This window comes from Carcharhinus amblyrhynchos, chromosome 2 (assembly GCF_965287045.1).
Source record: "Carcharhinus amblyrhynchos chromosome 2, sCarAmb.v2.hapA, whole genome shotgun sequence".
Taxonomy (NCBI): domain Eukaryota; kingdom Metazoa; phylum Chordata; class Chondrichthyes; order Carcharhiniformes; family Carcharhinidae; genus Carcharhinus; species Carcharhinus amblyrhynchos.
In genome coordinates, this window is record NC_137325.1 from 67,619,837 (window position 1) to 67,691,925 (window position 72,089).

General features: G+C 42.4%; 1 protein-coding gene across 3 annotated transcripts; it reads left to right on the plus strand.

Moving 5' to 3' along the window:
• Positions 1–3,125: 3,125 nt before the first annotated feature.
• Positions 3,126–52,241, plus strand: tmem196 (transmembrane protein 196). 3 transcript variants are annotated; one of them, XM_080216409.1, is made up of 4 exons: positions 3,126–3,548; positions 6,722–6,778; positions 8,214–8,468; positions 51,594–52,241. In XM_080216409.1, the coding sequence occupies exons 1-4, from the start codon at positions 3,387–3,389 to the stop codon at positions 51,660–51,662; spliced, it is 543 nt and encodes a 180-aa protein (XP_080072535.1). In that variant the 5' UTR covers positions 3,126–3,386; the 3' UTR covers positions 51,663–52,241. The 3 variants fall into 3 exon arrangements, with proteins under 3 accessions (XP_080072535.1, XP_080072551.1, XP_080072543.1); XM_080216425.1 differs by having other exon boundaries at positions 8,274–8,468; XM_080216417.1 differs by lacking the exon at positions 51,594–52,241 and adding an exon at positions 15,761–15,838.
• The last annotated feature ends 19,848 nt before the right edge of the window (positions 52,242–72,089 follow it).

Sequence of the window (72,089 nt, forward strand, 5' to 3'; positions counted from 1 at the left end):
TCAGGCTGGAGTTGGGGCCATGAGCTCCTACAGTAAGGTGGAGGCAATTGGCTGCCAAGGCAGCCAGATTAGATTTCACTTTTGTTCACGGGGACATTAGCCCAGCTCGTCAATGCATGTGAAGCTCCCTTAACCATCACCTGCACATCCCAACTTCAATAATCCAACCACCATTCTGTACACCCCCATCATGGGACCTTCCATGGCCCCATGTACCCACACGCCATACCATTTCATGTCCCATCTGCCCACTCATGACTATCCATTATGTATAGAATTCTCGAGTCCTATAATAACATTGGGAAATTTTTGAGATGCTCATGAAACTATCAAGAAAAACAAACACTCATTCAAAAACCATTTTAAAAATAAGCCCATTAAATGGTCATAAAACTGTCAATGTAAATAAACTGACAATCCCGTTGATAACTGTGTCAACAATCCCTGCTGAATTCAATACATTAACAGATTTCAATTTCAGTCAAGCATTCATAAATGGGTTTAATTCCATAATTGTATAAACAAAGCCTCCAGAGTTGAATACATTCAAATTTTTGAAGTCACTGAAGGACATCAGCCGTCGGATCAAGCTTAAAAATAGGGTAACAGATATATGTTATTCAGTTAAAAGAGTATATCACAGGAGACAACTGACAGTCATAGCCGAATGTCAAAACTGTTCAACACAGAAGAGCACTTTACCCTTTGGATAATGTACTCCAATGTATCTGAGCAATTTTCTGATTTCTCAACGCTATCAATGTAATCATCACTTAACTTTCAAGAATAAAGCTCTTTCATTAACATTTGTTCCTTGTGCACACTTCACCTATGTTGTTGCAAAAAATACACTTGACAATGAACTGGTAATAATGCTTATCTAAATGAGCATCACCATATTGAGTGATAGATTTTAAGGAAAAATTATGTTGCCCTCAGCATGCGTGGGAAAAGATTATTGGGTCAAAATAGTGTTAGACTGCAAATTACAATCTAATTCCATTTTCTGGTCATGACAATATGATCTATTTCTCTGAAAGTTTTACAATGTTATTTTAGGTACATTTTAAAAACTAGGCAACTTCTAAGTAGGATACTTCTGTGTTATTCTTAACATTTAATTGCAGTTCATAGATCTCCAACAATGGCAGAGCAGAAATAGCCAGATTTAGTCTAAGCAAGTGAAAATAAATTAAGAGATACATACATGCGCAAATTACAGATTGCTCATGATTTCACTCTGTTCATGGATCAAGGACTAAATTCTTGTGGTGGTCAGAAGATTGGCAAGTTAATAGTGTTCATTAAAGAAACTGTAACAATAACTTAAATGCATATTATCATTCAAAAGCAAATTATTGCAGGTGGTGAAAATCCAAAATAAAAACAAAATGGTGGAAAAAAGCTCAGCAGGTCAGGCAGCATCTTTGGTGAGAGGAACAGAATTAAAAGTCTCAGGTTGGTGATTGATCCACTAAAAACTTCCAGCACTTATTATTTTTATTGAAGTTAAAGTGTAAGTAAAACTTTTTAAGATGGATGTCAGACAAAAGCACAGTCAGACAAAAATTGATGCTAAATTACAGAAAGCGGTATTATGGAATATTTTGGCAAACAGGTGAGTGCTAAGAGTGTTAATACCAAGAGACAAGGTTTGTCACTTGGATTTTTAGACTGTGGTGATTGGATTACTTGGCTTAAGACATGATCACCAGTGATTCATTTGTGGGACCTGGGCGTCGCTGGCTGGCCAGCATTTATTGCCCATCCCTCGTTGCCTCTGAGAAGGCGTGGTGAGCTGCCTCCTTGAATCGCTGCATTCCGTGTTCTGTGGGTTGACCTATAATGTCATTAGGGAGGAATTTCAGGATTTTGACTCAGCGACTGCGAAGGAAGCAATATATTTCCATGTCAGGATAGTGAGTGGCTTGGAGAGGAACTCACAGGTGGTGGTGCTCTCAATTATCTGCTGCCCTTGTCCTTCTAGATGGAAGCGTGCGTGGGTTTGGTAGGTGCTGTCTAAGGATCTTTGAATTGCTGCAGTGCATCTTGTAGATAGTACACATTGCTGCTACTGAGCCTCAGTGGTGGAGGGATTGAATGTTTGTAAATGTGGTGCCAATCAAGCAGGCTATTTTGTCCTGGATGGTGTCAAGGTTTTTGAGTGTTGTTGGAGCTGCATCCATCCAGGCAAGTGGAAAGTATTCCATCACACTCCTGACTTGTGCCTTGTAGATGGTGGATAGGCTCTGGGGAATCAGAAGGTGAGATACTTCCCGCAGTATTCCTAGCCTCTGACCTGCTCTTGTAGTCACTGTGTTTATGCGGTAAGTCCAGTTGAGTTTCTGGTCAATGGTGACCCAAGTGATGAGGGAAAACAAGAGTTCTTGCATGAGAGGCCAAAGTTGGAGAGACAGAGGTTTGGATGGAATGATTCCAGGGCTGGAGGAGAGAAGGCCAAAAGCACAAAGGAGTTTAAACACCAGAATGGGAATTGTAAATTTGAGAGTCTAAGGGAAAGAGGAGGCAATGTAGGTCAGCAAGGACAGAGGGGATTTGGACTGCCCTTTGCCAAGGGGTTGAACCCCAGTAAGCAAGGAACTGGTGAGAGTTAAAATGTGGATTTTACAAGGGTGCAGGAGAGGAGACCAACCCGGAAAGAGTTGAAATCGTGCCGTCTGGAGGTAACGAAAAGTTAGATGGGAATTTGAATACCGAAGTGGGCAGAGGAGTGTTATCATTGAGGGAGTTGCTGTTAAAGGGCTGGGAAATGAACAGACTTTATGCTAGTGAGAGCAGGGGACCAGAAGTTCAGCGTTGGGGAAAGCAAGAAGTTACGAACATGCACAGTTCTACTCAGAAAGATATGGGAGTATGTTCTTTCCTTTGAATAACGTGCATGTCACTCTTTGAGCAAGAGTTCTGCTATTGCTCGGCTTCAACCGATCACATTGTCAGGTCGCATTAAAAGCTCAGCTTGTGAGCTGGCTTCAGTGAAAGTTGTTGAGGGAAGGGGACAGTGCTGCGGTTGTTCTTTTCCGGGCTGTCCGGGTGGAAAGGCTGCCTGTGTCTAAGTGGCTGCGAGGTCACGCAGTTGCAATGCGAAAGACGAGAAACGTGGGACAAAGGTGACATTTGACTTGCCGATGCACAGTGGAGAACATATCAGACAGGCTCCACGGTAGGGTGACTCCTTACGCTTCACAGTGAGAGGATGATATTACTTATTGCAGCTGGACATGCTTTCTCTCCGGCAGGCGAGGGAGGTTGCCTGAGTGCAGTGAAGAAAGCAGATATATTGTAAAAAGAAGTGACTTATTTTTCACATTCAGCTGTGTGTCAGGCGTGCTGTTGGTATTTCTCGGGAGAATGCTGGTGGGAGCACCATGTGCACCAGGAGTCAGATCATTGCCAGTCTCTTTGTACTCTCTGCAATGGAAATAGGCTTCGGCATCACCAGCGTAACCCTGGGCGCAGTCAGCATCGGGAGGAGCCGAGCTCTCCAACTCCAGCTCGGGGACTCTTCACCGGTATGGAGTGGGGTTTGTGTACGTTGCAAACTGTTTCTCTTGGCTTTCTTGCATTTGCGTTTAAGTCTCGGTGTATAATGTTCGATCTTGCACGGTCCACGGGTTTGCATCAAGGATGGTCAGAGTGGCCGCGGCGGGAAACACTGGAAGCTGTTTTTGGTTGTGAAGTTTTAAGTCAAATTAAAGCGAATCTGAATTTGCAGAGGAAAGGGGCAAACCGAGAAGTCAAACACGTGCATTTCACTTCTTAAAGTGTGAACGATTCGTGGCGTTTATTTTATTATGTAAAAATAGATGGCATTATATGATTTGAAAAGTGGCTGCTCCAAATCCCATGCACCGTATGTAATGTCAATGTGAAACGGAATGAAACTCTCCGGCAGCCTCCTCTCAGTGTAAGCATGAGTTGAAAGTGGTGCAGATGAATATAAGGTTTGTATTTGCAGTGTTTGACTAATGCTACAGAGAAATGACAAATGTCCGTCCAGCCTGGGACAACCGCCTGAAACTAACCTGAACAGTCTGAGCTCAGCCTCTCCCACCAGATCACAATCTACCCTCACAGGGGCTGGGGGGACATCTCGGATTACTACATCTGGTTTGAACACTGCTGTCTGCTGATATCATTGATATCTTGTAAACTTTTACCCCGTGTCAAGTTAGGTTCACATGAATAATCTTTCGTTTTTAAATTGAACGTCTGGGAAAAGTCGGAAGCCGCCTAGGTGCCCACACTTCAGTTTTACTTTTAAATTTCGGATCAAATTGAGACCAATCTTTCGGGCAAAACAGAAACGACATCTCAACTGTTTGAAACCGGGTTGGAGGGGGACTGGAGAATTTATTTCTCTCTCTCTCTCTCTGCTGAACACAGTCCTCATTAAACGGTAAAGGAAATGGTATTCCAATTACCTTTCCACAGATACCGAGCCACTGAGTATTTCCAGCATTTTCTGTTTTTATTTCGGGTTTCCAGCCTCTGCAAGTTTCTTTTGCTTCTGTGGAGCTGCATCCTTCTCCCATGGGCAGAATCTCATGTTATCCAGCCTCTACTCATTAAAATATATTGACCAGAATGCCAATTGTTTCATGGATCCGATGATTTATTTTTGGACCAATTTTGTTTGGATTACTATCTGTTTGGGGAAAGGTTGATAGATCGTATTCAGGATCTTTAATGTATTTTGGAGGGGCAGTTGTGTCTTATTTAATTATCTTTGGGGATGAGGGGAGGACAGTTTCAAGATAGAATGGCTGATGTGTTAAACGGTACTTTAGTACATTTAAAATGTTTATCCTCAGCACCTGGCTAACACAAACTGCAGTCATTGGCTTCTATCAAGGGTTATAGTTACACTGTGCCACCAAACTAGAATTGGTACCTATTTGCAATGTGTACCTGATTGTAGCAAAGTCCTGCCGCACTTTTAAGCCTGGTATCTTTCATATGTTTAAATTCAAGGTGGCATAGTTTTCCAAAGGGCTTCTCAGCCCTCATGCTTCAGAGAGTGAATTTTAGAGCTATGGGGCTTGAATTTCCCATGGGATTCAGGGTCCATACATCGGGACCGAATGGAACTCCTGAACCTGCACTTTCCAGATCAAGATTAGTGGAGCAATCTTCCCGGAGATGATGTTCTATCTTGCTGCCTCTATATTCACTGTTCCACTAAGGATGATTGCTGGGCTGTTGCTGGTGCAATCCATTCAGAGGGCTGACGACTCTGAAGCCTTAACATCCCCTTCAGGAGAGTGGGCACTGCTGCAGCAGATTGGGGACTGCAAGGACACCTTCGGGCAACACAGCGGTGAGCACTGCTGCCTCACAGTGCCAGGGAACCGGGTTCAATTTCTGGCTTGGGTTACTGTGTGGAGTTTGCACATTCTCCCCGTGTCTGTGTGTGTTTCCTCTGGGTGCTCCAGTTTCTTCCCACACTCCAAAGATGTATGGGTTGGGTGGATTGGATTGACCATGCTAAATTGCCCCTTAGTGTTGGGAGTTAATAGGGTAACATGGGTGGGATCATGGTATGTGCAGACTCGGTGGACCAAATGGCTTTCTTCTGCACTGTAGGGATACTATGAATTCTATAAATAACATGGAAATATCCAGAAGGAAAAAACAGTAAAACTGGGAAATAAAAATGCTGGTCTAAATTGGTCTTGTATGCTTTAAAATAGGACACCAGTAAAACACGGAGAATGCTATTCTGAACTGTGTTTTCTTTCTGGATGCCCTCAAGGTGTAAATTTATATGAGAAATTTAGAGGGGTCATCTTAGTAGGCCCCCATGGATCATGAGAGAAGACTCTCCAGCGGGAATGTTTAGGCCATAGATAAGGCTTTTTCTGCCGGTGGGCTCTCTTTGCACTATGGAGCTTGCAGCTCAGATGATCTCCCAGCCTGCTGTTGGGAATCAGGCTCCATGGAACTGGTGATCTCTGAATATGATGGGGCAGGCAGCAGAATATCAGAAATTTCACAAAATCACCCCAATCGGGCCTCAAGTATGTAAATTATCAGCCCATTTCTGCTCAGTGGACAGATGATCCTGAAAAACTTTCTCAGCAGTGGAATAACAATGTGGAGCATTCCCAACATGACTCCCACACTTTTCCCGGCCATTCAACCTCAAAAATCGCTACCACAGGTCTGGGAAAATTCAACCCATATTGCCCTCCTGCACCCTTAGAAACTGTGTGGTAAAACAGTCAGGTAATAGATGAAAAGTGGCAGAAGTGAATAGTTATGTTTTTTATCAAGCACAGACTTGGTATACAAACAGTTAAAACGGACACATGTGTTGAAAACACATTACCTCCACTACACTTGTTAAGGTATTTTAATCAAATATATATGCCTTGTTGTGCTTTGTGAGAATGCATCATAGTAATTTATACTTACCCAATATATAACCCTATAATAAAGCATGGCAATTGTTGATTATTGAAATTACAATGGATAACATATTATGCAAAAGACCTCTTTCACTTGCAGGGCAATAATCCTTACAATAAAACAAAATTTACATTAAAAACAGTGAATTTTGCTGTGATAATTTTAAGCTATTCAAGGAATAATTGCTGCAATGTATTCTCACAGTTACAACAATGAGAAATTATATCCAGAATGGCAGCAGATCACAAACTTGAAGATTTGTAAAATCTAATATATCTTTTCCTCTTTCCAGTTTTTAATCTGTGGAATATGTGGAATTGTCTGCGCCAGAAAGAAATCAGGTCGCATAGTGAGTGATTTTATCTTTCAAACATCCCACACCAGTTCTGCAAACACTACAAATGTCAACAGCCATCACATCATTATTTCACCATCGCCTTTGTTCCATTTTCTCCACAGTAAATGCAAAGTGACTAATAAACATACATTCTTTCGTCTTCTTCACTCCCTTGCCACATAGTGAATTATTCTTGGAGGAAGTACTTCTGCATTGTGTAATTGTAGCAATTGACTAGTTTCACGGAATTTAGATTTTTATAAAGAAACAAAAGTGCTGCTTTGGCAGTGTAATTTGTTTCACTAAAAAGTGAAGAGAAGGCAAAACAGATATTACAGTTTTTTCTGCCGCACTCTGTCCTCTGATTATGCTTGCTTGATGCTATGACAATGTACTGTTTGCAGCCCATATAAACCATCTAGCAAGTGGAGTCATAATATTTGGGGATTTTAAGTAAATACTAATTATATCAGCACAGCCCTTTGATACTGAATTAAAATCATTTTAATAATGGTGTATTTCTTGGATATCTATATAGGAGCCGATTAGTATTATTTTGCTCAAGCGACAGCAGCAATGGTGTCACATTCGTGACTAGCTGTGCTCTTTTGAAAATTATTATTGTGCAAACACTTAGCATTTGATGCGCTAATTTTCCAAACTCATTCCTTGTGAAAGCATTTCTTTGAATAATGTAACAGAGTGTTAAATTTTCAGTTGTTGGGACAATTAATGATTACGCTACAATAAAATCATAACTTGCTTCCCTGACATCATTGATATTCTCTCTCTGTCAATGCATTTAAAGTCAAATGGAGTTTTAATAAAATAAAAACTGCACTGAAATACACTGAATTTCACATAGAAATAACACATATTATGATGACAGCTAACTAAACCGTATTCACAGAGCTAAGTTCCCTCTGTCCAGGGCAAAAATGGAAGATATGTATTAACTAATATAACTTCATTTTGCCTGAATTGGGTAGATGTTATGATCAAAAATCAATTCAAGTGCACTTGCACTGAACTTTCATTTTGGGAAAGGTACTACACAATCTCATTATTATGAACGGTGGTTAATTTAGTGTATCTTCACATTAGCATTGCTGAAGTCAGGATACTATCTTATAGACAGAGAAAATTACCCACTGAGAAGAAGGATGCTTCAGATGGGGCTGGCATCAATTCCACTGGGAAGTTTCTGATCAAGTTTATTGGGAGGGATTCCTCTCTAACCACAAATGTCATTAAAAACAGAAGGGAACTGTGGGTAAGAGAACAAATAGTTGTAACCATTTAAAATAGGATAATTCTGCTTAATTTTAAAAAGTGTTTTAGAAAATTATTGATCATATCAAATGATAGAATTTCTATTTTGCCTTCTAATTTTATTCCTAGTTTGCTGACGTGGAGACTCATTTTAATTCTTCCTGTCTCCTGCCAGATGATATTATTTTCTGCCTGTTGTATCTGTGGACTGATCGGAGGAATATTAAATTTTCAGTTTCTGCGGGCAGTAGCAAAAAGGAGAGCAGTCACTTTCCCCATACACATCGCTTCTATGTCAATGGCATGCTTGGGCATCGTGGGCTGCACTCTCTCTGCCTGGCTCACCTGTCGCCTTGCCAGCAACGAACAGCAGAGGATGTTCCTGGAACGAGACCACTCATTGCATCATTCCCACGAAATGACAGACAAAGTATGTAAGATTTGCAATTGAAAATATTTGATATACATAGATTTTATGAACTTTATTTTGTTTTCTTCTCACTGTAGAAAGGCGATAGTTCATAAACTAGAAAACTATATTTGACTTTGGAATGCTTATCCCTCGACATTTCAACTCAACTATGCTTACAGGAATTTCAGGTTATTTTGTACAGTCCATTTTATATCATTATAGTAACTATATTAAGTAGCTGATCTTTGAAAACAGCAAGTGTGTGTCTAAGGTCTTGCAAATTAAATCCAGCATATTGTGATTATAACAAATAAGTAACATTATAGTAAACCAGTTGCAGAGTCATAGTATTGTATAGCATGAAAGAAGGCCATTGGGTTTATTGTGCCAATGCCAGTCTCTTAATCCCACTTGCTGTCTTGGTTGCAAATCAAAAAGCATTAATCAACATGACCCATTTTTATTCCTGCTGTTCCCAACTTTTAGGTTCCCTTCTGCTTTTGGGTTATCTTTCAGCATTTGTAATTCTACTGAAAGCCAACAGGCCAATTTATAAGCTTGTGCCATTTCCTTCACCACTATGACTCATTTCTACCTCCTACTCATGTTATTAGAATTCCAAAAGTGTGGTACTCCTGGTCTTTCTTTCCTCATAAAATTTATAGGCCATAAAATTTGATTGTGTAGTATTTTCAGTGCAATGGGTGCCACTTCACATTCAAAATGGCATCTCCTTGCACGCATGCTCCTCTGGTGCTAGCTGCATGGATGCCATTTTGGGCAGATGATTGGCAGACATGAGGAGCATGTGTCGATTTCAATGTCAGTCAGCGTTTAATGTTGATTTGTTATCAGCAATGCCATTTTCAAATGCAGGCTGGAATTTTGCAGTCCTGCCTGCCATGGGAATTGGAGCTGGTAAGAGGTGGACTGTGGAAAAGTCCATTGATCGCGGGTGGGATTTTACGGTCTTGGGTTGAGCAAGACCATAAAATCCTGCCTGTTCTGTCCAGCTAGGTCTCTGTCTGAACTTTGCACAGCTGAACATGTATCGAGTAGTAGGAAGGGACCACCTCGCCCGCCCCCATCACTATCAGTGCCATTTAAAGAAATCATCAACCACGTTCAGATTAGTTGCTGGTTGATTTTGGCTGGCAGTTGCTGAGTGTTATAACTGTTATTTAAAGTTAGTTAAGTCTTCATGAAATGCTGCGGGACATAATGAAGGCCTTGGTTCTCACTTCTGCTCCCACACAGCACTCAATGAAGGGTGCTGTGATTTCTGTACGCCTTGGCCAGCCTTGACAGGGAGAATGGATGGGTCGACAGAAAGGAGAACAAGCTGCTCATAGAAGAAAGATGGCCTCGCAGGATGTCCTCGGGTAGCTCTGGTCCAAGAATGCACAATTTCAGATAGCACCACCTTGGCATGGACAGAGGCAATCTGGGCTGGCTGGCTGAGAGTCAACAGCAAGGGCATCGGCAGAGTGGCAGTGACACAATGAATGCTGTAATTCTGAGAAAGAACAACAGGTTCAGGCCAGACAGAGCTACTGCACTCACCCAGGGCAACATCGCAACCATCTTAATAATCTGTTAGAGGACAGGTTCCTGGATTGCTGTGAACTGCTGCAAATCCCTTTGAAAACTGCTGTCTTCAGCTGTGATGGCAGCAGTCTGAGGCTACACGGCAATAGACTTACCCTGCACGATGCACACTGAGGTTGCAGCACTTTGATGTTGGGAGGCTTCTGTCTTTGCTGTGAAGGAAACTAAGGCATTGGCCATTGGAGCCTGCATCATGGTTGGGTCTACAATGTGTTGATGGAGGTGGGAAAGATGGGTTCCAATCTTTGCGCAAAGCTATGTGCAAGGATGGTGCTGAACTCCTCTAAGCTTCTTGACAATGACTATAGACCCTCCAGTTGACCTGTTGATAACCAAAGCAATTCATTGTGCATACCCATCACTTTTTTTCATATGTCAGCTCATCAAAGTGCTTATTTGAGTCCTCTGCAGCAGAACATGTGCGTTCATCCTCCAGCTGGTTGGCATCAGTGCTTACCTTTACCCCTGCTTGGATTGCTTCCCATTCATCCCCAATGTCTCACCATGCACAGGTTCTACTTCTAAACAAGCTCATAAAGTGTGTGACAGTGCCAATATCTGAGCTGGTACTGTGAGTATAGGAACATGTAACAGCATATTATCATCATTAGCCTCTTCTTCTCAGCTGAGTTTACTTTGTGCAGGAATGATGGTACACCTACAATGCAGAACAAGGTGATTCAGCCCACTGAGTCTGCACTGGCTCTCCAATAGAGCATCCCACTCAGGCCCTATCCCTGTGGTTCCACGCGTATACATCCCACTAATCCACACATCTTGGGAAACTGAGGGGCAATTTAACATGGCCAATCTACCTAACCTGCACATCTGTAGACTGTATAAGAAACGGGAGCACCCAGGGGAACCATACACAGACACGAGGAGAATGTACAAAATTCTAAACTGACTGTCTTTCAAAGCTGGAATTGAACTTGGGCCCTTGGCGCAGTGAGGCAGCAGTGCCACCATGTCTTCCTCTTTGATGTTATGTTGCTGTGCTCTTGTCTGGACAGGTTGCAGTCCTTGCCTATCTGAAAGGAGCAAGGCACAAAGATAGGTTGCAGTGAGGGAAAGGGATGCTTGCTTACACCATCTACAACTTGTGCATGAAAAGAGATTCTGGGATGAGAGAGAAGTGGGATGTTCTTAGGAGAAATAGTCATGAGCATAAAGTCATCTTCAGTGCTCTGACACAGTCTGAGTCGGAACCGTTCCTGTGCTGGTGAGTGCTGTCTCCTCCACTGGGGTGAGAATATGCAGCTATGATTTTCCCTGATGGTTATCTGCGGCTGCCTACAGTTGTGTGCCACAGTATCCTGTGAGAGAGAGAAGACTTGAGTCAGTGAGTGTGACACAGTGGCTGGGATTTCCCAGCCCTTTCTCCGGCAGGATCTTCCAGTGCTGCCGAAAGTGCCTTCCCCCCGCCACTATAGATTCAGTTGACAAGCAATACTAATGGTCATTGATTTCAGCAGACTGGAAGATCCAGCAACTAATTGCGAGCCACCTCTGCTGCTGCAAAACCCTCCATGGTGGAAGGGCTGGAAAATCCCATCTAATGTGTTTACATGATGTGCCTGTCATAATTAAATAGCTGGAAATACATGCAAGATAGGAAATGTGGCTATGATGCTTGCAGCAGTTTGCGAGGATGAGGATGAGGTGAAAGTGACGCATGACTTGCGGATGAGGGACATTGTCAGTAGGTATGTGAAGGGGTTGGACATATTGAACAGTGTGAGGCTGGTTATTCGATTGTAAGGATATAGCATTTGAACATGCATTCACTGACTTCTTATCATTTGTCCGAGATCAATAAATTTCTCGCAACATTGCTTCCAGGTCCTCAGGGTTAAACTGCTGACATTGACTGTACAGCTCTCTCACTGCCTTTGCAATATTTGCCTGGAAGGCCTCCTAGTCCCGTGTGAATAGAGCATTGCTCCCCTCCTGACCATTGGCGGCACCAAAGCCTGCATCACTATGTTGGATAAGCTTAGAGGCCATGCTTTCACATGATGCACCATATCTACCTTTCTCAGGACAAATTTGGTCAGAATGACTCCTCGAAAGCTTTGCAGTCAAAATACACCTCCCATTCTGAAGCTAATTTTAAATTGTGCAGGCTATCCTAAGAAAAGTGATCAGCAGAGAAACCAAGGGCAAAGTTCAAACAGGGCTATACAGAAAATATTGGAAGCAAGGCAAACCATGTTAAAAAGACAAGCTTAAAAGTTCTGTGCCTTAATGCGTGGAGCATTTGCAATAAAGTGGATGAACGAATCGCACAGATAGATGTAAACAGGTACAATATGATTGGGATTACGAGACATGGTTGCAGGGTGGCCAGGAATAGGAATTGAATGTCCCATGGCAGTCAATATTTAGAAAGGACAGGCATAAAGGAAAAGGTGTGGAGTGGCACTGATGGTTAAAGAAGAAATTAACACAATAGTGAGAAAGGTTATTAGCTCTGACAATGTGTAGTCTGTATGGGTTGAGTTGAGAAATACCAAGGGGCAAAAAACCTTTGTCATATATAGTTTGCCAAACTGCAGTGCTGATGTTGGGAATGGCATTAAACATGAAATTAAAAATGTATATAAGGGAATATCAGTGATCATGGGTGATTTTAATCTTCATGTAGATTGGACAAATCAAATTAGACACAATGCTATAGAGCAGGAATTGTTGTAGTGAGTTTGGGATGGTTTTCTTGACCAATATGTGGAAAAACCAACTAGAGAGCAGGCCATCTGTGTAATGAGAAGGGAATCATTGTCAGTCTAGCTGTGTGAGATCCCTTGGAAAGTGAAGTAGTTGATTCAGAGACTAGGGTGCTAAATATTAACAAAGGAAACTGAGGATACAAGGCATGGGTTGGCCTTGATCGACTGGGAAGGGTTACTTAAAGGGATGACAGTGGATGGACAATGGCAAACATTCAAGGAACACATGGGGACCTGCAGCAACAGTTTATTCCTGCCTGGCAGAAAAGCAAAATGGGTAAGAGGGCCAATCCATGGCTTACAAATGAAGTCAGAGAAAGTATCTGATCTAAGGAAGAAGCACACAGATTGACCAAGAGAAATAATAGTCTGAGGATTGGGAGCAGTTCAGAATTCAGCAAAGAAAGAACAAGGGATTGATTAAGAAGGGGAAAGTACAGTAAGAAAGTAAGCTCACAGGGAACATAAAGATTGACACTAAGTGTTTCTATAGATACGTGAAGAGAAAGAGGTTGGTGGAGATCAATGTACGTTCCCTATAGACACATACGGGGGAACGTACAACAGGGGACAAAGAAATGGCCGAGCATCTGATTACATACTTTGGTTCTGTCTCCACAAAAGAGGACACAAATCAAATGCCAGAAATGTTGGAGAAAGCAAGATTTAGTGAGGGGGGAGAACTGAGAGAGATCAATATTAGTTCAGAAATGGTGCTGGGAAAATTGATGGGATTGAAGGCAAATAAATCCCCAGGGCCTGATGATCTACATTCCAAAGTACTTAAGGAAGTGGCTCTAGAAATAGTGAATGCATTGGTGGTCACCTTCCAGGATTCTATAGACTCGGGAACAGTCCCTGCAGATTAGAGGGTAGCTAATATCATTCCAATATTCGAAAAGAGAGCTGGAGAGAAAACAGGGAATTATAGACCAGTAAGCTTAACATTGGGAGTGGAAAAAATTCTCAAATCCATTATCATGGACCTTAAAGCAGAGCATTTAGAAAGCAGCGGCAGGATCAGACAGAATCAGTATGGATTTCAGATGGGGAAATCATGCTTGACAAATCTGTTGGAATTCTTTGAAGATGTAACTAGTAGAATTGACGAGGAGGAACCAGTTGATGTGGTATAATTGGACTTTCAGAAAATGTTTGACAAAGTCCCACACAAGAGATTTTTGTGTAAGATTAAAGCGCACGGGATTGGGGGAAGTGTATTGAGATGGATAGAAAATTGGTTGGCAGAGAGGAAACAAAGAGTAGGAATTAATGGGTGTTTTTCAAATTTGCAGACGGTAACTAATGGGTGCCACAGGGATTGGTACTGGGACCCCAGCTATTCACAATATAAATTAATGATTTGGATAAGGTAAGAAAATGTAACATTTCAAAGTTTGCACATGATACTGAGTTGGGTGGGAGGGTAAACTGTGATGAGGATTCAGAGATCCTTCAGAATGATCTGGACAGGCTAGGTGAGTGGGCTAATCAATGGCAGATGCAATATAATTTGGAAAAATGTGAGGTTAATCACTTTGGAAGCAAAAACAAGAAGGCAGGTTACTACCTGAATGGCTGTAAATTGGGGGAGAGGAGTGTGTACCAAGACCTGGGTGTCCTTGGGTACCAGACACTGAAGTTAAGTATGCAGGTGCAGCAGGCAGTAAAGAAGGCAAATGGTATGTTAGTCTTCATTGTGAGAAGTTTCAAGTACAGGAGCAGGGAAGTGTTGTTGCAATTACACAAGGCCTTGGCGAGGCCACACCTAGAATATTGTGTGCAGTTTTGGTCTCCTTTTCTGAGATTGCTTTTGAGAGAATGCAGTGAAGGTTTACTAGGCTGATTCCGGGGATGGCGGGACTGATGTATAAAGAGAGATTAACTAGGTTTGGATTGTTTTTGCTGCAGTTCAGACGAATGATGGGGGGGATCTCAGAGACTTATAAAATTCTAACAGGGCAAGACAGGGTAGATGCAGGGAAAATATTCCCATTGGTGGGGAAGTCCAGAACTAGGGGTCAGAGTAGACCATTTAGGATGGAGGTGAGGAGACATTTCTTCACCCAAAGAGCAGTGTGCCTGTGGAATTCAGGGAATAGTTAATGCCAAAACATTGGACGTGTTCAAGAGGCGGCTGGATGTAGCACTTGGGATCGAAGGTTATGGGGAAAAAGCAGGATTAGGCTGTTGAGTTGGATGATCAGCCATGATCGTAATAAATGGTGGAGCAGACTCGAAGGGCCAAATGGCGGCCTCCTGCTCCTATCTTCTGTGTTTGAGCTAGATTCTTGTCATTTCACATTTCCTGTTCAGATTGCAGTCCCTGGCTAGTAGCTTGAGTGCTGACCGCACTCTGCAACCATGCAAATGAGCAGACAGCTCAACATTTGTGGTCAGAATTCCCCAAAAAATTCTAAGTGTCGAATTCATGTGAAAACTAGAATAATTCATGCTGGCTTTTCAGTGGGAGTTCAGAGAAGAATCTCCCACACTCTGTGCACTGCAGAGGCTGTCAATGTAAATATCATCAAAAAGTAGGGGGCAAGGGCTATCCCTGCTGGAGAGGCTAAAATCAGCGCATTGAGTGGGCGACTGCGCATGCGCCGATCTGTCAGTGCTGAGATGGGCGCAGGCACAGTGGCCCCACACTGATGACCTCCCAATCGTTGGCCTGCTCAATTGCTGGCTAGCCCTATGATCCCTACATTGCCGGCCCTCCACTCCCCCTCCTGGCCTGATCGCTGGCCCCTCGACCATTACTCCACTGTTAGCTTGGTGGAACATAACCGTTACTTTGTTTTAATTGATGTCTCCTCTCCTATTCTTTGCAACCTTTGAAAAAGGTGTGCACCATTACAGATCTGGATCTTAGAACTAACTTTTTCTATTTTAGAATGAGACCCAAATTTTGTTACAGTGGAGTGGCACACGTTGGTTTGCCCCCTGATTTTTTTCCTCTTTCTTGTACAGAATCACCACGCTTTGTTCAGTGCCTCCTACTGACAGTCCGGGTGAGATCTGTAATTCACCATGTGAGGAATCGCAGGTGAGACTCCTAATCCCACCACTGCATGGCATGGCACGTTGCTTGTCTTCCTTTGTATCATCCAGCAAACTACATATCAGTTGATAGGCTAACCACAATACCTTTCAAGTCAAAGGCTGGCATTGTGTTTTGAGTTTAGTTTCTTTTCATCTTATATGCAAGTTACACAAAGCGCTTGTCAGACCACGCTTTGGGCAGAACTCTCCCATTTTGTGACAAAGTGTGGTGATGTGTGGCCATGGTGACACCTGTCCTGCCAACCAGAATGGTGGGATCCTGCGCTAGATTCAGCTCTCAGAACGTCATTAATAACGCACAGGCAAATTCCCCTCCGTCTCCTGGTGGGCTGACAGCTGATTCGTCCACCGACCCTCAGCTGGTGCCATATTTAAACATCAGGATTGCACACTGATATCGCTTCCTCCAGCCCACCCGTCTTCACCGGACTGTGCAGGATATCAGCAACCCCGAGAGAAAAAGCTAGCGATCTCAAGAAGAAGTGTGTTCATCAGTTCAATTACCTTCCCCTGCACCAATCATCTGTGCGTTGCCCATGCCTTACATGGATCTCTACCCACCACCTCGAGTGTCTGTACATCCTCCTTTCTTTGACATCGCCTCCCACCCCCCCTCCCCCGCCCACTGCCCCCCACCACCCCCACCCCTCTGTTTTGTGAGCTTTTCATGCAACTTTGTCAGGATTGAGTTTCCCGCCCCTCAATTTTTCTTTTCCTTCTGCTGTCTGCCTTCTTCATCCATCTCCTTGCCCCTCTGCCTGCCATCGTGAGTCCTTGCCCTGCTCTAATGCCTCATTGCACATCCCTCCTTTCATATTCCCTTCCCCTTCATCAGACCATCATCACGCCCCTCCGCCGCCACCCAACCAGGCACCCCAATTCCCGGTTGAACTTCGGACTTCTGTTGCAATGGCTGCATGAGTCCTGCAGCATTGTTCTGTTGAGATAGATATTGGTGCGTGAAACCTGGGGGGAAGGAGACTTTGGTACTCCCAAAATCCAAGTGCAGTACTGAACCGAGATGGTGACACCGGAGGGTCCATGGGTCCAGTGCTGTCCATGAAGACAAGCTGGGCATGGAGGTGGAGGGCAACAACTGGTCCCAGCAGAATGGTGAACAATGCATCAGGACCAGCGCAGAACTATGACAGAAAAGCTTTCTTGCACTCATCCCAAAGTCTCATGCAAACAGAAGACCACGTTGTGCACGCCACTCTTTAGCAATCAGGTTTGACACTAGCATGATTTTCCACTGGCATGGCGCAAGGTTGGCAGGCCTGATGGAACTTCAGCCAGCAGATGTTTTCAAGAGCATTCATGAGATGCAGATGATGTTTGATCATCTCACTGTTAATCCACATTGGGAGACTTGCAATGTGATTATATACTGGTGAGTTTCTGACTTTTTGGCTGTTGCCAAATTCTCTGTTTGGCCGCCGAAACCACACGAGTGGGTTGGGAGAATTCCACCCTTCAGCCAGAATTTTATCGCTCCACAAGAATCGGAAAGGGCAAGGGGGGAATTTTACAATTTTGGGATGAACAAGGCTGTAAAATCCCACCCTTGTTTCCCTTGCCTAATTCTAGCCCAACCTCGGTCAGAATGATCAAACCCTGGAGCTTGTGTAAGGAAGGTTGAAAAATTAATTACCATCTCGAACTTGGGTGACTTGAATTGATTGGGGAAATCAGGAGAAACATGTATGCACTAAAATGTGAAGATTGAAGTAATGTTATGACCGATCAGCTTTCATCGAAGTTCCACTTTTTCATTTGAACTATAAATGAATGTTCTATTTTTGTTGGAAGTGAGATGTATAGTAAGTGTAACAGTCAGGGTTGTTTAAATGTAGACATGTTGGAATTGTCCAAATATTAGAAGATTACATTAACTATAGGTCAGAATGGCCTAATCATCAACCAAATTCACAGGAATGTGTGGCTTTGGCATATCTGGCTCCTGAAAATGATTATTTACAGTGAGAACAAAAGAAGCCACTCACATAGACATAATATTCTAATGCTTTGCAGGCAGCGAATAAGAATGGTGTAAGTATTGATAGTTTGTTTATCCAGTGCTGAAGAGCAAAGAACAAAGAACAAAGAACAACCCAGCATGGGAAACAGGCCCTTCGGCCCAACGAGCCCGCGCCGCCGCATCACCCTACACCTATTCTACCCTGCGTGTCTACAAATAGAACCCCTGACTTAGCCAGATTCAGGGGAGAATAGTGTCAATTTGGTAAAACCAATCATCCTAAGAGCACATCTTTGGGGTGTGGGAGGAAACCCACGCATCCACAGGGAGAATGCACAAACTCCCACAGACACAGGCCCAAATCCATGTATCCATGACTAGCAGTGCTAGTCACCGAGCTGTTGCGGCGCCCGTCTACCGGTCCAGGATCAAGCACACACCGACACGAAGTACTAGGCCACTCCCGGAACCTCCAAGAGCAGCCCACGCACGACCCACCGTGTGCATGCCCCTCGTTTGACAACGAGGTGGACCTCCACCTGCGGAATAAAAAGACAAAAACATTAATCACAAGCCTGCCTTTCCGGTGTCTCCCGAGGTTCTAACCCTTATTTAATAACCCTTACCATAATCCTCCATCCTCATTTCACTCATGTGCCTATCGAACTGAACCTTAAACGAGTCCAACGTTCCCGCCTCCACCACCCTACTCTCTGCGTAAAGAACCTTCCTCTCATCCAAATTATACCTCTCCCCCCTCACCCTTAAATCATGTCCTCTTGTATTTGTAACCAATCTAGGGAGCAGTCTCTCACTATTGACTCTGTCTATTCCCTTCAGTATCTTATATACCTCTATCATGTCCCCCCTCAATCTCCGTCTTTCCAAGGAGAGCAGTCCCAATTTCTCCAACCTTTCCTCGTAACCCAGCCCCTCCATGCCAGGCAACATCCTGGTAAACCTCCTCTGCACCCTTTCCAGAGCCTCCACGTCCTTCCGGTAGTAAGGTGACCAGAACTGGACGCAGTACTCCAAATGCGGTCTAACCAACGTTCTATACAACTGAAGCATTAGACGGCAGCTTTTAAACTCTATACCCCTTCCTATAAAGGCTAGCATTCCATAAGCCTTCCTGACAACATTCTCCACTTGTGTCGCAACCTTCATGGATTTGTGAACCTGCACTCCCAGGTCCCTCTGTGTTTCTATACTCCTAATTTGGCTACCTTTAATCACATAGCTCCTCTCTACATTATTCCTTCCAAAATGCATCACCTCGCATTTGTGAGGATTAAATTCCATCTGCCACCTATCTGCCCAATGCACCAACCTATCTATATCCTGTTGTATCACCTCACAATCCACTTCGGTACCCGCCAACCCTGCCATCTTGGTGTCATCAGCAAACTTGCTGATCACACCACCTACGCTCTCTTCCAAGTCATTTATGTAGACTACAAAGAGGAGAGGTCCCAGTACTGAGCCCTGCGGCACACCACTGGTCACTGGCCTCCAGCCGGACAAAGTCCCCTCCACAACTACCCTCTGTCTCCTATTACCCAGCCAGTTCTCAATCCACCTAGCTACCTGACCTCGTATCCCATGCGCCTTAACCTTTTCTACCAGCCTACCATGAGGGACTTTGTCAAACGCCTTACTGAAATCCATATAGATGACATCAACGGCTCTCCCATCGTCAGCCGTTTTTGTCACCTCCTCAAAGAATTCCACCAGATTCGTAAGGCAAGACCTCCCTCTAACAAAGCCATGTTGCGTATCCCCAATCAGACCGCAACGCTCCAAATGCTCATACATCCTACCCCTAAGTACTTTTTCCATTAATTTCCCTACCACCGATGTCAAACTCACCAGCCTGTAATTTCCAGGGTTATCCCTACTACCTTTTTTGAACAGTGGTACCACATTTGCTACCCTCCAGTCTTCTGGGACCTCACCTGTGTCCAAAGAAGAGACAAAGATTTGCGCCAGAGGCCCAGCAATTTCATCTTTCACCTCCCTAAGCAGCCTGGGATAAATACCATCAGGCCCCGGAGCTTTATCCGTCCTTACGCTACCTAAAAGCCCTAGCACTTCCTCCCTTGTAATAGATATCTCCTGCAGCTGATCCTCAGCTCCCTCCAAGAGACCGCACGATTCCGAACCCCTCTCCTTCGTGAATACCGACGCAAAGTATTCATTCAGGAGCTCCCCCATTCCCTCCGACTCAATACATATCTCCCCACTTTTGTCCCTAAGAGGACCAATTTTCCCTCTAACTACTCTCTTGCTCCTAATATAGGAATAAAATGCCTTTGGATTTTCCTTAATCCTACCAGCCAAAGCCATTTCATGCCCTCTCTTCGCCCTTCTAATTCCCCTTTTTAGCTCCCTCCTACTCTCTCTATATTCCTCCAGCGCACTCTCCGTACCCAGTCGTTTCGACCTAACATACGCCTCCCTCTTCTTCCTGACCAAGTCTTCAATACCCCCCGTAATCCACGGCTCTCTAATCCTACCTTTCCCATCCTTCCGCTTAACCGGAACATAACTCCCCTGCAACCATTTCATTTTGCCCTTAAAAGCCTCCCACTTGCCAACCGTGGACTTTCCAGCTAATAGTCCCTCCCAATCAGTGTCCTGCAGCTCCCTCCTAATCCTGCCATAGCTAGCCTTTCCCCAGTTCAGCACACTCCCGTTCGGCCGGCACTCGTCCCTTTCCATTTTTATCCTAAAGTAGACGGACTTGTGGTCACTATTAGCCACATGTTCGCCTACCTCTACCTCTCCCACCTGCCCTGGCTCATTACCCAACACTAAATCCAGTATAGCCCCTCCCCTAGTCGGACTAGTTACATACTGCTCTAGAGACCCTTCCAAAACACATTTCACAAACTCCTCTCCCTCCGTACCCCCAGCTCTAGGCCCCCTCCAATTCACTCCAGGTAGATTAAAGTCACCCACTACAACCACCCTATTCTTCCTGCACCTATCCAAAATGGCCCTGCAAATGCCTTCCTCCACTGACCTCGGGCTGTTGGGTGGCCTATAATACACCCCTAGCAATGTAATCTCTCCCTTTTTATTCCTCAACTCCACCCACAGTGACTCAATCCCTATCTCTTCTATATTGTCCTCCCTCTGCACTACTGTGATGTTTTCCTTGACTAACAGTGCCACCCCTCCACCTCTCTTCAACCCTCCTCTGTCACACCTAAAACACATGTACCCAGGAACATTCAGCTGCCAGTCCTGCCCTTCCCTTAACCATGTCTCTGTTACAGCCACCACATCTAACTGCCTCACAAACATCAAGGCCCTAAGCTCATCCGTTTTCCTTGCCACACTCCTAGCATTGAAACAGACACAGTTCAACCCACAAGTGTCCCTTGGAACTTCCTTCTCCCTGATACTTTTCCTTTCACCCGACTCTCTCCCAGCCACCTCCCCACCCCCCCTCCATATTAGTTTAAATCCTTCATAAACACCCCAGCTAACCTCCCCGCTAAGACATTAGTTCCCCTCCCGTTCAAATTCTCCCCACCCCTCCTGTACAATTGCCCTTCTCTCCTAAACACCTCCCAGTGATCCACAAAAGTAAAGCACTCTACCCTACACCAATCCCTCAGCCATGCATTCAGCTGCATGATCTCGTCATTCTTTGCCCTGCTGGTACTGGGCAACAACCCAGAGAGTGCCACCCTGGAGGTCCTACTCTTTAGTTTGGCCCCCAACTCCCTAAATTGCCTATGGACCTCTACCCTACTCCTCCTTCCTATAATTCCTTGGAAAGACGGAGATTGAGGGGGGACATGATAGAGGTATATAAGATACTGAAGGGAATAGACAGAGTCAATAGTGAGAGACTGCTCCCTAGATTGGTTACAAATACAAGAGGACATGATTTAAGGGTGAGGGGGGAGAGGTATAATTTGGATATGAGAGGAAGGTTCTTTACGCAGAGAGTTGTGGGGGTATGGAACGCACTACAACTAAATTCCTAACAAAGTATGGTTTAGTTTCAACAAAGGAAATTGTGGTTTAACAATGTTGTTCTGTGAGTTCTCTTGAACTCTACAATAGAATGTTGTGAAGGTATTTCTGGTGGGGAAGAACAGTCACTAGAATATACGAGAGGTTGTAAGCTGTATCTCTTCAGAAAAAACAAAAATAAGATGAGCCTGTTGCTTTAATATTGATACATTTGACATTTATGCACAGAATGGAAATCTCCAACCACAAAAGATAAATGCAAAATGAAAAATATTTAGCCCAGATTTCCATGTCAGAAACACCAATGAAACAAATAGCTTTTGCTGTTATTTATGCACAAATCATACAATAACTTGGTTGGTAAGTTGATGGAGAAGATCCTGAGAGGCAGGATTTATGAACATTTGGAGAGGTATAATATATTAAGAATAGTCATCATGGCTTTGTCAAAGGCAGATCATGCCTTACAAGCCTGATTGAATTTTTTGAGGATGTGACTGAATACATTGATGAAGGAAGAGCAGTAGATGTAGTATATATGGACTTCAGCAAGGCATTTGATAAGGTGCCCCATGCAAGGCTTATTGAGAAAGTGAGGGGCTGTGGGATCCAAGGGGACATTGCTTTGTGGATCCAGAACTGGGTTACCCACAGAAGGCAAAGAGTGGTTATAGATGGGTCATATTCTACATGGAGGTCAGTCACCAATGGAGTGCCCCAGGGATCTGTTCTGGGAACCTTACTCTTTGTGATTTTTATAAATGACCTGGATGAGGAAGTGGAGGGATGTATTGGTTAGTTTGCTGATGACACAAAGGTTGGAGGTGTGTGGATAGTGTGGAGGGATGTCAGAAGTTGCAGCGAGACATTGATAGGATGCAAGATTGGGCGGAGAAGTGGCAGATGGAGTTCAACCCAGATAAATGTGAAGTGGTTCATTTTGACAGGTCAAATAGGATGGCAGAATATAATATTAATGGTAGGATTCTTGGCAGTGTGGAAGATCAGAAGGATCTTGGGGTCCGAGTTCATAGGACGCTCAAAGCAGCTGCACAGGTTGAAGCTGCAGTTAAGAAGGCGTATGGTGTACTGGCCTTCATCAATTGAGGAACTGAGTTTAGGAGTCGGGAGATAATGCTGTAGCTATATAGAACCCTGGTCAGACCCCACTTGGAGTACTGTGCTCTGTTCTGGTCACCTCATTACAGGAAGGATGTGGAAGCCATAGAAAGGGTGCAGAAGAGATTTATAAGGATGTTGCCTGGATTGGGGAGCATGCCTTATGAGGATAGATTGAGGGCGCTCGGCCTTTTCTCCTTGGAGAGACGAAGGATGAGGGGTAACCTGATAGAGGTGTATAAGATGTTGAGAGGTATAGATTGGGTGGATTCTCAGAGGCTTTTTCCCAGGACTGAAATGGTTGCCACAAGAGGAAACATGTTTAAGGTGCTGGGGAGTAGGTATAGAGGAGATGTCGGGGTAAGTTTTTCACTCAGAGTAGTGGGTGCATGGAATGGGCTGCCAGCAACGGTGGTGGAGGCAGATTTGATAGGGTCTTTTAAGAGACTTTTAGTTAAGTACGTGGAACTTAGTAAGATAGAGGGTTATAGGTAAACCTAGTAATCTCTAAGGTAGGCATATGTTCGGCACGACATTGTGGGCCGAAAGGCCTGTATTGTGCTGTAGTTTCTCTATGTTTCTGTTAACTGCAGACGGGAGACAGATGTGTGGCTAAACTCAAATATTAAGAAGTTGCTGTCTGGATTTACTCTACTTCACTGTTAGCAACATCTAGTCATCTATCCCACCAGTGAAATGCCTCAAATGGCATGAAGTTACTGTAGCTGCAGAGTAGATGTGAACTACATTCACCATGGAAAGTTAAGTCCTGTCTATCTCAGTTGAAGAACCGTTTCAACGCTGTAATTAGCATTAATTACTGTCCATCAACCTGACTGGCACTGAAAATTAACAAGTGCAAAGTATGGATTCTCATTCCCCAGATTTAATTGTCGATAGAGCTTTAAAGAATGTAAAATGTTAATTCTAACGTTACCTTTCCTTTTGATCTGTTTTATTCTCTCTCATAATCAAAACTTTTTGGTTTGATTTATTATTATCACATGTATTAACATAGTGAAAAGTATTGTTTCTTGTGTGCTGTACAGACACAACATACTGTTCATAGAGAAGGAAACGAGAGAGTGCAAAATATAGTGTTACAGTCATAGCTAACTTCTTTCCTTGTCTTTAATTCTCTTCCTATACCTGATTTTGGCATTCAATTCACCCATTGTAATTCATACTGTGAGGAAAATACAAGTCATAATTTTGTTTTGCAATATTATTGTCATATTGGAGGCAACCCAAAGGAGATTCACCAGGCTAATTCCTGGGATGAGAAAGTTGTTCTATCAAGAGAGACTAAGTAGTCTGGGTCTGTATTCCTTGGGGTTTAATGAGTGAGGGGTGGCCTTATTCAATCATATAAGATCCTGAAGGGGGCTTGACATGGTAGCTAGTGAGATGTTTTCATTAGTGGAAAGCTTCAAACAAGGGGACATAGCTGCAAGATAAAGGGCCGGTCATTTAACACTTAAATGCATTGAAATTTCTTCTCGCAGAAGGTGGTGAATTTCTGGAATTCTCTTCTCCAAAGGGTGGTGGAGGCTGGATTGTTAGAAGTATTCAAATGGAGATGGATAAATATTTGATTGATCAAGGGACATGGAGAAATGGCACAGAAAAGGAGTTAAACTGGCACAGATCAGCCATGATCATATTGAATGGCGGGGCAGGCATGAAGGGCCTGGTGTCTACTCCTGTTTCTATTTCTTGTGTTATGTTATTATATACTTAGAAGCAAGCTTGTATGGGTGTGACTCATATAATCGAATTGGAGATAGTAGGCTGCAAAGCTCAAAACATCAATAAAGTAGGTGTGAAGTCAAGTGGATTGAAATGCTACTGAACAGAGAGCCAGGAGAGCTTGAATGAGAATTTATCTAAAGCAAATAAAATAAATTTGGCTGTTGTATTTCAGTAGGAACATACAATTGGAAGTGTGTAAATAGGTGAAGCAACATAAGTGTAAGTTCAATTTTAAAATATAGCAGCCATAAAGTAAAAAAAAGTTGGCCAATTCTGGGAAAATGAATATCTCAGGGATTTCAGAAGTAATAGTATGTGAGATCAAAATGAAAAAAAAGCGATTTAAGGAAACATTGAATGCTGTGTTGGGTAGATAGCTATGAGATCTTGACAAAGACAGTGGGTGGGATTCTCCCAAAAAAATTCTAAGTGCCAAACTCGCATAAAAACTGGAATAAATCCTGCTGTTTTTTTCAGCAAGATTTCAAAATGAATCTCCCATGCTTGGTGTATCACAGACTTCCCTAGATGAATCATGCTAAAAATCTGTGAGCGGGGTCTATTCCTGCTGGAGAGGCCAACAGCGTAGCACTGAGCGGGCCACTGCGCATGCACTGATCTGTCATTGCCAAGATTGGCACATGCTCAGTAGCTCGTGCTGCTGGCCCCCCAGTCACTGGACAGCTCGATTCTCTGCACACAACTCTGCATCGCTGACCGTAAGATCCCCCTGCCATCTGATTGCTGGCCTCCTCGAGATGCCTCGGCCAGCCCTAACACCACCCCTCCCCCCACCTCCCCCACCTTGGTTTTTCCCCCACCCCATCTGCCCAGCAATCCTGAGCTCCCCATTATTAGGAAGCTGTTGTAAACCTGTGGTGTGTGTGTGGAGGTGGGGGTTGGGGGAAGGGAAACGGGTGGAGGGAGAAGGGGAAGAAGAGGCTAGCGGGCCCAGAGGCTTAGTCCTGAGCTCACTAATGATATTTAAATCACCATTTACATCATTTATTCAGCTCCACGCCGATTTCCAGTGCGGAGTTGACGACACTGGAAATCCGGAGGCTGGAGATGCGCAGAGGCCACAGTGCCCAGCTGGAAGCCCACTACACAGCCTCTGCATATGTCTTCCAGCCCGTTGCGCTTTACCCCCAGTGACTCTTGACAAAGACTGAGTGCTAAAACTGATCTCTGAACATCAGTTACTGACGCACTCGGAGAGGAAACACCTGTGTAATATTTCCCTTTGAGCAGCAGGGGCAGTTTGTGGCACCAGAATTTTATAAATTAGAAAATCTGTGAGGACTTCTGCCATCAAAAGTGGGTTTAGTTCTGAACTTACTTAAGCCACAATGTTTCAGGAAATGTTTGTAAAGTGCTGTTAACTATGTAAAGACGTTCTTGTGGTTTCAATGCTTTTTTTCCTTATGTTAAGAAATCTTTAATGTTAACATGTAAAATCATCACAATTTGTCTAAGAATTACTTAACTTCAAATAACGCCTCATAATACACACATTGTAAATCATTGTGCCAGTTGATTCAAACTTCCTTTTGGGATTTGGACAGCCAGGCACTTACCTTGCTATATTAATATTTTTTTCTCAGTCCTTGCACTGTACTTGCACAATACTACACTCTGATTAGTTAGCCCTGTGGTCTAACAGCACCAGGGACCTGGGTTTGATTCTAGCCTCGGGTGACTGTGTGGAATTTACACATTCTCCTGTTTCTCTGAGTGCTCTGGTTTCTACCCATAGTCCAAAGGTGTACGGATTAGGTAAGTTAGTATGTGAGATTACCCCTTAGTGTCCATGGTAAATGTGGGGGTTATGGGGATAGGGCGGAGGCGAGGGCTTGGGTGGGATGTTCTTTCAGAGAATCAGTGCAGACTCGATGGGCTGAATGGCCTCCTTCTGCACTATAGAGATTCTGTCCTATGGATGCAGGTTCCAGATATCCTGCTCACTATTTAAGAAACCTTCCACACCAAAAAAAAATTAAAAACATAAATTGCAAGGGTAGTTTTATCTAATGGAAGATGCCATTAAATGCATTGGCACAATTTGCTGCAACAATCAGCAAGTAATTTTGATTGAAAAGGGAGTCAAAGCTTATGAGGACTGGCAGGAAAATGGAGTTGTGATCACATCAGATTTAGTTGACTGGTGAAGCAAGGTCAAAGAGTAAAATGAACTATTTCTACTCCTATTTCTTATGTTCGTATTATTATAGCTACAAATGACATGTTTATACAGATTACGTTATACAATACTATTAAAGGAGAGAGTATATAGTGCAGGGGCCGAATCACAATGGGCAGAATTTTACAAGGTTTTTTTCTCAATGTCCAACTAGTATGAAAACAGGAGAGTTGCTGATCCATTTTCGGACAAGTTTTCTCACCCAATCATATGCACTCAGTCTTTGAAAATATGGGCTAGACTATTTCTAGCCACTGGAGGCAGTGGGCGGGCGGGTCCTAATTCATCAGCTAGCCAGCAGCCCAGCTTGGAGCCACAAACTGCACAAGCGCAGGAAAAGTAGGAAAAAAGCAGCTCTACTGGCAGAACCCCTCTCAGAACAGATACGACCCCCTCCCCCACAGACATCAGAGACCCCCCCAACATTACCAACCTCCTTACCACCCCCCACACCCCCACCTCCCAGCCCCGATGATTGACTGACTGACTGACCGATGTGACCCTCTCTCCTCCCTGCCCCCCATCATCACAGATGCACAAATCCCCTCCTGCCCCATCAGCACATCTGCAAGTGCTGGCTTGGCTTCCTCCCCCCGTGTTAACAAGGCAAACTGCATTAAAGACGCTAGAATACTGTCAAGGGCGCTCACCCACACTGCCTGCAGCTGATATGCCCTCTCAAGGGACAGCTCCAGGTCAGGCAGTGCAGCAAGAAATGGCATTCAGAAAGATAGCTCCCTGTTTTTCAATTGCTGGAGGTGGGGGAGGCAAAACAGGACACCCTCTTTCCCAGCAGGACACTGTCCCAGAGGAAGAGATGGAAACGCAGTCTGGAAGGCGGTGGTAGCATGCATTAGTGCTGAGGCATTGATCAGGAGAACAGGGAAACAGCGCCACAAAATATTGAATACTGACCTAATCCAGACAGCAAGATGAGTGTTCAACCTCATCCAGCATCTTCCCTGAGATCCCTCCACCCTCAGCACCCTGCATGCTTCCAGCCCCTGACACCCAAGCACCTCCTATTTCTCACCTCCCCCACCCCCCAAAAAGTATCACAATCCTTGCCCTCTGAGGACCATCCCCTGCAGGACTTGTGCCATCAGATTTAACATGGCTCCTTGAAGAAGAGTACAATAATCGCTGGGAGAGGGCGAAGACGGGGGGGTGGTGTGCCTGAGATCCAGGTCCTAACCCCTTTGAGGAGTGGGCACTTGAGCTTGTGGGAGAGGAGGTAATGTGGACCATTATTGACTGCGTGGTCAGTTTGGAGCATAGAAATGAGCAGCAGCCAATCTTTTATTTGTTGGAGAAATCTCAACTAAGTTGCCTGCTGTCCAGATTCCTCTCCCTTCCTTGAACATAACCTGGTGTCCTGTGTTGTAGAAAGGGACCCTGATGCACCTGGACATTCTGGCATCGTGGCCCCCATTGCTGCTCCCGCCCATCCTGCCCCTGACAACTCCGAAAACTCATTGGAGGAAGTGGGTGAAGGGACCTCCGAGGCAGGCATCAGTTTTGTGTCAGCTTCCACCTCAGAACTCACCATCTCAGAGACTCACATTGGTGGGTCAAGTTAGTGGTGAGGCTTCTGGGTCACTCTCTGGTGCACACGACACATCTGCTGATGTACATCGGATGAAGGAGAGAACATTCGAGACTTCTGGCACGTGGGGGCCTACTGGAGGCAAGGACTCAGCTGGCTCCAGGCTACATGCTGGGCCTCTGAGATCATTTCTCCGTCAGCTGCTGGAGATGCAGCAACAGAGTCAGGGAATGCAGGAGGGGCTGACGGCCACACTGGACTGACTGTGAGGCTGTTGGGAGTAGTCCATAACCTTTCAGGCGGACCAGCTATTGCCTGTCTTGCGTGTTTCCCAGGCCGACACTGCAAGGGTGATGTCTGCAGTGGAAAGCCTGGGGCAGGGGATCCTCTCCATGAGTGGCAGGTTGAAGCGATGACTAAGTCACAGCGGGCCACAGTGCAGTCCCAGAGGGCCACAGCCCAATCACAGCAGGCAGTAGCTGAGGGCCTCAACAGACTTCTCAAGATTCTGCAGCCCATGGTGGAGAGGCTGCATCATTTGCACAAGACCCAGCGAGACAGCACTGAGACACAGAGGGCGATGGCAGCAGCCTTTGAGAACATGGCCCAGTCACAGAGGGTCATGGCTATGAGGCTGCAGAATGTGGCTCAGTCTCAGAGAGCACTTGCTGCTGCCATTGACAGGGAGCCCCCGACTCAGAGGGCCATTGCAGAGGGCTCATACACCATCGCAAAAGTGCAGGTGGTCCTCCAGGACTGGCAGGGCTAGGTAATGCCAGAGCTTCTGGAGCTCACTGCAGAAGTACTGCTGTCCCATGGAATGACCCAGGGGCCCAAGGGAGGAGAAAGGGCTTGAGCCCTCCCACCCAGGAGACTGCGACTGTGGCTACACCTACTCTCTCCCTCCTTCCTGATGCAGGGGCATCTCAGGAGCAGCGGGATGAAGAAGGTGTCATGGATACATTCCTGACAACTGGAAGCCAGCAGGGCCCACAAGGTCCAGTCCCTGCAGAGGACGATTGCCAAGGGCATCACAGGTACAGAGTGCGTGAGGCAGCAGGCCACTTCCACTTCCAATGTACATCCTGGGAGACACCGAGAAATAGTGGCAGGCCAGCTAAGGTTAAGAAGTTGTAGCAGTATTAAGATGGCATGGGTGAAGGGCAATAGAAGGTAGATATAATATTTAGGCACCTTAAAGTTTCACATTCACATGTTTTTATGTTATCACTTATTTTGAAAGCATTTTTATTGGCAACAATAGGTGTTATTTCACCCCAACACCTCTGACTAATTTGTTTCTAATTAGTCTCTAACTGGAAGATATTTATCCCGATGACCGCTGGAGGGATCTGCATGTTAAAGTCAATGGAGGAGGCCCCTCAACGCATTGCTACTGAAAAAAATCAAATAATTCACTGACTACAGTGGTTGGCATACATTACCAGTGACCTAAAATTCTGCCATGGCATCCCCAGAACCCATGAGAGATTCTGTCCCACCCCACCCGCCCCAGAGCCCTGCATGGGGGTTTTCCAATCCCTTACCCACCACCCAGATGTGGGTCCAAGTGCCAACATGCATGCGGAGCTCAGGTAGGAGTCAGATTAGTTTGCATCAGGGCATCATCACAATGGCGCATAGCAAGTTGTCATCACCCTCCTGCCTGCCACAGAAACTCGCTAACAGAGCACACGCAGGCTCACCACTCTGGTGAGACAATGTTGCAGGGGATTTGCATCAATCTCAGGCCTCCGCACAGGCATCATCAACCAAGTCCGAAGTGGGTACCCCATGTCCCACACGAGCCATTCCCGAACCCTGGACTCCTTCTCAAAGACCTCCAGGATATTGGAACTCCTCAAAATAAAGCTGTCATGTACACTGCCAGGGTGATGATCACACAGTAATTGCACATTTATTGAATGGAAGTCCTTTCATAAGTTCATAAGAAAAAGGAGCAGAATTAAGTCATTTGGCCCATCAGATCCACTCCGCCATTCAGTCATGGTTGATATGCTCCTCATCCCCATTTTTCTGCCGTCTCCCCTTCAGCCCATTAAAAATCTGTCTAACCCGTCCTTGAATTTACTCACTGTTCCAGCATCTACCGCACTTTGGAGTAACAAATTCCACAGATTCACAACGCTTTGGGAGAAGTAGTTTCTCCTCAATTCTGTTTTAAATTTGCCATCCCTTAACCTAAGACTATGACCTTTTATCCTCAAATGCCCCACCAGCATCCACTCCATGTCTACTTATCCATACCTTTTATCATCTTGTCTACCTCAATTTGATCTCCCCCCATTCTTCTAAATTCCAGAGCATACAGGCCTAAAGGCATCGGGTCTGTGCTTCTTGGATGCAGCATACAAATCATAATATTCAAATATTTGGTAATTTCCGTAATTTTATATGAACATGTCCATACACTTCCCTTATATCCACACATACCATATAGTATGTGATAACAATGCGTTATCCATAAGAACACGATAAAGCATTTTACTTCATAGAACAAGAACAATCCAGCCTCCAATCCAGTGAACTGGAAGAGGAAAACCCATGAAAGCACTTTGCATCCTTATCTATATTTGAATCAATCACCAACACAACTTTCATGGTAAGTAGAGAGAAATGCTAAGAAGTAATACTTGATAGAGTGATGGCGATGAGTACTGGTGATGAAGTGCAACAGTGGTTGGTGCTGAAGATGGGCTGACTAAGGCAGGGCAATGTTCCAGCATAGTGAGTGTCCCTCCTCAGCTATAAGGACTCACTGCTCCTATTGCACCTGCTTTGAAGAGTGAAAAGAGATCTGCATAATATGAACATCCTAAAACCTGAATATCGAGTACCATCTATCACATTGTTCATGTAGAAGATGCTGACATCAATAATGTCATTGAAGGCTGGTTGTCTGCACTCCTGACTGCCCTAATCTACTGTGGAAGTCCTAGTTAAGAAAGTGGACTGTTCAGTCAGAACATCTCTCCCAAGTACCCAACTGCTGCAATAGTTCACTAATGTCCTTTAGAGAAGGAAGTAGTACATGTCTACAATCCTAGAAAGCCTACAAGTGACTCTGGACCCACAGCAATGTGGTTGACTCTTAAAATGCCCTCTGAAATGGCCTGATAAATCACTCTGTTCCAGGGCAGTTAGGGATGGACAATAAATGATGCCCAGATCTCATGAGTGAATAAAAAAAAACTGAGTAAATTAGACCTATACTTTCTGGAGTTTAGAAAAATGAAACATGCAAGATTCTGGAAGTGTTTGACAGGATAAACACAGAGGCTGTTTCCCTTGGCTGGCAATTTGAGAATACAGTGGCAGAGTCTCAGGATATGGAGTCAATCACGCGACTGAGATGAGGAGAAACGTCTTCACTCAGGATGTGAGCCCTGGAACTCTCTACCTTAGAGGCTTGTGAATGCACCAAAGTTGATTATATTCAGGGCTGGAATGGGCAGATTTTTTGGCAATCAAGGAATAAGTGGAGTGGGTAGGAGAGTGGAGTTAAGGAAGAAAATCTGCCATGGTTGTATGAATGATGGAGCAGATTCAAGAAGTCGTGTGGTCTACTGTCGCTCCAGTTTCTTTGTTTTCACTTACTTATCAGCATATGTAACAGATGTCTTAGCTTCCAATGCAACATCTGCATGTTTCATTGTTTCTGCTTGTGCTGCAACCAAAACTGAGATATCAGCCATCACAGCTTGGAACATAGTTTGGTACAAAGTTCTCCCATGGAATTGACTGCCACTTCGTGGAAAGTATTGCTGGAAGAGATAGATGCTGGAAGAGATAGATAGATAATACCTCCTGGTACCTTAATGTGGCACAAGGGCTTCCTGGCAGGGCTGCGAAGGAACCAAACATTTCACTGTAGATATCCATCAGTCATCTTCTGTCGCTTACTCAATTACTCATCTAAGTGCTTTTCAGCACAAGTGCCAGGGAATGATCATATCCAACAAGAGAGAATCTAATGATCTCCCCTCCCAAATCAGGATGTAGAGTCAATGTGAATGAAACAATAATGGACAGAAAACACTGGTTTGAGTACGGTTGTTTTAGAGTGAGGCAGTGTAAAAATCAGAAAATGAGAGGTGTATGTAATGAAGGCAATACAGTAACCATAGGAGAATTTAATCTTCTTACAGACTGGGCAAACCAACTGTACAACAATGGTGCGGAGGACAAGTCCATGGACTGTGTTCAGATAGTTATCTAGATCAATATATGGAGGAACCAGCTAGGGAGCAGGGTATGTTCAATCTAATATTGTGTGATTAGAAAGGGTTAATGAGCAACCCTGTAGTCAAGCAGACTCTAGGGAAATATGATCACAATATGATAGAATTTTATATTGAGACTGAATATGATTAAACTAAGTCCAAAACTAGGGTCTTAAATCTGAACAAAGCAAACTTTGTAGATCAAGGGGTGAGTTGCCTACAGTGGTATTAAATTAATATAAATGATGGCAGATAAGCAATGGCAAACACTAAAATAATTAATTTATAATTTGCAATAACTATACATTTCCTTAAGAAATAAAATCCTCTCAAACAAAATGGTCCAACCAGGGCTGACAAGGTAAGCTAAAGATAATAGATCAAATGAAGAGACCAACAATGTTGCCAAAACAAATTCTAAACCTGAGGATTAAGTGGATAGAAGAATTCAGCAAAGGACGACCAAAAAGTTGATAAAGAAAATACGAGAATAAACTAGCAATGGACATAAAATAAGATGGTAAAAGCCTCCGTATGCATGTAAAAAAAAGCCGGAATTAATAATTAATATACCAGTGATTGGATTCTGCTGTTATTGCTGTTGTTAATCACACCCAGGATTGAACTATGTTCATTTTGACAATTAATGAAGTGGGAGGGTCAGAGGGCTTCTTTCTGCTCAACTTTGCTTCTAGTGGGCTGATCTGCACGTTCTCCCCGTGTCTGTGTGGGTTTCCTCTGGGCGCTCCAGTTTCCTCCCACAGTCTGAAAGACGTGCTGGTTAGGAGCATTGGCCGTGCTAAATTCTCCCTCAGTGTACCTGGACAGGTGCCAGAGTGTGGTGACTGGGGGATTTTCACAATAACTTCATTGCAGTGTTAATGTAAGCCTACTTGTGACACTAATAAATAACTAATCTTTAAATATGTTTCTTTTAGAGCAAAAACAGGATAAATTCTAATGGGGCATCAGGAAACTGTAACAGATACTTCAGGCCTAAATTTAACTCTGTGCAAGTGAGTGGGCTAATGCCTCAACCTTTGCATCTGCCTATTTGAAGATTTAAAAACATTATGCAAACAACAGGAAACTAAGAATCCAGCAAGTTTGAGAAACTTAAAGAAATCAATATTAGTAAAGAAATAGTCCTTGAGAAATTAATGGGACTGAAAGTGAACAGATTTCCTGTAACTGATGATCTACATTTTCAAGCTTTAAGCCAGATAGCTTCAGGTGTAGCTGATGCATTAGCTTTGATCTTCCAGGATTCCCTAGATTCTAAAACAGTCCCAATGGATTGGAAGGTAGCAAACATAATACTATTCAAGAGAGGAGGGAACAAGAAATCAGAGAAAATTAGCCTGACATTAGTATTTGGGAAAATGCTACAATTAGGGACATGGTAATTGGGCACTTATATAAAGTCAAAACCTGATTAGGCAGAATTACCATGGAACGGAAAATCTTCTTTGAAAAATTGAGTTTCTATGGTTGTCATGAACAAGGTGGGTCAGGGAGCATGTGATGTATTTGGATTTGGAAATAGAAAAGCAGAATATTTTTTAAATGGTGTGAGACTGAGCAATATTTGCATTCAGAGGGACCTAAGTTCTTTGTACATGAAGATTTTTAAGTTAATATACATGTACAGCAAAGAATTAAAAAAAAAGGATGTTACCCTTTCTTACAAAGGTGTTAGAGTATAAGACTAAAGAAGTCTTATTGCAATTATAAAGGTCCTTGGTGAGATCACAGCTGAAATACAGTTTACAGTTTTGGTCATGTTAAGTATGGAAAGACGTATATGTCTCAGAGGGAGTGCAAAATAAGCCAAGACTGATTCCTGGATGAGGGGATTGTCTTAAGAAGAGATATTAAATAGACTAGCCCTGTATTTCACAGCATTTAGAAAATTGAGAAGTGATCTCAACAATATATATAAGTCTTAAGGATGCTTCATTGAATAAAGTTCGGGAGGATGTTTCTCCCAGTTGAGTGTGGTGGGGGGGGCGGGAGGTTGGAGGATTATAGTCACAAAGTGAGGAGTCGCCATTTACAACCGATGAGAAATTTCAAACAGTTATGAATCTTTGGAATCCTCTCCGGAGAGCTGTTTTTACCCAGTCATTGAGAATATTCAAGACATTGATTAGTAGCTTTTTGGATTCTAAAGAAACCAAAGAATATGGAGATAATGTAGGAAGGTGGAGTATAGTAGAACATCTACCATGATCTTGTTGAATGACAGAACAGACTCAAAGGGCTGAATGGTAAACACCTATTCCTGTTTCTTATGCTGTTATGAAAGGGGAAGATAAAGGTTTTTTTTTCCATTTACTGGCAAATGAACAAATGATAAAGGAAGATAGGTTGTAAAACTGACTGAATCAAGGGAACATCAGGGGAGTCTATTGCAGTAAATCAATAGTTTGTTCTCTAGCCTCCAGTACCTGAGCTACAACTCATCCCAGAATGATGGAATAGAATTCTCTCTGCTGGCAAGAATGTCTTACCCTAGATCGGTATGGGCAGTCTTAAGTTCCTATTCTTTGTTGGCAAGAGCATATTCTGCTCAAAATTAAGTGTGATTTGGCTCCAAATTGCGCATCTCATTTACAGGAAGAGTGGTGTAGTGGTGGGAAAAATCACACTGGCGCGATAGATGTTAATACATCTTGGATACGGACTGCAATGGTAGTTGCATTGTGTTGTGTTACAACAACTCTTCTGCGGTTGAGGTTAAGACATCACAGGAAGTACAGGGAGCTTTAGTTCAACTTCTGAATGATAAAAGTAAAAAGATGTCTCATTTTGAACATTAGCATTTGTCAGCTTAAGTGTTCATGAGAAAACATGAAACTCTGAAAAAAGTACTCAAGGAGCCTTAAATTAAAAACAAGTTTGAAAGACAAATTATCACAACTAGATGCAGCTTACTGAATCTAAGTCAAATAGCGTTAGAAGAGAATTAATTGAAAAATATGATGAAAGGGACATTTTTGCTTATGGCGGGGTGGTGCTTTATATAATACTGGCTAAATGTCAGTGAAGGAAATATCAAGATAATTTTGATTTTTAGTGTCTTTTATTTTGAAGAGTATCAAATCCATTAATCGTCTTTATTCTTTCCTAAAGCAACAGCAATACTGACATTTTGGGCTAAATCTTGCCAGAAAAATGTTGTTTCTGACAACAAAGCTAGTTTGTTTCTCTGCAGCAAAACCAGTTGAGTTTGTCTCCAGATTCTACTACACTCTGGCAAAAAACAACCAAGGGGCAATGATTCACATTGTCATACAAGGGAGCAGGGCCTAAGCACATCCACAAACCTCCCACCAAATCACCACAGAGGCCTCAGGGGCTCTGCTCACCACCCTTGATCAGAGCCATTCACTTCCATCCCTACCTCCTCACTCCTTTTCTTCATCCCCAAACCTTGATCATCTTGATTATGAGGTTCTTTCTGGTGAGGATCACGTATGGTCCCCATCAATGGCGACCAGACATGATGGCCTTGCTAGAAGAATCAGAGGCCATTGAGCCCCCCCCTTGGGGGGTCATGGGTAAAGGAGGGGTGCCCCTTGGCACTGCCAGCCTGGCACCTTGCCGTTGTACACCAGGCACTGGTCCGTGTTAAGGGAGCAGAGCCTGAGGTGGAGGGGCCTATTTGGGGTGGCAGATCAGGGGCAGGCTGATCAGGGACAGAGGGGGTACTGCTGCAGGCTCTGCATAGCGATCGGTGAGGAGGGGGCACCACTGCTACTCTGCAGTTGCGATTGGTAGTGAGGGGAGAGCGATCAGTCTGGCTGAGGCTGAGGGTGATATAAGCCCTGCCGGGTGGGTCGTGAATAGCCGCAGGGCCCCGTGTAGCATGGGGGTTGAGGTGTTGGACCATGAAAGCCAGCTATAGCAGCAGATGCTGTGTGACAGGTCTCTGCTGCTCTCAGAGCAGAGACCTGCACAAAGGCAATGGTGCTATCTGCCGGCTTTCAGATGATCTAAGCTCACTCCCTCCCCCTCCTGGCGAGAAATGGGTTTCAGGATATTTTCATAGATCAAATGCATAAGATTCGACGTTTGGACTTGTCAAAAGAAAGGATCTGAAACTCTACTGTTTTCACGCTCATACTGGACTTAGAATCTTTTTCTAAGATCGCCCCACCCCTAGTTTCTTAAAAATGAGCAAAGTTTATCGTTCTGCACTGTCATCAGATTTTAACTTTTCAACCAATCTGCTGTGATTTCCTCACAGACTTTCCTGTGTTAAAGCATAAATAGGCATTCAGTTGGAGGAGGAACGTTAATTGTCTGTATTTTTGTATTTAGGATAACTGTATTTTTGCATTTGGGATAATTGTAATGTTCTGAAGCACTGAAATTAAAGTGTAAATCATGTTTCTATGTTTGTTTTCCAGCTGCATACATCAATTGCCAATTGTTGTTATACAGGGGTCTAATATGGATCTGACTGACATGTCTATTCTATTACTCAAAATCATAAGGAAAATAAGAAAGCTCCTATTACAGTGGTATTTAGCCTGGAATTGAAGAGCTAGGAACTGGAAAAGGCCTCTTAATCTCATTAACTTTCAATTAGATCAAAGCTGATCTGTATCTTAACTCCAATACTTGCTTTGGTTTGATAAACTCGAGTATCCTTATTTAACAAAAGTGCACCTCAATTTTGATATCTTAAATTAACCTCATCTTAATATTTTACCTATTTTTATCTATTCATTATTTATTAGTCACAAATACACTTACATTAACATCACAATGAAGTTACTGTGAAAATTCCCTAGCCACCACACTCTGGTGCCCATTTGGATACACTGAGGGCGAATTTAGCATGACCAATGCACCTAACCAGCCCGCCTTAGGGAAAGAATTCAAGATTTCCATTACCCTTTGAAGAAGCATATTCTGACATCGCTTATGAATGGGCTTGCTTTAATTTTAAGGTTATGCATCCTTGTTCTTGATTCCCTCGCAATAGGATTTAACTTCTCTCTTTCTACACTATCAACTCTTTTAATCATCTAAACGCTTCAACTGGATCATCCCTGAGCCTTCCATCCTCGAGATAATACATGCCTATATGGTCTGGGCAACTTATCCTCATAGTACCCTTTTAGCCCTGGGACTAAATTTGCATGTTCTCCTTGTGTCTGTGTGGGTTTCCTCCCACAGTGCAAACGTGCAGGTTGGGCTGATTGGCTATGCTAAGAAATTGCCCCTTAGTGTCCAGGGATGTGTTGGTTAGAGGGATTAGTGGGTATAATATGTAGGGATATGGGGGTAGGGTTTGGATGGGATTGTGTTCAGTGCAGTCTCAATGGGCCGAAGGGCCTCTTTCTGCACTGTAGGGTTCTATGATGACTTACCTTATGTCTGACATTTTGAGGACTCTTACACTTTCTGCACATAGACTTGGAGAATAACTTGTATAATGGCATATTTGTTAACTTCTTTATTAAATAGAATGTTTTATGCTTATCTTCACCTTACATAGCCCAGTAAGCAGTAAATGTCATGCAATATTCATGGACTGTCTCTTTATGTTAAATCCAGAAAGCTTCCCTTAAGCAGAATTAGATTTCTAATGGATTTTTAAAAAAATGGTTGTTGCTACAACCAATGTGAAGTGGCAGCACATCATCTAGTACTGTCACCAAATCTCTGGGCCACTCCCATCTCTGTTTCCTATGTCTAGTGTATTTGCACACCAATCTCGAGGATATCCACCTCCATTTTGTTAGGATGGCTAGAGCTGCAGATTCACCCCTGGTCTGCCTCTTCCTGGAGTTGTGCACTCTCTTCAGCAGAAGAAAACCAGAAAGTTCTGAATGTGAGGGTGAGTGTCTATTGAGGATGGAGTGTGAATATCTGAGTGATTGTGAGAGATTGGTGTGAGAGGGAAGTAGGATGAGAGTGCGTGTGAATTTGGCCTGTTCACATGGAGATTTGAGGAAGTACTGGGAAATAAGGGAAATGTGAAATTGCAAGGTATGTTGCGTGCTGTGCAGGAGAATGCTTGGGAGGTGAGAGAGTGATGATTGCCAGTCAAGAGTGGTCAGAATTCACCTTGCTGGGTTTTTGATTTGATTTATTATTGTCGCATGTATTAGTATACAGTGAAAAATATGGAACAAATGAGATCATGAAACCTTTTCCAGCACTGAATCCAGGTCTTTGACATCATGCTCCTGCTACTTACAGTTGGTGCTGCTTTCACCGCACTTGTTCCATTAGGCTGGCTGGTCTTTTTCTCTCATTCTCAGGGAAGAGAACTTGTTTCCCAGACTTCACCACTTCCATCATGACCTCCAGGGAAGCATCTGAGAGCAAGGGTGGTGGGGGTGAAATGGGCATTTCCTTGTCTTCTTCCCATTCTGCACTTTTCTGGAAGCCTCAGCAACAGGATTTCCTGAAACCATTCAAAACCTTGCTGGGGTCCCTTTAAATACATTGGCAGATTTGACGCATTTCCCGCATGCCATCTGTGATCCACTGAGTAACTCGGAAGCGGGATTCTAATGCAATTGTTGACTTCAACAGCTATGTAAAAGCATCCTCTAGCCCCACTTAGATTCCTGAACTGTTTTGGATCCTGTCATTTTGCCAGGGACTAAGACGTGACGGTTTTGCCCACTATCTCTAACAATGCATTGCATCGCCTCAACCCTCCGTGTAAAAGGTATTCTCCAGCTTTAGGGGCAGAGTTCCTTACATTTACTCTTACATCCATACCCTTTCATTCTACAGCCCTCAATCACTAGAAATTGTTTTTATCTTGCCTGTCTCATACCTTCATAAGTTTAAACAAATCTATTCAATCATCCATAATTTATTTCCTAATGGAAAGAGTTACAATCTTTCAAGTCTTTCTTTGCCCTAATCCATTACCTGGCAGAGTCCCAGCACTTTGTCCTCCCTGAGCTTAACCGCTCTTATTCTATCCTTTTATTGTTATAACACTTCTTATTCCATTTTATTCAGGAGGTATTTCCTCCTCTTTTGACAACACTGATGCAAAGTACTTGACATTTTTTTGTTTATCTGTCTTCATGCTCCTTCCTTTCTTAATTCTTTCTTAACTTTTTAAACATTTATTTGAATTTTCTCTTATTTTTACCATTATATCACACCCGGAGCTGCAATATGACATTACCTTCAATATTCATTTCTAATGACATGCAACATGAAGCAATCTTTTTTAATTCTATCAGTTTTACTGTAACATTGAGTGATAAGGTTGCACGGAGTACCACTGCCTCACAGAACCAGGGACCCAGGTTCAATTCCAGTATTGGATGGCTGTCTGTGTGGAATTTGTACATTCTCCCATGTTTGCATGGGTTTCTTCCAGATGCTCCAGTTTCCTCCCATAGTCCAAAGATATGCAGGTTAGGTGGATTGGTCATGCTAAGTTACCCCTTAGTATCTCAAGATGTGTAGGCTAGATGGATTAGCCATGGTAAATGTAATGGCTTATGGGGATAGGACAGGGAGAGGGCTTGGGCAAGATACTCTGTCAGAGAGCCATTGTGAACACAATGGGCTGAATGGCATCCTTCTGCACAGTAGGGATTCTATAATTAATATGACCCTCACATTGTTGATCTACAGACATTTATCACAATTTGTCTTTCCACCTGACCTCAACTAAATCACTCTAAAAGATAACAGAGATAGGAAGGGGTTAGGCCACTGGGGGATTTGAAAATATGGATGAGAATTTTAAAATTGCAGCACTGTTTAACTGGAGGGCAATGTAGGTCAGTAAACACAGGGATGTTGGGTGAATGGTGTTTGACATGGGACACAGGCCGCAGAATTTTGGATGATGTCCACTTTATGGAGGGTTGAATCTGGGAGGTCATCCAGGAATATATTAGAATAGTCATGTCTGGAGTTAACAAAGGCATGGATGAGGGTTTCAGCAGCAGATGAGCTGAGGTGGAGATGAGTTGGGGGAATGGTGTGGATATGTAATCAGAAAGGTATCCCAGGATCAAATATGACACCAAAGTTGTCAACTGTCAGATTTAACCTGATATTTTGGTCAGGGAGAGGGATGTAGTCAGTGACTTGGCAGCATAATTTGTGGCAGAGACTGTAGACAATGGTCAAACTTTGTGATAAAAATAACAATGGCATTAACAGTGCCCTTGGTAATTTATATCGAAATTGGACACCAATTTCTGGCAATTGCATTTAAACACAGCACTCTGGAAATTGTAATGACTAGGTGAGCAGGGGTGAACTGGCTCCCCTCTTTTCAGCCGTCCTAGTTGCTCACTACAAAGGCGTATTTTTCATGAGGATATGTCTTTTCCAAATCAGAAGGTATTTAACTATTTAAGCTGTGCGCAATAAGGAACCAATGAAACAAGATTTCTTGAGTCAAAAAATGAGCAAATTAATTAACCACTGAACACCTGGGAAAAAATAATAAAAACATGACATCACAAGTACAGGTTTCAAAAGTAAGGGAAGAAAAATTCAACATATGTATGGTTAAGCATTCTTTGATTGTCCTTGAGGCACCTATTTTAACGTTGCAGGCTGGTTTCTTGATGCAGTCAGACATAGAACATAGTGCAATTATTATGAAATCTCAGTTTGCTGGAGGTTTCTGACAAAGTTGACTATGTAAACTGGGTAATACGCTTTCTTTGCTGAAAACTTACTTGCAATCTCTGCAATGGCTGCAGCCTGGCCTGTTATACTTCACCCATTGTGTACTTTCAATGGTTTTTGGGTGGACCTGTCTGTGGCAGCCATTGTATCAATATCCAGCACTTTGCATTTTGATACACCTTCCTTAGTAACTGATTTTGATGGGTTTCTGCACTAAAAGAAATGTTTCCCTCTTCACAGTCTCCTAAGAGTGACTTGTATGTGTTTTCTCCTTCACCTCAGAAGGTGGCCTTGCATTTGGAATTAGTTTGTTCTATCTCATTTTAAATTGTAATGTTTCCAGAGAGCAATAAGATCATTATTTCAAAATCAAAAAGGCATAGCCTTGGTAGAAAGTTGTTGTCCAAAATACCCAGCCTCTCCAAAAACTTCACAATAGATGGTATCTCAAGTGACTAATCCATAGATATATGAAGTTGCTGTACTTACTTCTGAGTTAGGAATTAAACTAATCAGAAAACATTGGGGTTTTTGTCTTCCAATGTAAATATAATAGTGTGCTACTTATTTAATCTAGTATTGAAAATTAACTTTTATAAATTTGGAGTCACTTTCTTTCAAACTTTAATTATTATTGGAGATAGTTGAATTTAAAAAATGCTTATTTTACTTTGTCTTTGAGTCTATTTCATCTTTTTTAATCCAATCTTTCTTTCCATCTGTGTATTTTGCTTTCCTTATCTGCTTTGACATTGAGTTTTATGTTTCAATGGCTACTAATTGGTTCAGATTCTGTGCTGTTCATTAACAACTATTCAATCCAATTGATTAAGGAGATACCCAGTTTCTTGTTTTGTTTGCACAAGTGCAGGATGTTTATTTCATGGGTACTGTCCTTTTTGGCTAATTTAAGAAAATTCCAGTGTAAAGTACCCAAAAAAGTCAATCGATCAGTTGGTGCCATTTGTCTGCCTTTGAGAACCCATCATCCCTGTGCTCACTGACCTATATTACCTTCTGGTTAAACAGTGCCTCAATTTTAAAATGCTCATCTGTATTTTCAAAAGTCTATCCCAATGTTTTATTCCACTCCAACCCAGCTGACAGCCAAGTTTCTCTTATTGCTATCAAAATGTGAATTTTTTAAAAATGATTTCATGTATTGTGAGCATTGTGGGCAAAGGCCAGCATTTGTTACCCATCCCTAATTGTCCTTGAGGAAAAGGATGTGAATCAACTTCTTGAACCACTGCAGTCGATCTGGTGCTGTATACCCACAAGGCTGTTAAAGAGTTTCAAGATTTTAATTCCCTGACAGTGAAGGAATGGCAATATAGTCCTAAATAAGGATGGCGTGTGCCATGGAGGGAAACTTACAAGTGATAATTTTCCCATACATTTGCTGCCCTTATTCTTCTGGGGGTAAAAGTCATGGCTTAGGAAGCATTGCATCTTGTATATGGTAAACACTGCTGCCACTGGGTATCAGTGGTGTCTTTCTTTGACATAATTGCTTTGAATTCCATTGTTTTATTTCCCACACTCAGACCATAGCACTCTACTATTTTCCTGTTCATATATTTAACATTACTCCTTTTCCATTGATTTTGTGTTCATGTTAATACCCAAAACCTTTAACTCAGCCTTTTTTTTTGCTGTCTACAACTGATCAGTTAGATTTTACTCATAAACTTTCCTTATCCTTTCTGCATGCTAACCTTTTGGTTGAACATTTTTTATATTTATAACATCATCTATTCCTACCTCTTATTCTTGCACTTTACAATGACTTTTATTTATTTCTGCCTCCATTCCAACCCAGGATTTTGTCGACTTCAAGATTCGGACGAAAAGCCTCAGTGACCTAATCATTTACCAAATAGGTGTCAGCTGATTAAAGGTTCAATCAATATGTATAAGAAGTCACTTTGTAGCAATGACTTTATTAGCAGAGGATTTTAATTAAACAAATAAAGATAGTTGATGTAAAGACCTATGGGGTAAAAGCATATTCTGTGTACTTACTTCAGATTGGATTTATTGTTCTAAAATTGATCTTAAAGCCACAATGGACCAACGTACTATCTTTCCTACCTCATTACTAACTGGAATTAAATTACTCTTTTTTTAAAATCAGATTTTCAAAGTAACATCCATTATGAAGAGGATAAAGTGATGAGAGTACAGTTTTGATAGTGCAGGTTCTCACAGAATAGCTTGACTTCTTTGCTTATGCTGCACTGCTGATCTCAGTTTTTGGCACCTGAATTTCTTTGTCACTCAGAGCCAAAATCTATTGGAAAAAAAAAGTTGAAGTCAGCAGGTAGATTTACTTAGCTCCAAAACAATATTGGAAAATAATGGAAATGTTCAGCTGGCCTGTGGAGCGAGAGGAAGTTAGGATTAAACCAAAAACATTAACCCTTCTCCATAAATTTTCTCTGTAAATGCTACTTACCTTAAGAATTGTTTTCAGCATTTTCTGTTTTTATTTCTGATTGCCAGCCTCAGTAAGTTTTGTTTCATAACTTGCATCTGCAGCCAGAATTTTACTGTTCCGCCCGCCACGGGAATTGGAGTTGGCAAGGGGCGGACCATGGAAAGGTCCATTGACCTCGGGTGGGATTTTATAGTTTTGGGACCAGTGTGGCTGCAAAGTCCTGCCCTGTGTGTCGGGGAAACACTACAAAATCAATGGAAATGGTTGTAGATTCGGGCACAGTGATTAGTGTCACTGCCTCATAGCGTGAGGGATCCAGGTTCAGTTCTAGCCTTGGGCGACTATTCCTGTGTCTGCGTGGGCTTCCGCCGGGTTCATCTGGTTTCCTTCCAAAGTCCAAAGATGTTCAGGTTTGATGGATTGGCCATGCCAAAATTGCCCCTTAGTGTCCCAAGATATGTAGGTCAGGTGGATTAGCCATGCTATTGTTACATGCCGGAATTCTACCACCATGTCCACCATGGGAATCGAATTGGAGCGGGCGAGGGGCAGACAATGGGAAAGTCGGTTTACTTACAGTGGGATTTTTTGATCTCACATTGAACGAGGCCACAAAATCTCGAACACAAGGTTTGAGGGGAGAGCCTGGGTGGGACGCTTTTTCCAAAAGACGGTGTACACTCGATGATCTGCACTGGTGGAATTCTGTGGTACTATGCATTTTGCTACATTGTTATCAGGGTCTTGCACATGTTCATTCATAGAAACATTGAAACAGTGAAAATAGGAGCAGGAGGAGGCCATTTGGCCCTTCAAGCTTGCTATGCCATTCATTACAATCATGGCTGATCATCTAACTCAATAGTCTAGCCCTGCTTTTTCCCATAACCTTTGATCCCAGTCCCCCAAGTGCTATATCCAGCTACCTCTTGAATACATTCACTGTTTTGGCATCAACTACTTGCTGTGGTAATGAATTCCACAGGCTCACCACTCTTTGCTGAAGAAATGGTCTGCTCTGAATCCTCAGATTGTGACCCCTGGTTCTGGATTCCCCTGGTTCTGACTCCCCCCTCCACCATCGGGAATATTCTCCCGGCATCTATCCTATCTAGTCCTGTTAGCATTTTATAAACCTCTATGAGATCCCCCCTCATTTGTCTGAACGCCAGTGAAAACAATCCTAACTTAGTCAATCTCTCCTCATACATCAGTCCCGCCATTCCTGGAATCAGCCTGGTAAATCTTCACTGCACTGCCTCAAGAACAAGAGCATCCTTCCTCTGAAAAGGAGACCAAAACTGCACACAATACTCTAAGTGTGGCCTCACCAAGGCCCTATATAATTGCAACAACACATCCCTGCTCCTGTATTCAAAATCGCTCACAATGAAGGCCAACGTGCCATTTGCCTTCTTTACCACCTGCTGCGTCTGCGTGCTTACTTTCAATGACTGGTACCCAAGGACACCCAGTTTCTGCTGCGCACTCTCCCAATTTACAGTCATTCTTAAGTGACTTCCAACGAGTTTTACAATTGTATAAAAAGTAACAAAACATAAAGAGACAAATGAAACAAAACAGAATTATAATGTAAACAGAGAATGACATAAATTGCTGCTAAAATCATCTTTTCTAAGTCATGAATCTGATGTTTGTGTGCAAGTAACAAAGTTACTGCTGTGTCATTGAGTTGATACTATTGGTTGAAAGTTAGAACAAACAAGAGTTTGCTGAATCTGTTCAATATTAGTAATGGTGTTTTTTATCCAATGGATTTCTTGGAGTGACTTGTGAAAAGCTATCCTCTCCTCTTCTGCCATCTTTTTAAAACCACAATTTAAGGGAGCAATAAAGCCACTGTACAAATAGAATCATGAGAAACTGTGATTATTAAATGTGTAAATAACCTATTTATTTAATCCATACACGTTTATGATCTTGTATAAGCTGCTGAGAAAAGGCCATTTATCCATCTCAAATTTCATTCTGCAGCACCCTCGCCCTTCCATTTCAGCGCTGAGTTGCATTTTGATGTTTTTTTTTCCAAATTAATTTAGTTTTTACCATCCTACACAACAGTTTATTCAAATAAGTTGACACTCTTTAGATTAAAAGTATCTTCCCTATTAGCTGTTTTAAATGCTATTTTTGTTTGCCTATATTTGCATTTGTTGGTCCTTTTTTCCTGTTGTACTTAGGAATAAATGTTCTGTTTCACCTAAACTGAGTCACTTTAATCTTTAAGTATGTCAGGAGCATCTTACTTCCCAACTATAACCCCCAACCCAACATAGCACTTTGTTTCTAGGCTAGCGAGCTTGATTTTTTTTCTTATCCACCTCATGCCATTGTATATTTGGCTAAGTCTAATCTAATATTGTAATATTGCAGCTTGCAGAACTCTGTGATCTAGCCACTCCATTGCAAGGCATTAACATTACTTCCATTAACATGGATGACATTTGGAAATGTATCAGTCTTTTTCATTCTTTTGATAAATCGGGCGGAATTTGATGGAAACTACCCCACTTGCAGCAGGGGTCAAGCAGCTGGGGCGATGGCAACGGCACCCCACTTCCAAGTTAACAGACCAGTCAGAGAGTGCAGGTGTGATGATGACACTCAACGAATGACTCCTATTTAAAGGGATCATGGAAGGGCTCAGAATGACTGTGAACAACCTTCACCGTGAAGACCTGTAAAGGTGAAGCAGGGTGTGGGCAGGATGCTCTGAGTTTTTTTTATATCTGGAGGAATGTGGAGGAAATGAATACCCATAGGGATGTGTTATTCCCTCAGAACAGAAGAAAGATGTCAGGGCCACTGATGAAATAGTGGCAGTTCACTGTGCTGGCTGTGAGCATCCAGGACCTGGATGCAGTGTCAGGAAAAGGTTTAAGCCATCACTTTCCAACTCACCTAGCATTTTTCTGGACGGGAATCCTTTGTGCAATACAACCTGCAGTTCCACACATTTCTTTCACTCCAGGCTCAACTCGCTACCTGAACAATAACTCAAACTCTCAGACTTTTTTCCATCTTGCACACTTTCCTCGCAGTCATCCCTCTCATTCCATCCTCACATTCTACTCCTGCTTTTTCTCATTGTTGGGGAAGGGAGCCTACAAATCCAGGGAGAAGTTCAGAAATAATACTGGATCTGCAGTGCTAGCCACCTTGACTGCATTTGAGGAGGACACTTTGGAGATTGACAGTGTGTGTCGACATTAGGCATCAGCAGTGGAGAAATGGGGCTGGTAACAGAATTAGATAAGATGCTGCCAACTAGCATTTAACATTCACTTATTTTGAATTACTTTCATCATTAATTTAACTGTTCAAACCTACACAATGTAGACTTTGAACCTTTTTTTCTGCGTCAGTTCTAAACAATGTCTGTCATTTCCCACAGGGACTTCAAAGGTGCTAGAGTAGTTGGATCAGGAAGAGATCAAAGAGCCCTCAGAACAGTTTTAGGATCACTATCACATGACACCTGACCACCTTCCACCATCTCAGATACACAAACCTCAACGGAGACTTCATTAGGGATGATGAGCTTGTCACATTATGTACAAGCAGGTGCTAATGACAGGGACAGCAGTGGGGAGTGCCTGTTGGAGAGTGTGGGACACACTAAACAGTGGTCAGCTGGATGAAAATGCTCAGCTCTCAGAAACTTTCCTGAACGGGAAACTTGTGGAGCAGCAGTGAGAAATGTTTGTGCTTCTGTCATCATTTCCGGAGGCACTTGGAGTAAATTGGAGGAGTCCATCTCAAAACAAAAATGCCACAAGATATTTGCACAGATGTTCACATCCATGAGCATGGAAAATCAGATGTTGTGAGCAACCAACCTGTCCCTGACTAATGGCTTGAATACAATGGTCACTTTACACAGGATAAAGCAAATCCTCACCTTGGCAGCTCAATATCTCACTGACGTACAATACAACAAAGTGCTTTCCAGGTCTAGGCTCACAGGAAAGTGTAGCTGGGCCATGAGAGGGAAGATAGAGAAGGACACAGGACAGTGAGAACACTTCTCCAACTGCTCCCACTCCTTATTCTTTGGCCCCTGCCCCTAAGAGAGAGCCACCAGTTCTGTCTCATTTTCCATTGACTCACCTATCCTGGTGAAGGTGCAAGTGGGTAGTCTTTAGCAGGACCCTTAAGCACTCCAAAACAAAGCAGACATCTACCATGGGCAGCCCATCTGTCAGAACAAAGGACTGAGCAGCCTGGCTTCTACTCTGTTGAAGTCACATTATATCCATTTCTCATCCAAGTACAAGTTAGAAATGCAAAATATTCTCTCCCCTGATTAGGAGTAATACTGAGTGGTTGAGAAAAACAGAATAGTTGCACAAGTGGTTCACACAGGTATGTATGGTAATGTTCATAGCTTGTGTTTGTGTTTATTTCAATGAGCAAAACATTTGAGCTGAACTCCTCATTCTCAGTGCCTCTAATTTGTTCTATCCCTCACGAACACTGGCTAGTAACGTTCAGGTGAGGCGATGACCTACTGGTATTATTGCCAGGCTATTATACAAAAGCTCAACTAATGTTCTTGAGATGTGGGTTTGAATGCTGCCATGGCAGTTGGTAGAATTTGAATTCAATAAGAAATATCTGGATTAAGAATCTACTGATGACTATGAAACCATTGTCAATTGTTGGGAAAACTTGCCTGGTTCAGTAATATCCTTTAGGGATGGAATCTACCTCGTCTGGTCTACAGGCGACTCCAGAGCCACAGCATTGTGGTTGACTCTCAACTACCCTTAGGCAACCAGGGACGGGGAATAAATGCTGACCAACCAGCAACACCCATGTCCCATGAATAATTAAAAAAAAGATGAATGGTAAGACCAGGTTGGAAGATGAGGAAAGAGATGAATATGATGATGGGATTTTTGTCTGTGGGAATGGTCAATTTTGGAAAAGGCACATGTTTCACTTGTGTCGGTGCAGACATGATAGGCCAAGATTCTATGATTCTATGGTTTGTATCTTCTGTCCCCCTGTGCCAGGTCCTCAGAGATTAATCCTTGTCCCCAAGAAGCAACACATTCACACTTTGTGGAGGTGTGAGCACTTACGGGAGATGTGAATGTCACAGAATAAATGAATTACAGCAGTTTCAAGGATATCTTACACACACAGTCATGAAATTCTTCCAGTCATCACATACCAGTTAAACATTGCGGGAGTGAAATCCTTTGCAACTGATGAAGATCTGAGCCTGATCTGAGAGCAACTTGATTTCCATGTTTTTGAGCCAGGGACTCCCTATACCTATGGAAATCCAGCGATCGCCGCAAAGCATTCTGGGTTCAACTAGTTCCCCCACTAGAAGACCTGGTACTGGTCGCCTGGGAGACACACTTACGAGCAGCAGATTGATTATGAGGAAAGATTGGACAGAATGGGCTTGTTTCCACTAGAGTTTAGAAGAATGAGGGGTAACTTGATTTAAGTATAAAAATCATGAATGGTCTTGATGAGATGGATGTGGAAAGGATGTTTTCTCCTCTGGGTAAGTCCAGAACTAGGGGAGGCACTGTTTTAAAATTAGTGGTCAGGGCTGAGATAAGGAGTTTTTTTTGTGTGAGGGTTGTGCATCTTTGGAACTTGCTGCCTTAGAAGGGGATGGAGAGAAGACCCTTGAATATTTTTAAGACAAAGGTAGATAGATTCTTGTAGGCAAAGGAATCAAAGGTTATGGGGGTAGATGGGAATGTAGAACTTGAAAGACAGACAGATTCTCCACATAATTTTCATTTCATGCATTTTGTTTCAAGTTTAATAGCTTTTTTTTCTAACACGCTGTCCAATTATTTTTAAAGTAATACTGAAATCATGTTTGAACATTATGCTTAATATAGATAATTTTTGCACCACTCATTTTAATTTTAATTTCACATTTGCGTATTCCTTCTCAAATTTTAAATGATTAGACACAATTTAACTGGGAAAAATAGTGAAAGTAAAGGTGAACCCAATAAAGACAGAAAGAGGTGAAATTATAATCAGAAATAATACATTTCAGAGATGTTAAACATAAATACCTTGTACCTGTCCTCATGGTAGAAGATACAAAAAGCTGTCAGAAATAATGGGAAGCCAAGGAATTGGCAGGTGACTGGCATCTGAGATGCTGGGGACCACTGGAGGAGGCCGAGATGAATCATCCACTCAGCTCTTCTGGCTGAAGATTGTTGTGAAAGTTTCAGCCTTATCTCTGGCACTGATGTGCAGGGGTCCTCCATTATTGAGGATGGGGATATTTGCTGACGCACCAGGCTATGTGGGAAAGTAAGTGGATATAGCATATAAACAGTTAAGAATTGGCAAATATATCCGGGTTTTAAAAGAAATGTTGCAGTCAAACAAGGAGAGGGAAAAGAGAGGGGCCATTTAGGAGAGGAGCCATACCTGATCGTATCTATGGCTTCTCCCGTTCCTGTTCCTGCTTCACCTGCCCCTCCCCTGCTTCACTCACTCCCTTCACTGCTCCCTTCCCCACTTCTTCTACTCCCTTTCTCCTTCCCCCTTTACCTGCTCCCTTCCCTCTTCACCCGGCCCCTTCCCCCTTCATCCACTCCCTTCCTCCCTTCACCTGCCCCTTTCTCTCATTTACCCATTCCCCTCCCCCTGCACCCACCCCCTTACCTCCTTCACCTGCTCTTTTCCCCCCTTCACCTGCTTCCCTCCCCCTTCATCCACCCCTTCCCCACTTCACCCACCCCATTCATGACTTTTCCAATACTACCCAGTCTCACTGTCATGGGAGGGTTTGATAGCAGAACTGGCAAAGTCAGCTATGGTTGCGATGAAGGGACCGGGAGGGAACATGAGGAGCAGCAGAGGAAGGGAATGTTGTGTTTTTTCAGTTTCTTGAACTTCCGACATGCACTGAGTGAACTTTGCAAAGGCAGTTTTATCTCTCCTGTGTCTGTTTGAACGGCACCATTTTTAATGAAGGCAGCTGCCTGAGATATTGCTGACAGTGATGTCCCAGGGTCTGACACTGCATGGGGGGGAAATGTGTGCTCTGGTTGCTGTGTCAATACAGTAATAATTGAATCTGGCTGATGAGCATTAACTGGTGTTTCCTTGAGCACATATAAAAGAAATATTTACTGAAACTGCTCCAGTGGTGTTCAGAAGTGTAAAAGCTTGTATGGTTTAACTCTAAATAAATATAAGATTGAGTGAAGATTACCTCCAGGACTATCCTTCAGTAACTGGTTTTTAAGTTAAAACAGTACTGATATTTGGTCTCCTTCCTTAAAAAGGGACATACTTGCCCTGGACAGAACATTTTACCATATGAGGAGAGATTGAGTAGACTAAGCCTATATTCTCTGGAGTTCAGAAGATCATCTAACTGAAACATATAAAATTCTTAAGGAGCTTGATAAGGTAGTTGCTGAGAAATTGTTTCTCCTTTTTCCTCCCAAGAATCACAGATAATCCACTTTTATCATCAGAACTTTGTGCATCACACTAGCTATTTCTCCAACAAAAAAAATGCAGGGCCCAAATCTATTTGCTGTCATTATTTCCTCTGTTACCCTTGTGTTCTACTTGTTTTATTTCCTCTTTGCTCTGTAACCCAATCTCTGCCTACTCTGCTGAGCTCATTTTCCATTATATCCTTCTCTGACATGCTTCTTCATGACTCTTCTACAGCCCACTAAAATACAGCCACCATGCCATTATTAATCTTTTACATTCACCAATTCTGTAAGTGTAAAAAGGCACATGCTAATAGCGCAGTAACACCAAACTAACCTCTTACTTTATTATTTTTCAGTTACAGGATATTCCAGATAACATAAGCAATGGAATACCACAAATTGTACAGAATGGAAGACCAACATGATGAAAAGAACACTTCAGAGAAATGGCTTTTCAGCAATTAACTGCATGACGAATGTGATATTTTTACATACCTTGTATTTACCAATACCAAAGTCTGGAGTTCAGGTTTTCACAGGAACATTTGATAAACTGTCCACTGTTGGAACAAGCAGAGTGACACTGCATTCTCAAGGAAGCTATAACAGAGTGCTAAGCACTGAGTTTTCAGCAAGATGTTAAGGAGATTCAAGAACCAAACGTTTCTCTGTCAAATATTTTATGAGAAATTAAAGATTAAAACTTTAAGGCACATCACTCAACAGATTTCCAAGAAGCATGCAAGAACCTATTACCCTTAGCTTTCAAAGAAAGCACTTAACCTGAAAGATTATTGATATTCAAAAGTAATTTTTATGGAATGCTAACAATACTAAAACAAAATAATCTAATGATCTTCAAGTTACTGTATCTACGCTGAATGCACTAAATATGTACGCAATGAGTAAGCATTGGACAAATGAACAATTATTTATTCTTTAATTCTATATTTAAAAACTGGGAATCACTATTTTTCTATAAATGTTATTATGTCTTCATAGCAAACAACATGGTAAATAAACGTTGTGTCATCAGTCTACACATTGGTTTCTTAAGCATATTTCTCCCACTCTGTAAAAATACAATATTAGTCCATCTTTGTTTGCAAAAAAAAACTAATGCATAGTTGATGCCAAAACATTGAATGTATTTAAGAGGTGGTTAGATTATAGCACTTGAGGTGGATGCAATCAAAGGTTATGGAAGAAAGCGGGAATAGGCTATTGAGTTAGACGATCAGTCATAATCATGATGAATGGCGGAGTAGGATCGAAGGACCAAGTGGCCTCCTCCTGCTCCTATCTTCTATATTTCTATGTTCCCATGCAAGGATTTTATCATATACATTTGTTACGCCAAATTATCTCCAGTTGGGCACACAGTTTGCTGTTTAGACACTTCTTTCTGCTGGGTACACATCATAGAATTCCTACAGTGCAGAAGGAGGGCAGTTGGCCCATCGAGTCTGACCAACTCGCCAACAGAGCAGCTTACCCAGGCCCTATCCAAATAACCCCACATGTGTATCCACACATTGAGGAAAATTTAATATGGCTAATCCATCTAACATGCACATCTTTTTGTGGGAGGAAACCAAAGCATCCGGAGGAAACCCATACAGACATGGGTAGAATGTACAGACTCCACACAGTCACCTGAGGCCAGAATTGAACTTGGGTCCCTGGTGCTGTGAGGCAGCAATGCTAACCGTTGTGCCATCATGCCAACTTTTGTTCTGTACCTATGATGCGAATGATACTGAAAATTATTTCAGATTGCAAATCTGCCAGGATTATTAGCAAAAGGAATGGTGAACCAATAAGGTTATTTTGAAAGTGAAGTCTCCCAACACAGTTAATGAAAAGAAAGTATGTCTTCTCTTTCAGGAAGGGTAACATCAAATGTTGGCGACATTATCTATAAATGCTGTAAGTTATTGCAAAATGTGTTTGCTAACAGTATGATAAATATTAGTGCCGTATTCAAAATAACAATCTTCAACATTCTGATCAACATTAATAAATATTAGTAAATGTATGAAAATATGCTACTTGCAGTTCCAGTTGGTAATGCACTTCCTCCTCTATGACTGTACCACGCAGATCAAGTTTGGTCATTCGCTTGGAGCTTCTCCCACTTTGCTGCACAGCAGAGCAGGACCAGGTGAGAAAATTCCTGGCCCAAAGATGTTTCAAGTTCCATAACTAGATTGAGGTGCATCAGCTAATTTCAGACAAGTCGGAGGTGCTACAATTGGCCTTTGAGTACCTGGTCTAGGATGCAATGAAAGCCAGTCACAACTATTTTATATCCCATGACTGCAAGCGGATTATATTTATTTGTGGTCATAAGGTAAGAACAGGATCAAGCTGGGCACTAATGTCCCTGTACTAGATGAATGGTCTGCATTAGGCAAGGCTCACTATCAACATTCAAACAAAGCAGGTCAATCACTTGGTCAAAGTACTCAAGGACAGTAAACAACTGAATCTACTAAGTAGGCAGTATTTGCCTTGAAAATAAAAGTGAGGCTAAAAGTGCTTACTACCATTATGAAAAATCAGACTTCTCGTGACTTGTGACATTAAATGTGGAAATTGGTAAGTCGTTGTCCTCAATACACCATAAACTTTCTAAAAATGGCACATTGCTGTTGGGTTCCCCATTCAAATATATTCAGCAGTGTGAGGTTCCTTACTTATCTCTACAGTCTAAATTCACCAATTAAAAAAAATAATTTCAGGCTAAAAACTCTTAATAGCGTGCTAAGTCCCCATTGCTCTGGCACTGAAAATGAACCATTACAAGTGTGGAGACACAATCCTCCCATTTTTAGTCATTGTTCCAAATTTTTTAAAATATGTAAACACAGTCAAAAAAAAACTCAAAATATTTGCAGCCAAATTAGTATCTGTATTCTTTAAATACAGAATTTCTGTTTTTTTTTCATCAAAGACTTTATCAGGATCAAATCTTTTCATTCTAGAAAAGGCTACTTAAAGATGTCTGTATGCAAAAAAAATGTCCCTCTTGTGCCAACCCTGCTTACCATGCCATGCCATCCAATGTTAGAATGTAACCAATGACAACTTTGTCTCGGATGTAAGGTGACCAAGCTGTAAGGGTCAGCTGACCCAGTAAACCATAGAACCAATTACAGAATGATGTGATGGTCAGTAGACCTGCTGACTCACAATAAATAAGAACCTGTTGGGAATTGTGGAAAAACTTGGAATGGCCCAGGGCGAGGCCCCAAGTTTGGAATAATGAAGTTTCTTTTTAAACCTTTTCTGTGATTTGAATGTTGGAGTAAATTTTGTCGTCTATTTATTGTCTGCACTTGAAGAGTTCCTTCTGGAGAAACATCCAATGTCATTCCATTGTTCCCAGCAATCTTCATCCATTCTTTCTATACTTTGCATGCCATGCCCATCCTCCTTTTGCCATTCCATTCTTCATCAAGCTGAACTCTTCACTCAAGGGAACTGTTGTTGGCTCCCCCCCCCACCCCCCCACCTTCCATTGCTTTTGTTCTCCACTGGATCCTACACTGCCGCTGCTGCCATCACCCCACTAGGAACCCTATATGCACATCGACTCCACCCCTCCTTGTGCCTCCATCAATAAACCCAACAGATGCACATCTTAAATATTCAATTAAAACAGGCACAATCTGATTGCTATTATTATAAATTGATGCAGGTGATCCTGAAAAATTATTTCAAATAACAGCAAAATCAGATGAAGAATAATGTTTGACATTGAGTTACATTTTTACTATTAGCAAAAGAAATAATTGTGGACCAGCAATGCAATGCTAAGAATGAAATCTTTTATTCCTCCAACAATCCACAAAATTGGATTTGTGGTTTTGTTCTCTTTTGGGATCTAATAAAATGTAAAAGTTGAAATAATTTTGCTTTTAACTATCTGCTGGTCTATATTTAATCTCTCGTAATTCATTTCCCCAGTCCTTATTTGGCTTTCATGACATTGAATTTAACATTTTAAAGGGGTGGGGGGTGGGGGGGTGCTGCATGGTGGCACAGTGGTTAGCACAACTGCCTCACAGTGTAAGGGATCCAGGTTCAATTCCCAGCTTGAGTCACTGTCTGTGTGGAGTTTGCACATTCCCCTTGTAACTGCTTGGGATTCCTTCAGGTGGTCCGTTTTCCTCCCACATTCCAAAGATGTGCAGGTTAGGTGGATTGGCTATGCTAAATTGCCCTTTGTCTCAGAGGGACTAGCTAGGATAAATGCATAGTGTTGTGGGGATAGGGCCTGAGTGGGAATGTGGTCAGTGCAGACTCCAAATGGCCTCCTTCTGTACTATATTTTTCTATGAACTAACGTTCCTGGTTCAGACGTTACACTGCTTATTAGCAATTCATCCGTCAGATTGGCTAAGCAGATAACAAATTGCTTGCCCTGTTTTATACAGGTTCCAGATGTCCTGCACTTTTTGTATATTTGGCTGATAGCAACTTGCTGGGCAAACACTTCTCAAATGTTTATGTCCAAGAAGAAGTTAACAGATGACTGGCACATTTTATTTGCTGCTCATGGCAAAATATGGTCTAATATTAAAATTAAAGGATCTTACTGAATCAAGAGCGAACTCCACTTTGCACTTAGTTTTCCAAAGGATTTTGTTCACCCACTGGGTGACAAAGGTGAAGGAAAAATTCAGTTTCCTTGTGCTGATATTCCTTGCTTTAGTGGGTAGAATTTAATCTGTCCATCCAAAAAATGTATGCAAGTACATACCTCTTAATGGTAAACAAACATAGGGTGGGATTTTCTGGCTGCACTCACCTCAAAACTGGAAAATCCTGGCTGATGTCAACAGATCTTTGCATGGTCCATTCCCCCACTGCCTGCTACGATTCCTGTGGCGGGCAGGTCAGGAAAATTCCACCCATTAGGTTTGACTTGTTGAGCAGAAAGCTGCACCCCAACTACCATTTTAGAAATCAATCTTACAGGATGGTTCTAGTGAAATTATCAAGAAATAAGATGGTCAGGAAACTAGTTAACAACAGAAGTGAACAAGCTTTAAAGTAATTTAGGAAAACAATTTGTTGATTTAGCTTTCTCTTGGATTCAGTGACTTCTCCCTTAAGCATCCCAGCCCCCAAATCATCAGGATTCAATGTTTACGTGGAAAACTGTAGTAGAAATAAGATCATTGGAAAGATGATGACACACATTGAAGTTTACCATAAACATTTTTAATAAAACTATGATGTCCTTAAAAAAAGTTTAGTCACTGTTTATAAATTGCAACAAAATTCAGTTTTACAATCGCAATAAAGTTATAGCTGCACTTTTCAGATATGTCAGGTGTTAGATTTATATTTGCAATTTTTACCTTGAAAAAGCAGCAGATAGAAGATGCTGAACAGATAATTAATGAAAGCAATGCATTATCTCCTCCAAACCTCTCTGCAGCCTTTGGCATGCTAGACCTCACTATCCTTTTTCAAAGTGTTCCCCTCAATGCCCTGTTCAGTGCGACTGCTCTGTCTGCTTCCACATTTATGTATGAGAAAAGCATTTGTAAAGCTACAGGGAAATGGCTGGAGAGGGGGTGCTTGCTGAGTTGCTCTTGCAGAGAGTTAGCATAGACTTGAGTGGTCAAATGGCCTCCGACTGTGCTAGAACCATTCTATGATTCCATAATTCTAGCCATACATCTCCAGCATCTGTTTCTTACTCACATTATTACTTCTGGAATATCCCAAGGATTGGACCTCTCCACTTCTTCAACTACATTCTGCTCTTTAACAGTATTCTTTGTTCCTATCCTTGTCGCAATTTGTTGGCTCCAAGTCCCCTAGTAACATTATCAAACTTAACATTATTATTCTTGTGATTGACTTTGCCTCTCCCCATCTCTGCATGCCTCAAACCTACAACAATGCCCAGCCTAAAGCTCTCTAAATCTGAGGTTAAAAATTGCATTAGGCCAGATAACAAGTGCAGGGATTGCATTATCTCTGTAATCATTCTTGCTGAGGCAGGCAGCCCACAAGCTTCATGGTGCCAATGCATTTGCTTGACTGCAGTGTGCTCCACTGTGTGAAATGTGCTGCCAACTGGCCGCAAGCTCATTAGTGGACCCAGATATTCTCATAGCTAGCATGGCACCCAGCTAGCCTGCAGCTCTTAAAAACAGCCTTCCACAATTAACAAGGAGCTTCCCTCTTGCAACAGGAGCAAATTCCTACAGTACAGAAGGAGGCCATTCAGCCCATCAAGTCTGCAACAACAGTACCACCCACGCCCTAACCCTGTAACCCCACATATTTACCCTGCTAATCCCCTACCATCTCAGGTAGGTTTAGTGGAAGGCACAGGAGAATAAATGGAGCAAAATACTGGAGAAAGGGCACCCAGGTTCTCCAATGAGGCCAGACTGAACCTTAAGTAATAGTGGTTTGAAGGAGGATAGATATCATGCTTCCACATGGGGTTGGAAAGCCTTCCTGGCACATTATGGACCTGTTAGAAGAGACAGTTCACTGCCTCATGGGGTCAACTGTGACTGAGGCCATTCCACAGGTCATCGCTGAGATTAGGGTGATGTGGGATTTTACGGCCTCGCTCGAGCAAGACTGGAAACTCCCGCTCAAGGTCAGCGGACGTTTCTGTTGTCCACCCCTCGCCACAGGAGAGTTAGGAATCAAACCCAGATCCCTGGCACAGTGAAACAGCAATGTTTACCATTGTGCCACCATGCCACCTAATAGATAAAATAATTTTCAATATAAAGCATGACTTTATAATGTTGCTAGCATTTCATTACAAGAGTGTTCAAAAAAGAGTGCTGAAGAACATTTAAACGACAGAGAGTCAAAACCTGTGGGAGTATAGCTCAGTGATCGAGCATTTGACTGCAGATCAAATTACAGTTCAAATCCAGGTGTCTCATTTGGTGATTGGTTGAATTGCTTTTGGGGTGGCACAGTGATTAACACTGCTACCTCACAACTTCCAGGGACCTGAGTTCGATTCCCAGCTTGGGTCACTGTCTGTGTGGAGTTTGCACATTCTCCCCATGTCTGTGTGGGTTTCCTCCAGGTGCTCTGGTTTCCTCACACAGTCCAAAGATGTGCAAGTTATTTTGAGTGCCTATGCTCAATTGCCCCTTAATATCCCAGGATGTGTGCCTTAGAGGGATTCGCGGGCTAAATATGTGTGGTTATGGGGATAGGGCCTGGGTGGGATTGTTGTCAGTGAAGACTCAATGGGCTGAATGGTCTCTTTCTGCACTGTTGTCTTTCTGTGATCCTATGATTTTTTTCTGTTCCAAGGTTTCTAGTGTGCAGTTTTCTGTTACTGCATCGTTGCACTATCTGTAAAGTTCTTAACTTGTTAACTGCTATTGTGTTTAATAGTTCAGGATCTGGCACATTGACAATTCTGATCTCTAAGTTGACATTAGATTTTAAATTGTTTCTTAGTTCTTGTGAGATAGCACTCTGTCTCACAAGGGCTTCAAAACTCTTTTCCTGCATTTTGTCTTTAGTGGGTTCAGAAGCTAAATTTCTGAGTTCAGTTAGATTTGTATTTAGAATCTATCCATTTGATTCCTCAATGAGCAAATCCACACTGATTTCACCTTTGTGATTCTTGTGGTGTTCACAAGTGCTATTCATCTTTGGGAGCATTACCTTCATTCATCTTTGGGAGTATTACCTTCCTTTTCCTTTCTTTCCTTTTCCTTGGGTTTTTCCTCAATCTGCCCCATGTCCCTTGGGATGCTACTGTCCAGTTTCTGCAACATTCCGCTGTGGCACTTCAACTAGGTGGGGTTCGTCTGTTTGGGAACTTTGCTTGTCCCTATTTAAATCCTTAATGAAGTTATCTGTAAACCATCCGTCTGGTGCCTTTCTTTCAAACTGGGCTGCTTTTAGCCTTGCACATGCACTGTCTCCAAGTTCTGCCTCAGCCCCTTTAAATTCTACTGGCTCCATCTTGACTTCCTTAAATTCTACTGGCTTTCCTTGTGCCTCCTGATTCCTCACTGGTGCAATCACCCATTGTGTAATTTTGGGACTTCTTCAGTCCTCTGTATCTGTGCAGAATTCTGCTCATTCTCCTCAGTTTCCCCAGTCTCCATTGATTGCTCTGTACCCTCTGGGCACAGTACCTGGCACCCTGACAAGTAGGGTTATGGGGATAGGACCTGGATGGGATGCTGTGTCAGAGTTGGTGTCAATGGGCTGAATGGCCTCCTTCTGCATTGTAGGGATTCTATGATTCTAAATCATTTCCCAACAATTGGTCAACACCCTGCATTGATAAATAGACCAGTGACCAGCCTAGTCTACAGGCACATTTTAGCTAAGGGAACATTCAAGCATTACCAATTCAGTGACATTTCTTCTGCTTTTGGGTGGTACCTCAGCACCTTTTACTCCAAATGGTGTTCAAAGACAACTGACATCTCTGAGGGTGACTATCTTTTTGCCGGGAATAAAAAAGTCATTTTCGTTTTGTGCAAACATTCTGGTACGCATTCTAGCCTTCTGCTTCATTGGAACATTATTACCTTCATGGTACTGATACTGCCTTTACTGCAGCACCCCCTGTTGATCTTTTGGATCACCATCAACTCATGTTCTTACATGCCCAGACTTTCCACACTGAAAACACACTGGGCATGCTCCTACACACTTACCATTTTGGTCCATTTGTTTAAAAGTTGGACAGGATCTGTTTCTGTTTCCTTCCTCCCATTTTCTCTTTTACCCATTTCTGCCTCGCCTACGTGCATCCTATTTCTCCCTAGCCTGCAAGAATTTCTATATCCCAGTTTATTTTGAATCATCGATCTCTGTGTTAATTCATAGTTGTCTGCTTTAATGGCTCTTTGTAGAGATCCTTTACTCTTCCTCATAGATCTGTCTGGAAAGGGGGGAGTGAGTTTTTGAGGAGAATCATATCTCTCAGGTTTTCATGTCTGGGGTCTATCTTAATCACATATATCCATTGGTCAAAAGCAAGTTGCTTAACCATTTCGTACTCGACATAAGTTTGGTCGGACTGCTTCTGAAAAGTTCGGAATTTTTACTAATTAGTGCCTGCCCATATGCATTCAGGGTGGTGTTTTTGGTTATCTCATAGTTTTATGGATGGTCATCAGACATCAGGGAATAAACCTTATGGACATTTCCCATTAACCTGCTTTGCAGCAGAGGGTCCTGACCTCCGTTGGCCACTTCAGTGAGATAGAGAAATGTTTCCACCTTCTGCTTGTAAAATCTAGGAAGGTATTCTGAATTCTTTAGAAGCTTAATGCTAGGGTCAGTAACCTCACTCAGGGTGTCTTCCCTGAGAATGGTTGATCCTTCCTTACTTAGTTTAAGCTGCTTTAATTTTCTTCCTGTTTTACCTGTTGGAAGGCTCTTTCTATCTTCCCTTCCAGGAATTCTCTCTCTCCATTCTTTTGCATCTCTCTTTCCTCTTTAACCTTTCTCGCTGGATTTCACTGTATGTTCTTGAAATTCTAGCTCTAATTTCCACTATTCCAGCTGTAAATTTGCCCATGTTTGCCCATCCACATCAACTGCCAGGCCTACCTCCTGTTCTTCAGGTTCAATGGTGAAATAGTTGGTTACAAGTTTTAGGATTTTGTGTTTCTTAGCTTTTGGTTGGCCACTCAATTCGAAATGTTTAACTACACAGCATAACTCTTCAATGGATAAGGCTTTTAAATTGTTTCGAGTTACTTCACTGTGATCTATGAAGGTCCTATAGCCATATCAAGCATTTTTATACTATGAAACCACAAACAAACTTGTACCCTCTTCTATGGTCAATTTTATTTCCTGCTTCCAATTTCTTATTGCTTATGTGTCCAAATTTCCATTCCAGTCCGAGGTAGAATTGCTTCCCTCTTTCCCCGCTCCTTGTTTGATCACAATAGGTTTTTTCACAATAGGTTTTTTTAAATGATATACTTGCTAATTCAGTGAGTGCTTGCTGTTTATATGTCACTGTAAAAGATGCACACAACACACAAACAGATTTTCTTGTAAGGTTTTAAAAAAAAAGTAGATAGTATTTATTGTACAAAGGGTGGGATTTTCCAGCTGTTCTTGTCCTGAAACTGGTCCGTGGTCTGCCCCTTGCCCGCTCTAATTCCCGAGGTAGGCGGAGTGGGAAAATTCACCCCATAACATCTGATCTAAATAAAAATAAGAAAAAGCTCTAGCTCTCACATATGCATGGATTCAAATGTACATAAACACACACACACACACACACACACACAAAGTAGTTTGAAAGTCCCAAAAAGTCAATTATGTACAGATTTTATAGGTTGATACCTTGAGTGGTTTCAGACTGGGCTCAAAGTCTTTCCAAATTCTGTAACAGTGATTTAAAGAAGTTGATGGATTATTCCTATTTGGTTTCCTATAGTCAGCAGCTTGTAGGTTGGTTGTTAGATGCTACACACAGTGTAAAGCTAGTCAAACAGCAGGCAGGGCTCTAGTTTACAAGATGGATGTAGAGAAAGAGAGAGAGTGACCATCAGGGTAACTTCTGTTCTTTTCCTCTTTTGTTTTCTGGCCTGAAATAAAGCAGTTTCATAAAGCACAAAAGAAGGTCAGTTGGCTCATCACATATCCGCTCTCACTCATTGAACAGTTACCCAAACATGGTCCTAGCAAGATAATTCCAGGTCCATGATTTAGAGATAATTAGATTATGATTGGAAGATTTCCCTTCTCAGTCACAGTTTGTTGTTTAAAGTGATTGCATCTAATGGCTTGCTCCATGTCCAATTAAATATTAGTGCTCGACAAGCTAGCTATGTTACAATGGCTTTGAAATTTGCAGGGTATAGCTGTGTGAATGTTTAGCCATTGTAGAAGCTGCTGTTTTAAATCACTGATATAATATAGTTCAGTCTTTTGAAACACAACCAGTAGTGTTTATCTAATAAGTGCAAAGTTATTTTTGATATAAAGCATTGGTTTCTAACAATAGAGACTGATTGGCCTCAGATTGGTTTCTGAGGTGCCTGCCATGAAAAACAATTAATGTAGAATGGCACTAAGGCAGGAGAATATTTTAGAAAGGCATAACACCAATGATCAGCATCCCTATCAATGCAACTTAATCAGCAGAATGGTATCTCTGCATTTCATAGGTCAGTAAATTAAGTTGAAGATAATTGGATTGAGTAATCTTGTGGCTGTGAAATCAATAGACAGGACCCTCTGTGAAGTACTGTCTCAGTTTTTATGCCTCACGTAGCAAAGAAATTTAAGACAATTTATTTAAAAGCTGCCAAAACTAAAATATTATTAGCTTCATTTTACCATAGTAGTCATTAAAATGTCAACCCACAATCACTACATCTAATGTTACTGATTAAATTTTATTGAAAGTAAGCATAATATACTTAATGCTGTGATTTCATTCAAAATCTGGTGTTCATGCCTGCCAGATCAGACCTAGTCAGCTCACTGATTATTTGGCTGATGTATAAGTTGTCAGCATTTTTTTTTAAAAGAACATAAAATATTGCACAGCTTCAATTTTAATGCTGACTTTCCTAGTGTGAAATTTGTATTGCAAAACAACTGAGAGTGGATTGTTCTTGAGTTCACTTCAGCTTTAGAACAACAATTATCATGGCTTTCCATGTCATTTCACACGTTTCAATTTGGTGGTGTTAATGTGAGATCCTGTAATTTAAAAGTGCATTAACACTTCTGTTAATTGTTAATAATAAACCATCTTATTGTAGTTTAGTTAGGGGTTTTTAAATCATTTTTCCACAGAATTGATATGGAAAAAATAGCTCCTCTTAAGGATTGTGATGAAAAGCAAAATATATTTATACAAATTAAAAAAGCAGTGGGAGGAAAAGTAATTCAATTTTTAATTTTCTCAAAAGACTATAGACAATGCACAATTTATCAGTCTATCCCAGTAAGTGAATAATTCTGGTGCGTTGTGTCGGATAGCCCCTAATTCCAGGCAGTCAGCAGCAGTGACTGGCACAGACCCTCCACTCAGATTATGGACAGTGTAAAACAAAACACCAAAACAGGGACACGCAGTCAGTCAGACATTAAAGAAAATATTGTGAAGCCACACATTCAACAGCCCTGAAGCAGAATGTGGGAAGACAATTGTCGTGTGGAAAGTGTGTCTGGGGAATTGGTAATGGAATGTAGGCAGATCATTAAATAGATATTCTGCATCTGTCTCCACTATAGAGGACATCAGTGACATCATAGAAATAGCTGTCAATCACAGGAAAAGGAAGAAAGCAAGGAACTCAGGAAACTTACAATCACCAGGGAAGTAGTATTGAGGAAATTGTTGAGCTTGCAGGCTTATGAATCCCCAGGTCCTAAGGTCTTGAACGAGGTGGCTAATGAGATAGTTGATGCATGGCTTTTAATTTTCACGGAGTTCCCTAGATCTGGGGAAGTTTTCATTAGACATGAAGAAAGCAAATGTAACTTGCTTATTCAAAGCTGGAGGGAGACAGAAAGTATGAAACCACAGTCAAGTTAGCTTAACATCTCGAAACATTGAAATCCTATGATGCAGAAGGAAGCCAATCGGCCCATCTAATTGTTACACTGATAACAATCCTACAACAGGCCCTATCCCCACAACCCCACTCTTTTACCCTGCTAATCCCTCTAACCTACACATTCCGAGACACTAAGGGGCAATTTATCATGATCAATCAACCTAACGCACACATCTTTGGACTGTGGGTGGAAGTGGAGCATCTGGAGGGAGCCCACGCAGACACAGGGAGAATTTGCAAACTCCACACAGACAATGACCAAAGCCGGGAATTGAACCCAGGTCCCTGGAGCTGTGAGGCAGCAGTGCTAACCACTGTGCCACCATGCTGCCCTAAAGTTATTGACCCCAACATGCTCTGTCATGGGAAAAATTTTGGAAGCCATTATTAAAATTTTATAGCAGGGGACTTAAAAAATTCTTTGAAGGCCTCACATGTGTTGTGAATTAAAAGGTACAGGTGGATATACTGTACTTAGATTTCCAGAAGGCGTTTGATAAGTTTCACATCAAAGGTCATTGCATAAAATAAAAACTTATGGTTTAGCGGTAACATTGGCATGGATTGAAGATTGGCTAGTTAACAGGAAACAAAAAGTTGGTATAAGTGGGTCTTTTTCTGATTAGCAGGATGTGATGAGTGGTGTGCCACAGGGATCAGTATTAGGACTTCAACTTTTTACAATTTATATAAGTGACTTGGGTGAATGACTGAAGGGAGGAAACCAGAGCACCCAGAAGAAACCCATGCAGACAGGAGGAGAATGTGCAAACTCCAAAAAGACAGTGACCCAATGCCAGAATTGAACCCAGATGCCTGGTGCTATGAGGCAGCAATGCGAACCACTGTGCTGCCCTAAATAACCATAATCTGTAACATCATGTGCCAGTTCTCACTCATTAAGCCAAACTTTGGAAGCAGCATGCAATAGACGATGCTAAATAATGCCACAATTGACAGATCAGCTAAGCTCTGCAGTCCTGCAATATTCAGTTGTGAATGGTGGTGGACAATTAAACAACTAACACAAACATTCCTTTCCTAAATGAGTTGGAACTCAGGACATCAGTTCAAACTCAAGACTGAAGTAATATTGTAACCATCTTCAGTCAGAAGTGGGTTTCCCAGCATCATTCTTTAGTCCATTTGATTCACTCCACATAATATCAAGAAACAGCAAAAGCTATGAGCCCTGAAAATATTCTAGTGGCAGTACTGAAGAATTGTGCCCTGAAACTTGTCATGCATCTAGCAAAGCTGTTCCAGTATAGTTACAATTCTGCCATTTGCATGGCAGTGTGGAAAATTGCCCAGGATGTCCTGTCCAGGAAAAGCAGAATAAATCCAACCCAAACAGTTACTGCCACATTAGTGACCTGCAGTGCTATCAAGCAGTTCTTGCTTAGCAATAATCTGCTTACTGATGCTCAGTTTTGGGTTCCACCTTCATTACAGCCATGGTCCAAATTTGGACAAAAGAGCTGAACTCATGAGGTAAGGTGAGAGTGGCTGCCTTTAATATAAAGGCAGTATTTGATTGAGTGTTGAATCAAGGGAAAGTGAATGGGAATTATAGGGAGAACTCTCCACTGGTTGGACTTATACCTGGCACAGAGGAAGATGTTGTGTTTGTTGAAGTCCAATCATTTCAGTTCCAGGACATCATTGCAGGAGTTCCTCAGGGTAGTATCCTAGCCCCAATCAGTTTCCGCTGCTTCATTAATGACTTTCCCTTCACCATGAAGACAGAAGTGGGGGATGTTCATTGAGGATTGCATAATGTGCAGCATCATTCACAACTCCTCAGACATAATGCAGTTCATGTTCACATGCAGCAAGACTTGGATACATTCAGGCTTGGGCTGATGAGTGGCACATAACACTGCACAATACGAGCATCGGGTAATAACAACAAGAGAGAATCTAACCATCTCCCCTTGAAATTCAAGAGTATTATCATCATTGAGTCCCCTACTGTCAAGCAACTCAACCCCTGACTCCCCAAAGCCTATCCACCATCTATGAGGCACAAGTCAGGAGTGTGATGGAATGCTCTGGATGAGTAAAGAAGCTTGATACCATCCAGCCTAAAACAGCCTGCTTGATTGGCACCCTCGTCCATCACCTTCAACATTCACTCCCTCTACCACCGACACATAGTGGCAGCAGTGTGTTCCATCTACAGGATACATTGCAGCAATTTGCATGCTCCTTTGGTAGCGCCTTCCAAACTGCGACGTGACCACCATCACCTATAACGACAAGGGCAGCAAATGCATAAAAACCCTACTACTTGGAAACTTCTCTCCAAGTCACATCACCGTTCCTTCATTGTCACTCGATCAAAGTCCTGGATCTCCCTCCCTAACAGCACCATGGGTGTGCCTACACTCCAAGGACTGCAACAGTTCTAGAAGGCAGCTCACCCACCTTCTCAATTGCAATTAAGAATGGACAATAAATGCTGGCCGAGCCAGCCATACCCACATCCCTCGAGTAAATGAAAAAGAATAGCATAATTGGGCAACACGGTGACACAGTGGTTAGCATTGCTCCCTCACAGTTCCAGGGACCTGGGTTCAATTCTGGGCTCGAGTGATTGTGTGGAGTTTGCACGTTCGCCCTGTGTCTGTGTGAGTTTCCTCCGGGTGTTTCAGTTTCCTACCACAATCCAAAATGTTAGGTGGATTGGCTACCTTAGTGTCAGAGGGATTAGTAGGGTAAATAGGTGAGTTACGGTGATAGGGCCTGGGTGGGATTGTTGTGTAGGCTCGATGGGCTGAATGGCCTCTTCTGCACAGGGGTCAGGGATTCTATGTTTCTATGAACTGCCATTTAAGGGAAAAGCACAAAAACATATTACAATTGTGAAGTATATTTTCATCAACATTTTGTAGCTGGTACAACAATATAGTCTATAGCAACATTTTGTTTAGTTATGAGCAAAATAATGTTAAAGCAAATAATGTGGCAGCATTTGATTTGATTTGATCTAATTTATTATTGTCACATATTGGTATACAATGAAAAGTATTGTTTCATGCACGCTATACAGACAAGACAGTCGGTACATAGAGAAGGAAAGGACAGAGTGCAGAATGTAGTATTACAGTCAAAGCTAGGGTATAGAGAAAGATCAACTTAATACAAGGTAAGTCCATTCAAAAGTCTGATGGTAATAGGGAAGAAGTTGTTCTTGAATCAGCTGGTACATATTCTTGCACTTTTGTATCTTTTTTCCAGCGGAAGAAGGTGGAAGAGACTATATCAAGAGTGCGTGGGGTCCTTGATTATGCTAGCTGCTTTTCCAAGGCAGCAGGAAGTGTAGATGGAGTCAATGGATGGGAAGCTGGTTTGTGTGATGGTCTGGGTTTTGTTCATGACCCTTCATAGTTTTTTTGCAGTCTTGTGCAGAGCAGGAGACATACCAAGCTGTGATACAACCAGAAAAAATGCTTTCTATGGTCCATCTGTAAGGTTGGTGAGAGAATTCTCAGAATTCACTGCTAAATTACACACTGACTGGTGTCACGATCTATCTATTCTACATGGTGCTGTTGTCATGCCAAGTTAACCTGCCTAAAATGATGCCTGACATGGTCAGCACCAGCAATTCATAAAACATTTCAGAACTGAAATTGCAACCGAGATGCTAAAAATATGGATAGAATGCATTTGAATTTTGGGGGTATTGCCTTAGTAAGTTGAAAGAGAGGCCAGTGGATGGGTGAAATGAAAACCAGAGACAATAGCACAGGGGGCGAAAGAAAGTGGGATCAGAGATTTAAAAAATGAAAAGTTCAGAACAGAATGGGTAGAATTCCCCATTTTTGAGACTAAGTGCGATGGTGGGCGGCTCCAGTGACATTTTCCCCATTGGCCGGACTGGTAAGATCCTGCGCTAGATTCTGCACTTGGAATCTTATTAATTATGCACAGTCACATTCCCCTCCTAATTACCTAGTGGGCAGCAGAAGAAATCTGTTCCTCAATTCAAGACCTCCCCCCTCCAAGTCCATCAATGGCCTATTCGCTACCTGAACCTCTACCCTCTGCATCAAGTGTATTTATCCATTACCTTTTAATAAACAATGTGATATCCCTTTGAAGCTCTTGTTTGTGAACTTTCCATGCATGTTTGCTGCTGTCCAGCTTCCCTCCCCTTGGCCTTTCCTCTATCATCCAGTGTTTGTCTTCTTCATCCACCTCCTTGCCCCTTTGCTTTATATCATGAGCCATCGCTTTCTCCCCCATTGACACCGCTCTCCCACTCCCCTCAACTCCATGCAGAGACTTCCTTCCAAATTGACTGTTTTGTCTTCATCAGGCCACCCCTCCCCAACCCCCAGCCTCACCTCACATTCAACCTCCAATCAAACTTGGAGATGGAGGGCAGAACTGGGGTCTGCCTCTTGATGTACAACACATATGGCAGAAAGACTTTGTTTCATTTACCTCAAAGCCAAATAGACGACCTTGCACAGGCCACTCTTTGGTAATCAATTTCATGCTGGTAATGCAATATGGATCTGGAGTCACATGTTGACCAGACCAGATTGTTGGTTTTTACGACAATTGACAATGGTGTCATTAGATTTTTACTTCCAGATTTTTGTTGAATTCAAATCCTGCTCTGGGTGTCTAGATTATTAGTCCAGTAATAATACCACTGCGTTATTCTGCTGATGCCTCTCTCATTTCTGTACCAATAAGAAGTCTCACAACGCCAGGTTAAAGTCCAACAGGTTTATTTGGTAGCAAAAACCACTAGCTTTCGGAGTGCTGCTCCTTCGTCTGGTAAATGGGAGTTCTATTCACAAACAGAGCATATAAAGACACAAACTCAATTTCTAAAATAATGGTTGGAATGTGAGTCTTTACAGGTAATACAAAATAATGGTTGAATGCAAGTCTTTATAGGACTTTTTTTGTGAGACTTCTTGCTGCGTTTACCCCAGCCCAACACCGGCATCTCCATATCATGATTACAGACCATCAACTCTAGATGGCACTGTTAGACAAACCACAAAAATAATTTGAATTAGTTAATGTGAAGAAGTAAGATACAACACTGTCCAGTCATAACTGAATCCCATACATAACTGAGGCTATCAGGCATGTGCTGGAAACTTTAGTCTAGAGACTGTTTCCACATAAAAATGCACCCACAATTTACCAAAAATCATACAAAATCAATAGAAATTAACTTTGGGAGAGATGTAAAGTAGACTGCCAATTCACTATCATCTATCAACTATCGCTGAAAGACAACTCCACATCAAACTGGTGGGAAACTGGAACTCCCTCCCAAACAACAGTGGACGTTGGGTCAACTGACATTTTCAAGAACGATATTGATAAATTTTGGATGGGTGGGAATGAGAGGATATCGAACAAAGGTGCTTAACTGGAGTTGAGATCAGCTGTAATTTAATTGAAAGTTTCGCTTGGCTGAATGGCCGATACTGTTGTTCCTATAATTGCATCAAATTTTCTATTTATTAATAGATTTCCATGTTCTATCCATTGCAATTTTCTTCTGAAACTCAAACTTCAATTAATCTTCCCGTTTTATATTAATTTTTAATATTGCAATTTTGGCCAAAAAGACAAATATATCAATGTATTTTAATAAGTATAATGCAAACCAGCCATCAGCTTTCTAATCTGAGGCAGCTTTTCAACCTGTGTGACAAGTTGCCAATATTTCACATTTGCTCTGGAAGTTGTCAATAGCAAGCAATTTGATCATTTGAAAGACACATCTAGAGGCGGTCAAAGCTGACCTTTTTCTTCCACTGTATGGAGGATCTTGGGAAGCAAAGGTTTTAAAATGAGGCATATTGAGTTACTTTGGTGTTTATTTACAAAGAAGTTGCATGGGACAGTTATGAATTTGGACCAGCAATAGATACCCTCTGATTCAATGAGTCAATCCTATAGTTAGCCTGGGCACCTAGCTTTTATAGAAGTTCACTCCCACTGCCCTGTATAATACTTGCATTGGTATCAGTTCTGTTACTAATTCATTTCTTTATTATGCAATATCCATCACTGTTATTGGGTCAAAGTCCTGGAACTCTCTTCCTAATGGTAGTGTGGTCATTCCTACAACACATGGACTGCAGCAGTTTGAGAAGGCAGCTCACCATTGTCTTCTCATGGGCAATTATTATGGGTAATAAATGCTGGCCTAGCTAGTAATTCTCACGTCTCATGAACACATAAAAAGAGCACTCATTCAATCTTTCAGATGGGTGACTTAATTAATTAGACAAAACTTACAATCACAAAATGTTACAAAATGACGAACATGGGTCACTATTTTACCTCATTGGGTAATCCTACTTAATCAGAATAAACTTTCCTTTTTTTGCAAAAATTCACTTTATTGACAAAATATCTGAAAGAACATTACAGACATTTCATAATGGTCATTACAAAAAGTGCAATGGCATTTAAGCTGCCTACGTAGATCTTTAAGGTGCTTTTAGGCACTTTAAGGTGCTTCCATATAATTGTGACACATGTAATGTTCATTGTATACAGTTTGGGTGGGGGTTCTTACAATTTCACTCCCCTTGGTTCACTATAGCTGTTCACTTAGCAAGGTACTCCTCTGTCACGAGGCTGCTAGGGATGAATCTCAACAAAAACCATGTTATTTTTCTCCAGACCTTCTTTGCAAGGGCACATTCCACAAAGAAGTGGATGACAGTCTCTTCTTCACCACAGTCACCTTGAGAACAATGTCTGACAGAGAGGGTCTTTCTCACCACCAGCAAAACTATATGTTGAAAAGTTCTGGTGATGAAGCATTCTGCCAAATGACTTTGAAAGTCTTCTCAGGGAACCATTCAACAGGATTTCGCTCACTGTCGCCTAAGAACTCTGAGATAAAGGACAAGAAGGAATGGGAGGCCATGATGTCAATAGGCTTCACGTCATACAATCTGGTATAAGTGGTTTGGCTGATCCTTAAAATGTCAGACAATGATGACTTTACTGAGTTACCTTCTTCGTTCTGGCTGTTGATCACAGAGATCTCTCTGAGTGTTTTTTGGAAAAAGAAAGGTGAGCTCATCTTGCCCTGCTCCATGGGGCAGACTCGGGACCAGAGGGTAATCTTGGAAGCCTCCAAGACTAAAAGTGAAGCTTGCTGGCCCTTCACTCCCTGGAGATCTTCCTTGACATTGACCTCTACCGATTGCAGCCAGAGCAGGTCCTGCATGCTGTTCTGGCGTCGAGACATTTACTCCTGTCTCTCTCTCTCACCTTCTGTACACCTTTGAGGCTGAAAGACTTCTTGATGTTCTCCTTGATTGCTTCCCACCAGTATGTCAGGGACTCAAAGTGAGGTTTCATGGTTCTCCAGTCTGTATAATCTCTTTTGAGTACTTCAATGTGCTCTGGAGTCAACAGTTTCATGTTCAGCTCCCATGTCCACCTGCCAACCCACTGATCTTTCAAACTTAACCAGTAGAAGGCATTGGTCAGAGAATGCCAGCTTGACATTGGTGGATCTGACCATGAAAGCTCAGGACACAAACAGGGAGTCTATCCTGGAATGGACAGACCCATCTGGTCATGACCATGTATGCCTACATTGTGCTCCATCTATAGGGTTGCTGAAGATGTTGTGCAGTTCGGCATCTTTTACTATTTCCATCAGGTGTCCAGACATGCCATTCAATCTCTGCAGTTGTCCCTGTCGGATCATCCAGCCTTATCAAGATGATGAAGACAAGATGAAGGCATGTAAAATTGCTGGCTCCAACACACCCCTCCCTGATGAGCTCAATACATTATACTCCTGTTTTCAGCAAGAGGTCAGTGAGAGAATGCCCTCAACCCTGGAAGCACTGGATGAACCTGCATCTGAGATCACCATTGCAAATGTCAGAGCAGCTTTCTCGAAGGTCAACCCACGGCAAGTGAATGGCCCGGTTGGAATACTCGGATGAGCACTCAGATCCTGTACGGATTGGCTGGTAGGGCTATTTGCAGACATCTTCAGCCTCCCATTACAGCAATCTGAGATCCCTATCTGCTTCAAGAAGACAACCACCATCTGGTACCTAAGAAAAGCCAAGCAGCAAGCTTCATATCTGCATAAATCCAGAAGGATTCTCTTAATGAATTCCCCACCCTTCACCCCCACCCTCCCCTCAGTTGACATTACATAGCTCTGATTTAGGGATTGACTCATTGTCGCCATTGCCACTTTAAGTTTCTTATGTTAGGCATTAAAACCCCTTCAAAGAAAACAAACAACCACTGAAG

Excerpts from the sequence above, each read along its gene's own strand:
- tmem196 (XM_080216409.1), top strand. The coding sequence starts at position 3,387 with ATGTGCACCAGGAGTCAGATCATTGCCAGTCTCTTTGTACTCTCTGCA. Across the intron at positions 3,549-6,721 it reads CGGTATGGAGTGGGGTTTGT|TTTTTAATCTGTGGAATATG; the intron begins GTACGTTGCAAA and ends TCCTCTTTCCAG. Across the intron at positions 8,469-51,593 it reads CCCACGAAATGACAGACAAA|TTACAGGATATTCCAGATAA; the intron begins GTATGTAAGATT and ends ATTATTTTTCAG.